At 34.7% G+C, this 72,089-nt stretch overlaps 1 protein-coding gene across 2 annotated transcripts; it reads left to right on the top strand.

Annotated features, from left to right (window-relative positions):
• The first annotated feature begins 22,388 nt into the window (after positions 1 to 22,388).
• On the top strand, positions 22,389 to 41,346 carry LOC128989689 (protein drumstick). Of its 2 annotated transcripts, XM_054411686.1 has the most exons (4): positions 22,389 to 22,491; positions 28,376 to 28,701; positions 32,644 to 32,676; positions 39,675 to 41,346. In XM_054411686.1, the coding sequence occupies exons 2-3, from the start codon at positions 28,487 to 28,489 to the stop codon at positions 32,657 to 32,659; spliced, it is 231 nt and encodes a 76-aa protein (XP_054267661.1). In that variant the 5' UTR covers positions 22,389 to 22,491; positions 28,376 to 28,486; the 3' UTR covers positions 32,660 to 32,676; positions 39,675 to 41,346. The 2 variants fall into 2 exon arrangements, with proteins under 2 accessions (XP_054267661.1, XP_054267660.1); XM_054411685.1 differs by lacking the exon at positions 32,644 to 32,676.
• Positions 41,347 to 72,089: the final 30,743 nt, after the last annotated feature.

Raw genomic sequence — 72,089 nt, forward strand, 5'->3', positions numbered from 1 at the left:
TTCTACTTTTTTAATACTGAAAAACATGTCTGGAATATGGCTCATTTTTTTTTTGCCACTTTGTTAAAGACCCGGCTCTCGGCACGCGAACTCGGGCGCGCTCCCAGCTTATGATGTGCTCCCTTGGACATCCTTAGTGGAAATCCATGAGTTCTGGCTACTTGGAAACCCAAGCCATTTGACATACAATGAATCACCCTTTCTCCTAATTACCTTCTCTACCAAATACATGTCCTTATACTTGGTCTTTAACAACTCCTCTGTATAGAAGCCTCCCCTGATTATATTGCCATTTTCATCTTTCAAGATATAAGTCACAGGCTTTGTATTCTTAACTTCTGCTATTGTAAATAGTTCCCCTGTCCAATTTGGAGTATAACCTTTACTAAAAACATGTTTATACTTGGAAATCCTTACGCTATCGCCTACCTTATATCTTGGCTTTTTAACTTGCTCTACTTTAGAAGTCAACCTCTCATGCACAAATTTACTATTCTTAACATTTACTTGGTTAGGCTTCATTCCTATAGATCTATGTACCTTATTATTATATTTTCGAATTAACTTTGGAAGTAAATCCAACCATTTATAACTCCCCTGAGCACTAAATTCCCTATATAACCAATTCTTTAAAGTTCTCTGAAACCTCTCCACAATTGCAGCCTTAGTTGTAGAAAATGTGTGATAGTGATTAATATTTAATTTTTTCATTAGTTTGCTAAAATATTGATTAAAAAATTCTTTTCCATTGTCAGATTGAATGTTTTTAACCCCCTTTGGTAGAATGGTTTTAATGGCTTCTGTAACCACTAACCCTGTCTTATTCTTTAGTGGAGCAGCATAAGCTTTTTTAGAAAATGTATCTATTAAAGTTAAAATATATTTATTGCCAGAATTTTCTCTAGCATAGTTTTGCATATCAATTAAATCTATTTGTACGGTTTCATTTATACCTAATACTTTGAAAGACCTTCTTATGAAATTCTTTCTTGCAGGTTTATGAAGTTCGTATGCAATTTCATTCATTTTTTATAACATCATCCTTTCCTGTAACTCTAAATACATCACCATTAGCCCCAATCAATAGATTATCTTCCATTCTTTTAAATACATAGTTTTCTGGTATATATGGTCTATTATCTATATACTTAAATCCACTCAAAGATGTGGGGTCAGCAACTAATAAATCAGGATTATATTCCATCAAATTAAACTTTTTTTCTCCATATACAAATTTTGATCCATCGTAATGCATAGATTGTGACATTAGACAAATATCATCCAAATGTTTCCCCTCTGGTAGATTTCTTATGAATTGTTTTTTGGCATCCCAACAATATAGTTTTTTATTATAAGTTATAGTCTGTTCTTTTGTAACACAGTCAGTGTCATCAATGGCAGGTTTAACACGTACTAACCTTTTATTATTAAAATTCCAATAGCCTACTTCCATTTTTGGAACTTGTGAAACATTCACAGCATCTTTACTATCTGTACCTTCCATCAAATTGCTAAGTTTCTGTTTCTTAGCATTCCAAACACCATTCTCTGATTCTAAAAATTCATAATTACTATCGTCTTGTACAAATTTACCATCTTCTTTTCGTATTAAAGTCTGTTGTAAAGTGGGCACATCATTTAAACTTTCACCCTTTTCCACATTAGTAATTTTCCGTTTTTTAGCATTCCAAATACCATTCTCTGATTCTAAAAATTCATAATTATTATTGTCTTGTACAAATTTACCATCTGTTCGTATTAAAGTCTGTTGTAAAGTGGGCACATCATCTAAACTTTCACCCTTTTCCACATTAGTAATTTTCTGTTTTTTAGCATTCCAATTTTTATTCTTAGATTCTAAAAACTCATATTTAGTTTTACCTTGTAAGAAGACATCACCTTTTCTAGTTAATGTCTGTCCTAAAGTTGATACATCATCTACAAACTCCCCATCTTTAACATTACCAATTTTACGGTTTAAACCATTCCAACTATCGTCTTGTAAATTTAAAGTAGGTTCACTACTAGCCCTAGGTTCTGCAGGCTTATTATATGGATTATATAAACGATAAAATTTATCTATAAACATATTTTTATTTAATAAATAATTCCACTTTCTCTCAATTCCTCAATAATGGAATCTATTTCATTATCCACTCCTGAGTTACCGGCTTGGCGACTTAGCCAAAGAAGTCTTAACCTATTTACAAGCTCATTAGGATCATCCCAATAAATATAGTCTATTTTATTACCAGTCACTTGTCTCAAACCTTCACCAACAGATTTAAAAAGAGGTTTAATTATATTAAGATATTTAGTATGTCTATTACTTGAAATTGGTGCACCATCTTTGTAACTCTTTAAATGTCCATTTGTAGCTTCCAAAATTTCTTTATAGTTTTGCAAATCAGCCGGAGTATAATCCTCAGGTTCTTTTAAAGTTAACAATTGCCACAAACCTTTTGTCCCCTTGTAGGTTTTATTTGCAATTGTAACATCATCATTGGCAATGTCAACTTCCTTATTTCCAATAAAAAATTTATTTGCTTCTCGTCTAATACCATATGTAGTGTCTGTCATACTACTTTTACTGAGGTAATTTCCTAAATAGTCTGATGCTAAAAGACCAAAATCTAATTTCTGTGGGGTGGATTGCTGTAATGGTTGTAATCTTGGTATTATTGGTATTCTAGATGGAGTCATTGGGAGAATCTCTATTCGAGGCCTCTCTGTTTTGGCGATTTTTTTTAATTCTTGTAATGGCTCTATTAAAGGTTGGAATGTTTGAAACCTCTCTTCAGCCTCTAGAAACTTGCCACGTTTTAAAGCTCTATATTTCTCTCGTATTTGATTTGCAGAGTCAACCAATTCTTGTTGAATGTTTTTCATCTTTTATTTACATTTTATTTATCTCATTTGACAAAGGATTGTACTCAAACACTTTATCATGTATTATCAAACAATATGCAGATGTATTTGCTGGCACATTTTCTGCAGTTTCAATCTCTAATTTAATATCAACAATTCCTTCCTTTACTGTTTCGTTCTGTCTAGAACAGTCTATTACAATTAGTGGATATTTCTTCATAAACTCAGCCCTACTAATCATAGGATCTGGGATAGTATTATAGTAAGTCTCTCTAAACCTCATAAACATCTCATAAGCTTTAGAGACATCTCCATTTTCAAAGTCGAGATTTAAATCACTATAAGGATAATATTCAGAGTTTAGAAATACTTTGAGATTTTTTAACTTACAGTGATCAAATTCATCAGTTCTTTTTCGTGCACTATTATCCCTAGCTGTTTGGAAACCAAATATAATATACCTAGGCTTCTCCAAACTTGAAGATGTCTTTACTGACCATGTATGTCTTGTAGTATTGGGATATGATGGAAGTTCATGCAACTCTAAGCTTCTAAATGCAATTTGCAAATTTTTATTTTGCAATAACATCTTTTGTAATTGTAACTTCTCCCCATCTGATGGTATTACATGTGGCATCACCCATTGAATTGAGTTAAGTATAATTTTGGGAATTGCATCAGCAGTACCACTGGCTGGAGCACTAGTGGTTGTTAATATACAATTCAAATCATTTTTGGATCTTTTCAACACCAATTCTTGTTTGACATTTACTAATACCTTATTAAAATCCTCAAATACACCCATTAACAGTTCTAATGGCAAACAAGTACTAAACTTGCCACTTTTATGGAACTCTTTTAAATTCGTGTCAGAATCAAATGCCACATTTGACAATTTAGTTGTTTTATTGTAAGAGCTCAATATTTTCATAAGACTAGAAATTCCTGGGTTTCTTACAATGTCTATTTCTTTACCTGCGACTTCATATCTAATTTCATCAAATAAGAATGCAAATGCATTATTTATAAAATGACCTTTATCATGATTTTCAATTTCTCCCTTAATATACAGATAACTCCTACATGGGAGAGTTAGCAAATCTTGATTATTAATACATATTCGAATTTCATCAGAATTATTTATTGCCAAAGTGTTATGGGGAACATAGGAGTGATTTGTAATTTTAACCACACTATCGTCGAATTGGGATTTCCCTGTAACGTCTAGAAAATCTTCCATTTTTATTAATAGAAAATTTTAACTTTAGTCCTATTGATCGTAGGAACCTAGCATTTTGTATACTTATAGATAAATTCTTATAAATTCTCATATCTTTTTTATATGACAAGTAATTGTAGTTTCTTCTCCATTAAAGTCAATTGCCTTGTCATGCTGATCGGCAAATGTAATACTGACAACATCTAAACTTCTCTTATTTACAGGAAAATATATAATATTTCTTGGAACTTCAATAATTTTGTAGCCAGGAGGAGCTTCTGGATAAAAGCTATGTATGGTGTGTGATTTGTTTCCGTTTAAATAGGACCCGTTTGCAATATTACATTTTACTCTAATCACATTTACATTATTAATGTTTATTTTATTTGTAGATTCAAACTGAACACCAGGAGTAGAAACACCTTTAAATCCCAATAAAACAGACCCTAAACATGGTTTTGTAAAATCAAACACGTGGCTAGAAAGTAATGTCGCTTTCATAGTTTTATTATTAGCTGTAAGGAAAAAGTCTGGGATTTGCTTTTGAATTTCCTTTGCAAGCTCAACCACCTCATATGTTCCTTCAGAAATTTCTATTGTAACTGGAGCTTTGTGGTCATAATAGAAAACATCATCACCTTCTTCAATGGTTAATTTGTTGCCTTTAAGTTGATTTAATTTTGGAATAAGCCCTTTGAATAAAAGTTTGACTTTAGTATTAATTAATGCTTCTCCATTCTTATGTATTATAACTTTAAGTTTACCATCTAATAACTGGTTTAAATCATCAACTAAGATCTCTCCCTTTGGTAATGTTTTTTTCTCTACTTTGTAATATGTTAAAGTATTAAGTGGTTTTTTTACATTAAATATAGAATTATAACTTTGAAAATCTACTAATCCAATTACATAATCATCATTTAATTCTATGGGAGGAAAGAACACTGACTTTAGCTCTGGCTCTGTACCCGAAAATGTTATAGTAAATGAATCCATTTTTATAAACAAAAATTTTTTATGAATGATAAACATAAAATTCCACAAATAGAACTATTTAAATCTTGTATTTGATCGGTTGTATAGAATATTTTATGTCCCTCAAAATATTTAATTACTTCTTTTGGAGGTTGGATTCCAAATGGGTCAAAATAAATTACAATATCTTTATTTTTACGATATGCTGTCCAATGTGTGCCAGATGAACTGTCTAAATTAACTATTCCGCACTCTTTTACTTTTGGTGTTAGATTTTTTAGCTCGTTTTTTAGGTACACCCCCCGGAAGTGAGGCACGTCTTTTGCGGCCTCTAACAGCTGGTAGTTGTCCATCTTTTTTATTAAATTTTAATCCCATTCCCATTTTTGCTTTTGCCTTCATCAAATTTGTCACCGCATAAGCTGCAGCTCTTTCAGCAAGATTTGCGTCATTCGCCGTTACTCTAGTCCAAGCTAAGTCTGCTAATCTCATGTCTGCTTTGTTCCGAGCAGCGGTATCGGGATTATTCATGTAGAATATGTCATGCTCTTTACAATAAGAGTCTAACTTATTTTTTGGAGGTACATTTTTGGCTAGATTTTGACGTATATTCGTTCCAGGTCCACAGTACCGATATGATGGTATGTGAAGTGGAAATGAAAGATTATTTATAAGAGTATTCAATAGCCCTCGACCCCTGTAAGGCTTTAAGAATAAACCTTTGCCTTTTTTACATGTTTTCTTATTATTTTTCACCATTTTTATTATATAAAAAATGTCTTTTATTCAACAAAAACATAAATTTAAAATAGTACATACTAAGGAAAATATACCAAAGAAGTTGGGTCTATTTCCTACCAATATTCGATGTGTTATTTGTGGTCCAAGTGGAAGTGGGAAGACGGTTGTAATTTACAATTTAATTGTAAGAAAGGAAGGATTAAAATTTACAAACTTATATTTAATATCTAAATCTTTAGAACAAGAAAAATATAAAAAAATAACTGAAATATTTAGTTTGTGTGACGAAGTGAAATTACACACGTTTACTGACTGTGAAATCACACCAAATGATGTAAAATCACAGTCAGTTGTTGTATTTGATGACATAAATAGTCAAAATATTACACAATTTTTTTCAATGGGTCGACATAAAAATATTAACTGTTTTTACTTGTGTCAATCTTACAGCAAAGTACACAAACATTTACGTGATAATGTAAATTTCCTAATATTATTTAAACAAGATGATTTAAATTTAAAACATGTATATAACAATCATGTTGGTAATGACTTTTCATTTAACCAATTTAGAAATCTCTGCCACCAATGCTGGGATAAAACTAAATATGGCTTTTTTGTAATAGACAAAGAAAGGTCAAAGAATAATGGCAAATATAGATTTATGTTTGATCAATTTTATAGTGACCAAGTGCAAGCGTATTGATGCCATCTTCTAGAATAAACCTCTTGTCATCGTCAAATGATAGTACTTTCTTATTCATAGTTAAGGTTTGAAGATGATGATTTGTAGATTTAATTCTTGTCACATTCTCATAGTAATCTTGTCCAGTGGCAAGACAGTTCAAATAATGTTGATGTCTAAGGAGATGTTTAACTGTAGCACCATCAGCTCCTTTAGCTTTCTTCACCTCTAAAGCTTGTTTGTCTTCTTCATATAACCATTTTAGAGGAATATAAGAATATAACTTTGGTCTTAAACCACAATATTCATACATAATATGACCATCTAATTCGTCTTTAAACTTGCCTGTGACTTTTTTATTTTTATCAGAGTATAAGAAATGGTCTTTACTATATCCAGAGGTATCAAAATAGTGCAAGTCACATTCTATTTCCTTGTAAAAATCCTCTGTAACTATAGAATACATTAAAGAATCTGTATCTGTCATTAGAAATCTTTTATTCTTAAATTTTGACATATAATTATAGTGGAAATCATACATTATTACTTTACTAATATCCAAAATGGTCATTCCCAAATATATAGGTTTATTAAACTTTACAACTAATTTATTTAAATGTATAGCATGTAAATTGTTATCGAACTTTTTGCTACAATCAAACCTTGGATTATTGACATATTTTGTTAATAGTGATTCATCCTTGAGATATATATCACGAAACTTGCGTTGGTTCATAATTGTTCGACCAAAGAGACTATTATTTAACAATTTGTAAAAGTCTTTTTCGAACTCATTTTTAGCACATTTGCGTTTTTCAATATTAAAATTAATATAGGGCGCAAGCCATTTGGACTGTCTAAATTTTAAAATTCTATGGTATTTTGTAGCAACCAAACCCAATTCCTCATATTTTTGTAATGCTTTGTAATGTAAAATATATTTAGTTTTGTCATTTAAATTAGGTATTAATTTGCCACTCATTTTCTCTGGTGCTAATGGGTAGTCATTATGTAAATCATGTAAGCTTTTATCATATTTTAAATCAACTTCTAAAATGTATCCAAACTCATCATTTTGATTGTTTTTGTATATTTTGTAGTCTATCTCATTAGTCCAACGAAATCCATCCACGGGTAGTGTCTCACACATAGCTGTGGAGTATAGCGAGTTACAATCTAAATATATTAAATAGACACTCTCTTGATTGGGGTCATAATGTTCACCCATATATCTATTATTAGCTTTAGCGTAACGTGTGGAAATCATACTGACTCCTCCTCTGATTGCACTTTCTATGAACAAATGCATGTCAATATCTTGAAATAATTGTAATTTTATACCAGTCATTCTAAGACAGGCCTCCCATGTTAGTCCTGGAAGTGAATACATATGTACGGGGTCAAGTTTGTAATCTTTTAAACACAGGTCTCTAAATGTCTCAAACACATCAGCCAGTAGCAATACATCTGTTTTAAGATATAAATCATGATATTCTTGTAAATTGTTTATATTAAAATGGGTCCAGACATTTTTAGCATGTTCATATTCATTGGGAGAGATATGTTCTTTAGTTAAAGTACTGTAAAATGTTTCAATTGGGGGTAGAGACTCTGTAAACTTATCTGGTCCTGTCATATATTCATAGGGAAATACGCCTTTGCGTTGTAGTAGTGGATTGTCTATGAATCTAAATGTATTTAAATTGGAAGCTAATTTGTATAATGGAAGGGATAGAAAGTTGTAGGAATCCAAAAATACTAAATCATCAACAGAGAATGAAATGTACTTTTCCATATCCTTGGCTATGCAATTTAATTTACGATCAAACTTTCCCAAGTGTTGCATTATTAAATGTCCATCATAATTTTTCAAGTTATGGAAGAATACTGGTATTTTCTTTGTTACTTTATAGTTTAAATTACAATCATTGTGGGCAGCTCCACGGTATTGGCCATTTGAATGACAATGTTCCCGTACCCTATCAAAATATAGAGGCTTTTCACAAATATGACAATGTGTTGAGTTTTGGAAAGATACCTCTTGCTCAGGAGTCATTACAAGGGGAATATATATCGCCATTTGACTTTTAATGAAGTCATAAGTCTCAAATAACCTTTCGAAAAACACATCCATAACATTTGCACCACTATATAACTCTTCAGAAATAATCTTAGAATCTCTCACTACAACGAATGCAAATCCCGATGGAATATGTATATTGGAGTTTATAAAGCACTCAAAATCAGCATAAATTACAAATGGGGCTTTAAGTTGATATTTATAATTTTTAAATTGTAATGTATCTTGTTTAGACATTTCCACTCGTTGGGCATCAAAGTTTTTACAATATGTTATATGACGCTCCAATTTATCATTAGTGTAAAAATGTTGTAAACAGAACCTACAAAAATACTTCTTATGGTCATATTTTGTAGACCGTAGCATTAACCTATCAAAATCACGAATTAAACAGTAATGTGATTTACGACCTTGTTGTAATAATAATAGATCTATGTGAGCATTACTATTCAGTTTGGTTCTTCTTAATGGATATATAAATTTTTGGTCTTCAACTCCAAATACATTAACACTTATATTATTTTGTCTTTCAAATTTATCTATATCAGATATTTTAACAGGATACTTTATGTTTGTCATATTTAACTGATTTTCATAGGGTGTATATTTCGATACCCTTTCAGCATGTTCATTGGAGTTCCTTGGATGTAAAGCTGCTAAAATTGACCAAAGGAAGCATTTATTATCAGCATTCTTTATATTTAAAACTGCTTTTGTCAATTTAATACTTTTTGGTGTGGGGATATATGACTTTGGAGTTAGGGGCTTATACTTGTAAACGTGCAACTGCCAATATTTAGTATAGTCATATATCCATCCACTACCTTCGGCTTGGTATTTGTGCATGGAAGTGTCAATCTTTAAAAGAGCATTTTCAATTTGATGCTTTAAATCTCTCTTCTCAATGGTTAGGATAGTAAGGCTTCTAAAATCTGCAATACATTCTTTTTCATGAACTAATTGTCCATTTTGATCCATTGAATATTTTATAAATTTGATTCTCCTTACTAAAGTCCATTTTATTGGCAGAGGACAAGATTGAAGAGTATTTTCAAGGTCAGCTCTAATCGACTCACCAATAAATTTAATCATTGTGTATGGACAATTATTGCAAAAATTTCTATGTCTTCTAAAATGACCAACAACATTTTTCTTACAAAAACTACAACTCTTGTGATTTTGTAATATATGTGATTTTAGAGCCATGTTATTATCACAGATTATATCACAAACTTTGCACAGTTTCACCTTCATTTTATGTATTACCTTGTAGTGGCGAATCAGGTTACTTTTGTTGGAGAGCAACACGGAGCAGTGTTGACATGACGGCTTCATGTTTAGGAATGAGGTCTCGGGCTGATGCCACCTCTATATATAGACTTTTGGAAAATGTCAAAAAATTGTAACCAGATTTTAAGAGATTTCAAAATTTTTTACTAGAAATTAACAAATTTAACAAAATTCAACTAAACATTTCTTCAACAGAAGGTCATCCACCCAAGACTTCATCAAGAGCTGCCACTAGAGACGAGAAGCTTGACCATGAGTCGGGAGCAAGAAGCCTGACCATGGCATGGAGTGCGGCCGCGGTCGGGAGCGCGCCCGAGTTCACGTGCAAACCTCAATCGATTTTGAGAATATACATGTGAATGGATGTGGATTTGAAATGAAATAATATAGATATAGTGTTATACAATGGTATTGAACATTTATATAGGCTTGTATAGGCCAAGAGCTGGATTTTTTAAAAAGTGGCCAAAAAAAAGCTCACCATTTCCAGACGTAATTTTTAGTATTAAAAAGTAGAAAATTTATATAGGGGTGTATAGGTCGAGAGCTGGGTCTTTAAAAAAGTGGGCAAAAAAAGCTCCTGGGGCTTCGGACATTTTTTTCGCCGAAAATTTTAAAAGTTCTGGGCCAAAAAACGCCGAAAGTGAGGTCATATTCTGGTATTATATCTACTCTAAATTTACACTTATGTGGGTCAATAAATAAATAAAATAGCTTTTAAAGCTTGATTTCAAATATATATATAGGGAATAAGTAGGAAATAAGGTTTTACAACTATATAGGGATTTGTGGGCAAAGATCAGGATTTTTGAAATTAGTGGCTAAAAAATGATCCTCAATTTTTCTCGTAGAAAAAGTACAAAAATGCCAACATATAGCCTCTAAAACGTCTCCAGTGCCCCTATAAACGTCTCCATATCCTCTAAAAATTGGCCAAAAAACGCCGAAAGTGAGGTCATATTGCTATATTATATCTACTATGGATTCAACATATTATAAAGTAGATATCTTCTGGAGCTTGGATCGGAAGTAAGGAAACATAGGTTTACACCAAATTAGGTCATTTATTCATTCAAAATTTCTTTAAACAGGACTAAAGAACAATTAGTACGTAGATAAGATGTGTGTGGATTAAAAATTGAATGAAGATATTCAACTATCCTATCAGGTGCACCTTGATTTGTTTTGCCTTATTTTATCTTATTTTACAACTAAATGTCGTATTTCAACTATTAATTATTTGTTAAGCTTTGTTATTCGACATTTTTGAGCATGCTGTCATTTGATAGTAAATTTCAAATTCTTAATGAAACTGTTCTTGACAATCTTTTATAAAATCAGCAATTCTTTCGTAATTTAAATTACAATAAAAATAAAATGACGGATATCTTAAAACTTTGAATTGAACCAAGTTAATTTTGTTCAAAAGTTTGTCTCTTCTACTTACAAATACCCATGCCTACCATGTTTAGTTAAACGGTTAAACATAGTTAGACAAATTCAAAATAAAAAAAATATTTATGTAAAAATAACAAGATGGCGGATATTTGTGAGGGTTAACCCACCTATCCATCCCATGTTAATTTCTTCAACTTAAGTTATATTTTTCTAAGAAAGTATTAGAGTTAGGGATCTAACTTTGATGTTACTGAAAAAGTGTATGTTAATGAGTAATTACAGCTAATAACCCTTTTGAAATAAAATCGAGTGTTTTTTTACAGCTGCTTTTATTAATTTGTTAAATAATATAAGAAGTTTAATAAATACTAGTAAACCCGTGTGGCTCAATGAGCCTATAGTAAGAAACATGACGGCGAGGAAAAGTTTGTGCTTAAATAAGAGTAACTGTAGTAAAACTCTTAGAGTTATTACAAAACTTGTTTAAAATTGATTTTTGATCTATTTAATTGAGTCGTGAAGGTTCTCATACCTTTCTGCTCTCAGTTTGTTTTAACTGATTACTTCTAATGAGTGTCTCAATTCGAGTGAACATGTCTAAAATATGTCACAACTAAGTTTTTCCAGCATGTAGAACTGAAGAAAACTGTTACCTCACTGATAATCTGTGTTAAGTCAATTCAAGTTGGGTCGTTATATTTCTTTGTTTCGAGACATCCCTCTATACTCCGTTCAAACAGCCGTGGCACCTGAGGGATTAGGAGGCCCCAAGGGTTTCTATGGGTTCTCCTAATCCGTCAGGTGCCACGGCTGTTTGAACGGAGTATAAACCAAAAGATTTTCTCCATAGGGGCATCCTGAAAAGTGGTGCGGTATGAAAAATGTAATCTGTACCATTTTTAAGGAATACTACAAACTCTGGATCAAACTCTGGATTACCAACTGGACAGCAATCTGCATTGAATACAAAGTAGCAGCAACACCTTTGGAAGTTGGTCAACTGTAACGTATTTTAATGTGTTGTCTGTCAGTCTGAGTATATGCCCAGCATCAGCACATTCTCAAGTTGTTCAGTAGAGTTTCTCTTAATACCTGTCTCAAAGTTTTGAAAGCTTTAAAATATGGATTTATTTGTCGAAACGGGCTTGATAACTCTTGTATAAGATTTTGATAAAAATCTTCATTTTCTCTTATTGATCATTTTCTCTTATTGATCATTTTCTCTTATTGATAATTTTCTCTTCTATTATTTGCCTCTGCCTCTCCTGAATAAGAGAAAAAAACTTGACCGTAGAGACTGTAATTCCGTTGGCGTTGATTCCAATTCTGTAAATAACGTGACCATTGAATGCAAACATATACAGCCCTTCTCTTGTTTTGGTCTAATATTGCGACTAACACTACTCTTGTCCTGTTAACAATAGTAACATGTTATAGTCAATATCAAAGTTATTATCTACACCAAAGAACCAGTCATAGGTTTGTTCTTCATCTACGATATCAGCTTTGAATCTGAATGTTGTAGCTTTATCTGAAGTGGGCTAGTTGTCTGTAGACTAGATGTCGCTGAGCTATCAATTACTGATGCAATCTCACAACAGGTTTACATTACGTTCAAGACTATCGTACTGCCCCTTGCAAAAAAAAAAACGTATACATAAAACAATAGCTTTTTTATTGTTAGCTTAGTTTTTTTGGAACAATAAGGGAACAACTATACTCCTCCTCTAAACCCCTTTTTCTAGACTAGTAACGTAATATGCTATTAAACATCAGCGTTATAGTAACATAAACTCGTTCTACAAGCTGCAATAACTGCATGAGCAAGTCCTTCTTTACAGCCTCTGGTGGTGTCGACGACTAATGATGTTTCACCGATATGTTCCCAACCAATGTCTCAGTGAACGAATGAACAAATATGTAGCGTGGGTGTGAACGTGTGGGCCGAATATAGAAGTGTCAGGCTATTGTTCATGATAGACATTATGAAATGGTAATCAGTAAAACCGTCCAGTCACAGAGGTCCACTCGCCACTCGCCACTCACCACTCTGGGGCTGACACACAATTAATCTGTACAGACAGACGACATGTCCGCCATCACACGCTACACTGGCTGTCACGTGACACACATAGGCAATGGTGGGAGAAAGAATTAAATATAATGTGCAAACGTAAAAGCATTGACTATTGGATACAGAAGTAAACATCCCATCTATGACCAGTTGTCACAATATTTTTACTAAAAAAGAAACAATGTAGTTTTGTGGTCCAGTCACAGAATGCACTAGTGTCTAAAATTCTATTTTATACCTTATATTTTGTTACTGGCATAGTTGATGGGTCATACCATCTGCTATAGCCCCATAGTAAGTCGTTCCGTCAGTTTGACTTGGTAAAAACGTGTATTAACAGAAATTAGCAATTTAGGTCAGCGCAATCTGTCGATGGATCACATCAACTACAACGAATTTACAGTAATTAAAAACTGGTGACAACTTTAACATGGTGATGGAATGTCTAGTTGTATAGCCGTCAAAGGTTAAAGCAGAGCCATTTTCCGATAGTTAGTAGAATATGCGCAGAAGTTTTGCGTAATATGTGCTAAATCCAGATTATTTATAGATCGCCCTGAAGAAGGATGCTACAACGCATCCGAAACGTCGGCAAAGTTTTCGAAAGTCAACGACGCAACGCAGTTATTTCCCTAAAACAAAGATTCGACATGTGTGTTGTTTCCAGAGACCACATAAATATGCCAGAAGAAAACTTACTACATGTATTTCAAGGGAGTGCTAAAAATAATAGAGTTTAAACAAGTGATATAAGTTATGTATAGCCTATATATAATAACAACTCCTATTGAAATTTGATCGAACCATGCAACTCCAACTATTTTGGGTTGGGATCTATGACGTCGACTTTCATAACTCTTATAAAATCAAATCAGTCAGAAAATTGTTTGATTTAAAAGTGGAATATTGCAATATATCAAATATAATTACCATTTTAAAAGGGTAAAACACAAAAAATGACTCTTTTTGCTATTAAGTTTATATATTTTCAAACTTAGTTCCGACAATTCAAGTTTTCCTACAGTTACCTAACAATGTACATGTTCTCTCACTGATTTGAGAAAGCAAAGTGGCCAATTCGCTCATCAGTGAGACAATGTTAACATTGTCTCACTCTAATTACTTTGTCTCACTCCAGGATTTGCAACGTGAAGGCACGAAATAGTGAGCGCGTAACATGCAGGCAACGTCGTATGCGCGCGAAATACGTTGGCAGCACTGGCTGTAAATCAGCTGGTCAGCTGTTGTACTGTTGTATTTGTCACTTCACATTAAATGTTATATTAAAAGTTCACTTCTGTGTAAAAATAGGTTATGTTTCTTCACCAATTTATTTGTTTTATGGTAACTGTAGGAAAAATATAATGTGCGACTCGAGTACAAAGTGCAATTGCCTCACTCGAGAAACCATTCCTCACTCGCCTACGGCTCGTGAGTAAGTATTTCTCTCGAGAGAGTCAATTGCTCCCTTTGCTCACTAGTTGCACAAATAACTATTCTTTGTGATTGGCTTTACCTTCAGCATTAATTTATTTGTACTGTGGTGGCTGACTGTGAACATCAACCATGGTACTTTTCTCTTGTTCATGTATTTTTATCGAAGGCGTATTTAAAAATTGTATATGATGCTTTTAATTTTAAGATCAGTTTGGTAAAGGGCTATAGTTGAAATATTCTCATGGGATTCTCATGGTTTTAGAAAACATTAACTTTTGCGAGTAATCTTTACAACGGGGAACGATTCAAAGAAAAAACGACTTATTTCACGAGCATTAAGGCTACTCTAGATTGCGCTAGAGTTCATCAGAAAGCGTAGTCTAACTTGACACTAAGAATATATTATAAGTGCTCACTGTACAAGTATTTATTGATCGGCGGAGATTTAATATTCTTAACGATATTCTAAATACAGTGTGTAAACTATGCCATTTTGGCTAGGTGTGAGATATCCACCTCGGGTTTGCATCATTGTGTTTCTTTTGACAAATCCTTCAAAATGATGAGTCACTCAATAGGGGTTGCTATTTGAAAAACATAAGTCACCCCCTTCGCTGTTATGGGGGTTAAAAAATATTTTTTATGTAAAAAATTGCAAAACCTTTGTTAACAGTTGTTGCCACAAACAGAATATTTCTATATATTTCGGTTTTAAATATACACATTTGATTTAATACTTAATTTACACACTGTATAATACCAACGTGGCTTCAGTTTTGTTTGTTTTAGCAAATTTTCCATAGTGAATAAGATATTACCGTAGATCTCATGGTAAAACCTGGACCCAGGACCAATTTCCTTTTCGTTTGATTCTCCAGATGCAGAAAAACTATTCGTTCGAATTTATAATATTTATTCATATATTGTGTTGTTAGCACCATAGCTCGATTAAACATTTTCTGATTACGATGAAATTTGGTACAAACTTTTAAACCTACGTTTATTTTTAGTTTGCACACTAACCTATGGGAACGGGGTTGTATAGGCTAAAAGTTTATTATCAGCTTCAAACATCTTATCACAACGTATACAAATAGTATTGTTTGCTACAACTCTTTGAGTACTTCATAATAACAAATATTTAGCTGTTGAAAAAGTAGACTGTTAAGAGCTATATCGAATTTATAAAATATTTAAATAAGTTCATGTTTGGTAAGTAGGTAGTCTAATAATCATCCGAATTAGGTTTGAAGAGGGGCACTTGTACATTCAACAAAATAATAACTAATAACATAATTTAATAATACAATTTCCAACGAATAAATAATATATTTACAGTTGATTGATGAGCTGTGTATCTTGTAACTCAATACTGTATATCCTTGGTACGTCGTATTTGAAAGTAGGCACAAATAACCCGCTCTATGCACGGGAAATATATTTTTATATAATATTTGGATTGAAAAATTTACAAACTAATTACCACTAAAATACAGAATCGAAATATGTAATGGTTAGGGATAGCTAGAAGTCTAAATGAATATTTAAAACAGTTTTTTTTGCTAAATAATTTGAATTTGCATATACAGCATTTGGTTTTACAATGCTTAAATACAATTGCAATGTTATAAGGAATTTTTTTAATTGTCTGCACAAGCCGGATGGAGCAAAGCGAAATACTCTATATTCAGTAAAATATTGAGTTTTTTAGTATGCATGAAATATCACTAAAAATAGGAAATCCATTTTAAAATCTCAGGTCTTTGGAAATTAAAGCAAGATCTTTATTTACAAATTAGACGAATTTCTCGTATCAAAACAATATTACACAGCAACCGTTTAGATGAAACTGCGCACAATCTGCATGATTTGATTTACAAATATTTTTACACTTAAAATTCATTACAGCTATTTTACTTTTACTCAGGTGCAAGTTGAGCTTAGTTGATAATTAACTTGACCAATCATCGTTTGGGACTCTGCAAAGACTTTATTCCAATTTTCCCCACTGATTGTAAAGCTAACATCATCTGCAAATATACAAAAATAATGACTTTGACCCACTACAAAAAGGGATATTAGTAAGGCATCTAAATAGCATAAAAATAGTGCAGGTCCCAATCAAGACCCTTGTGTCACCGACATTTTCATTATTTACCAACATTATGGTTTACCGACAGACGAACATAAAACATAAAGAAAATACGAACTATCAACATACGTACACGTCCCTTGTAACATGAACAATCTAGTGGTACTATACAGAAACATTTCCCTAACCTAAGTTCAAATTTTCATAGCATATACACTCTAACACAGATTATGGTTGCGCCAAAACGTGTTATAGTACTTTGACAGTTAAAAAAAAAATGAAATGAAATAACATTTATTTCCCAACTGGCATAATACATTTTGTGGTATTTACATAATAATTATACAATCCTTAACGTAAAAAAATATAATAATTACAAAAGTATAATACTGTATAACTAAATGGCACAAAGAGAAAAAATAAACCTTATCAAATTAAAAGGAAAATGTCTACATAGGCAGGGGCCTGTGCGTAGACATGAGTTGCAGGTAAATTGTATAGTGGGAAATGTAATCGAGTGTAATTGTTATAGCACGTCTTGCTGAGTAAAATTTTTATCCTGCTTGCTGGAACTGGACTACGATATTTTCCTTAACTAAAAAGAATCATGATTTCTCTTGATCAGAAATCAATGAGTTCTCATTGCGTATCACAGTTTTTTATTGCTAAAAAAAATAATAGTGCTGCACCCTGTTGGTAAATCTTATAAATTTTTAATGCTTTTGCATATCATAGAACCATCTCTTTTAGTTGACACAGCTGGCAAAATTTGTTAATTCCCTTTAAAAATATGAATACTCATAAAATTAACATGGGGAACTGCAGAGCCACTGGGGCGGAGCCCGAAAGGACTTTTGGGATAGGAATATGCCTATATGTTAATCGGGAATGTGAGCTATCATCATGCCAAATTTCAGCCCAATCCGACCAGTACTTTCCGCGTTTACTTGTCACAAACATACATACATACATACATCCAAATTTTTTCATTTATAATATTAGTAGGATTTAAAATTTCCTATCAAACGACACCAAGTTCAAAAATATTGAATACAAAATAACTTAAATATCACAATTTTGAGTTGTAAAATGAGAGAGAGCTAAGATAGTCATGTTTGCCTCATTTTACGACTCAAACAAATTAAATTGCCACCATTTTGAAATTTTGAATTGGATCAAGGTACAGTAATTTTTTTCTAAGACGGGTCTTTTCTACCAATAACATACATAACACGTTTCATAAAGATCTGTGACGGGTATAACCAATTTTATTGTCTAAATCTCGGGATTAATTTTCATAAGTAAAATACCTAGTAAATGGATTTTACAATTCATATACTAGTGTCGGAACATTGGCATTTAGTAGACAGAATTCTTGATACCCTGAACCTGTAACCTACTTAATCAATCAAACCATTGAACCCGTAGACTCAGCTTTAGTTAGACCGAAAAGAAGACCAGATTGTCTCAGGAGATACTTTGCCTGTCACCTTTATTAATATTCATTTTACAAAAATTAGATTGTCCTGGTTAGCTAACATTTACAAGTCAGTGATTGATTTATATTAATCCTAATAATTTCTTATCATAATTCTTTTAATTGTAATTTTTGTTAAATAACAATAGTTATTATTAAAAATTCATGTTTTGTGATTAGAACTTGTCAACAAGAATTATAATGATTAGAGCGTTGTAAATTAAACTGATTTGCTTACTTATGTGAAAAGAGCATGTATTCATTTTATAATGAATTTTATTTCTAACTAGCTGCTGTACCCGTGCTTCGGGACGGAGAGGACAATAAAGATAAAAATTTATCTGTAGTTTTGCAAAGTGTTTTCTTTTTTTTAAATCTTTAATAGCTTAGGCAGGATCTTCCATCAAAGTTGGGGTTTTCTCCCATAAGATTAACCTGGGGGAATCTAAATATTTAATTGGAGACTTTGCCTCTACTAATTAGAGAGAACGGATGGGCGAAGAAACTTGGTAGATTAAGTTTTGGTAGGAGAGAGCTTGTAAAAACAGAATCGTAAAACAGTGGTTTGACTCCAATTTATTAAATCCGAACCCCAATAAAACTGAATTGCTAAGTTTTTCAGTCCATGGCAACCCACACACAACTATCCTTTTAGACAACGTGGAAAATGAGTCAACAGAAGGCGTCAAGTTCCTGGGTTTAATTAAGACAAACACCTAAGTTTTTATGACCATATCGACAGTGTGTGTACGAGGGTTGGTTCCGGCATCTTTCTTTTAAAACAATTGTCAAATTTTTCTGATCAGAACGTCCTTATGACCGCCTATTATGAGGTCATTTTCCCTCATTTAGTATACGCAGTGCCGGCATGGGGATGTGAGAATGGAAGGACCAGATTTCTATTTCGACTTCAAAAGAGAGCAATTCGAACCATCTTTAAAATCAGCTCACGAACTTCATGCAAAGATTTCTTTCAGTCTTCAAATATTTTAACTTTGCCATGCATATACATCCTTGAAACACTCTCTTCAAGTTCCAGATCATGTCCATATTCTTTGCGAAACAGTCTTAATCTTCAGATACCAAAACATTCAACCACCTTTTTCAAAAAACATCTTTATTATAACGGTATACTGCTTTTCAATGCATTGCCAACACATATAAAAATTGAGTCGAACCCTGTTATTTTTAAAAAATCACTTCGAAAATTACTGGTGACCAAGTGTTACTACCGTGTCCGTGATTTTATTGGTGATGGGTAGTCATGGGGGTACTTTGGTATTATACGGAGGCCACTTATTTTACAGCGCGCTGCGGTGGTTATGTTGTGTTGGGTTATCATAAATATGTTTGTAGGACTTTCCTCGTTTCGTTATGAATCGAACGATACCAGATGAGTCATACTTTCTATTTATGATAACCCAACCTAACATAACCGCCGCAGCGCGCTGTAAAATAAGTGGCCTCCGTATAATACCTAAGTACCGTCATAGGCATATGGTATGCTTGGTTCATGAATTGATTACATGTAAAAATTGTTTATTTTAGTAGTTTTTTTTATAGTTTATAAGACACTGTATTTTTATAATGTACCTATATTGACTTACCCAATGCATTAACGTAAATCTGGCCAAATAAATGACTTATGACTTAAATAAAATATATAAAGTATTTGAGAGATTTGATGGGAACTATTTCCCCCTATATCGAGTAATCTTCAGTGCAGTCTTTGCTCAATAGTAACAACTGATGTTTTCCCTTTGTACTGTATTTTGTAATTTGCTATTATACTGTGGATGGCTTGCTATAAACACAAGTTACTCTACAAGTCTTTTATTTACTACTAGCTGATGTATCCGTGCTTCGCAACGGGAAGATGTACTATATCACCTAATCCAAACACTTGTTAAGTAGTTCGAATTTATAAACGAAAAGCCATTCAATTTATACAAAAAAAATAACCTAAATTGTAGTCCAACTGAAAATATGAAAATATATCAATAACATTATTTTCATAACTTACGGTTATAGAATCTTTTTTCCATAACCAATGACAAAGTTTCAGAATAAATAAACCTACCACATAGTCGTGTAAAATATTGTACTTAACTTGTTTGGATCAGCTGTATGAAGTTGTGAAATAAGCATTTGGCAGTTCTGGTTGTTTACATTGAAATGTCAACGTAAAGGTAAACATTGTGAATTTTCTCATGCTTCCATGGAGACCAATTATTAACAACAGCTGGAGTTTCGTAACAATATTTGTTTCCCATGTTAATCTTATGGAGAAATACGAAACTTGAAAGGGCCCCAGGGCCCAACTCTCTAATTATTTCCCTAAAAAGAAAGTTTCGTGCACAACTTCACGTTACGCTCTTTCCAATGACACCAAAAACATGCCAATTGGCTCAGTAGTTTCGGAGGAGTAATTGTCACAAAAAATCTGCTTGCGATTTAAATAAGTAAATAAATAGATTTACTTTTTCTTTGTAATTTTTTCAACCAACATAGGTACTTGGCAACCTATAGGGCCAATGCTAAAAATTTTGTCGTTCAATTCCACTTTTTACGTAGTTAGATTTTTGTTGGCAGTCTTAACTGCATTAAACACGTTTTAGGATAGACATAAATTATTTACAACATTTGAAGGAAATCATCGAAGCCGTTTGAGATCTTTGTGCAAGCGCAAGTAACCATACGATATTGCATACATACAAGCAAACAATTGAAGATTATAATTTTATGTAATAGGATTGGATGACAGAAATGAGAATTTACACTGTAGAGCACACTATGAGTGGCACATTAAACTGTGACATTTTAAAAATTAAAAAAGCCAGCTATAAAACCAAATGACATTGTACTGAAAGAATCTTAAAATATGATAGTGTCGCACCTCTTAAACATTAAAATTATTAAGCTCATATAAAGCTTAAACCCAAAACTAAAATTGTGGCTTTGATATTTCCTTCATTTAAAAATTATTTATCGTTCAACACCAAAATCGTGAAAATCCGTCAAGTGGTTAGTTCAGAATATTTGGGTAAAAAACCATCTCACGTTTATATAAAAGATAAGTAATGTTAATGTGGTTTGTTTTAATTTTATAGAACAAATAATATATCCTGTCCTAGTTTTAAAATAACATAAATTGCATATTTCAAATTTCCAAATAGATACAAAACAGCAGTGTGTGCTGCCTGTGTCTCAAAACACTGTCAAAATTCGGTTAGAATTTTCTCATTCTCATTTTTGTTTGAAGTATTGCTACTGGGAACAATTATAACTTTTGAGTTAGATAATAGGAGGAACCCTCAAACACATGAGATACTTCTGTTTGTAATCACACAGATTATTCTGCCACTGCCACAATATTCAGCAGAAGTAAAATCGCAAAGCTATTTTTACCCATTTCTACCACGGGGTTGGTTTTTAATGGTCGTAGCAAAGGAACAGCTGATCTTAGTCAATAAGGAAACTTTCTTTATACTTGGGTGAAAATCTACAAAAAAAAACTATCCATTTGAGTCCCCTATATAAATTATTGGTAGCAGGAAATTGTAATAATATCAGCCATAAAAAGCTATTCGTTGAGTACATTACACAAAGAATATCTCCGTAAGATTTTGCAGTTTTAGAAACCTCTTATGTCGCACGACCATCAATGTTTATCTAAATTGCCAGGCCATCAAATCGCCTCTTTGACAAGGGGGTAATAACATACGTTACCAATCAGACCATCACACCTAGAGAGGTTTGTTTTGGAGGAGTACACAAAGAATCTTCGGAAGATTTTGTAATTTTTGAACTCCCTAGTGACCCGTCCATCATCACGAGCCTCTGCTGGTCCCCGGGTGACGATGAAGCCTGTCCAGGGTAGGTTACTGTCCCGGTGGCTGCCCAGCGCCTGGGGGGCCGACACTAGACACGCGTTTTCCGACTTTATGGACCGGTTAGGGAAAGTTATTTTCTATTCTCGGGGGTTTTATTGTGAGGGGCGGGCGACGACGCTGGTTGGTCGGCTCGCGGGGGAGGGGCCTAGCTACTGTTCAATTCCCACGCTAGCAGCGGTGGTGGGGACGGGGCCGTCGGTCCATCTACATCTTCAGAAGCCCTCATCCAGCTCTGACGGAAGCTCTTTTACACCACCCTCAGGTACGCTGCCCTTTCCCTAGCTAGGCTACCACACTGCAACTCTGGTTCCGCACTGTGATTTTCACTTCTTGTCATTTGTTCGAGGAAACTGTTGCCATAGTTCCTAGGTTACAGATGGTTCGGTCTGTTTTGTGTTTTGTTGATTTATTTGGTTACGTCAACGAGTTTTCAGGTAGATAATTACTGTATAATGTGCTAGTTTAGTAAGTTAGTGTATAGGCTATGTGAATATTCTGTTTTAAACAGACTAAAACTAAGTATATGGCTAATAATGCACCTTACTTAAGGAATAAAAGATTTTAATTTTTAAAAGGTAGAAAATTTTATAAATAATCGATAGGGAGCAAGTTTGCTTTTAGGAAATCTTATTTTGAAATGCAAAGAACACTACCTGTACTTAGCAAGGGAACTTACTAAATGCTTTATAGTGTGTGGTAGGCTAGATTATTAATTTTAGTTTTTATTTTGTTATGGTGTTGGATGTATTAGTCCACTATTCATTTATAGTAGTATTATTAGTGCATAGTGCTAGACCTTCGTTTTAAATAAAGAGTACCGTAGGTGTGATATAAACGAATGAATTAATAACACTGAAATAGAGACTACTAACTTAAAAAATGGGGTTTCATTTGCATAATTGACATGTTATTTCATGCCAATCATTGACATTTATATAATAATTACCTCTAAGTAAAATATAAACGATATTTCCTCTATTAAACATTTCTATCATACGAAATTGTAATTGTTTTGTAGAAGAGCTTAATGGTAAAACTCATGTATCAAGTAATACAATTATAACAGAACAACAGCTATTCAATTGGTTTCTAAATTAAATAGAATTATAATAGTCTAGCAAAAAATTAATTTTGTTACTATAAAGTATATGAACTATATCAAATTATAGTCCAACCTACAATTTAGGTTAAATTTCACAACAGGACAATCATCAAGTGTCAACTCTTGACAAAGTTGAGATTAATAAATTACTGAGTACATAACTAAGATCCATTCTTGAAAAACATTAAATGGAGTCTTTATCAAAATTTAAATTTGCCTTTGAAGCTTACCATTTTTGTAGGTACCTTGCGTATCCAGTTATTGATCGAACCAAAGAAACAGTTGTGGCAATTGTTAGAAAGAAATTTACAGATGATATTAACCTAGGCTACACAGTTACAGTTTTATGCATTACATATCGTCCAGAATACTGTACCTGTGCATTGCTTACAATAGATTTATAGTAATGGCTTGAACATAAAAGCATGTCTGACTCAGCGCGCTGCTGACTCCCAGATCTTGCTTCTGACTCAGTCCAGCTGATACAGTCATTGATTGTTTTTGCGATTGCGTGGTACTCATAACTGACTCATTCATGAATAATCAACACTGGTGGAATGAGCTGTGTCTTAAGTTCCGTGGACTGTCTTTGAACACAATATCGGAAATAGGCGACACAACGGTTTCGAGACTTATAGGTGCTAAAGTGTTTAGGGAAGGATCGTTCTCAGAGGGCCGGATCAGGTAGTAACAAAACAAGCTACGGTTTCAGATAAGGGTCTGCTGCAAGAGGGTCAATCAAGTTAGAGTGACAGCCCAAACAGGGGGCCGTGCGCGGGCCTAACCTCAAAACATAAACCTGCCCATTTGCGGCGAACTAACCGCACAGTTTGCAAACTAACGTCAGCATGTTTACAGAGCAAATAGTTCCGTTCGGTGAACGGTGAAGTATCTCTTCAAACATGTCGAAATGAATGGATAGGAACTACGTGAGCGTGCCTAACCTTTAAACTAACATTGTCTTTTTGGATGACGTCTTTGGATTTTGGTTCAAAATTAAGACGGGTTTGTTTGGCCAAGGTTTTAATCGAATTGGTCATGGATTTTCTTGATGACAGGACGTAGGTTATACGTTTCTTCAATATCATAATATTGTTGGGAATTAAACGAATCTTTATTTGAATCTTTTCTGGATTAGCCTACGACAAGAGATCAACATTTAATGTGATAATATGCTGAAAAGGATTATGTTTGTTTTGTTAAATTCAAATAATATTATTGTCAATTGAATCGAGTAAACACCATTGCGAGCATGTTATGCAGTTAAAACAATTCCATTTACACAAATTTGAATACAGCCTACTAGTTTTGTCATTAAGCAATTAATATATTTTTTTTAAAATCTTTATATTTTTTCAGGCCATGTGGCTCTTAGTTGTTTTAAATTCGCGCAAGTATTTACCAACTGACACACAGCTGTTATGATGGTTAACGTTTAATAGACACACAATTTGCGCCGAATTAAGCGTCCCAGACGGACATCACGTAGACATCGTCACGTGTAACGAGAACATCAGCTAGATGTTTGACAATGTATAACGACCAAGCCCAGTTGCCGGTGACCAGCGGAGCGTGAGAGCGCAGTGCCCGGGGCGGCAAATCAACGTTCATTTTTTATTCAAGGGGTTAATCAACGGAAATGCGGTGCTCTGGTTGGCGGAAGTGGAGGGGAGGCGACTGCTACCGTGCCGCTACTGGGTATACGGTAGCCGTCCAATAGCTACTGTGCTGCGCGCCCCGCCCCCTGCTCCCATTGGCTCCTGGGCATCCGCGCTCTTATTACCGGGTACCGAAGGATACATTGCGTGGGACCATCCGTCGACCCTGGCCCGGGCGTGGGATAATCACATCACCGAATCCGGAACGTAAGTTGATGATTCTCGGTAATCAGGACCTGAGTGTGAGCCTCAAGGCGGAATTTGTAAGGTTATAAAATGTGATGCGTCACTCATTGGTGTAGACGAGGTGATATTGCCCTCAGGTTTGGGTGTATCCCAGTGTATAGGGGAATCCACATACTGTAGCTAGAGATCCGTGGGTGAGAATTGTATTTGATCACTTTCACGAGTGTAGGCCTAAATCCGATATTTGAAGATGAGTGTAATTTCTACTAGTAGGTAGCCGTGAGCGAATTCACATATCAGTATTTGCATACTGAAGTTCAGCCTCCGGAGTTTCATCCATTTGTTGGTAGCAGTAATCTTGGGCTGTGTATGCTTACTCGTTGCAGGAATTTTCTGGTGAAGCATAAATCAACTCGTAACTACCATATTGAAATTTGAATCCGTCGGAATATAGCACAATCATATTTTAAACGCTGACTTGTGGCGTTGCACGGGCAAAGAATGGGCGCAGAGTTTGTGATTCGGTCGCAATCACCTATCTCTTTGGTCGGGGTCGGGGCAGCAAACATGACTTATAAAAACCCTGAGTAAATCATATGGGATTTAATTTTAACGCCAGCTTATATTTTAATGGGATACTTGAAATGTAAAAGAAAACTACAAACGTAAAATTTGGCCCTAGTGTCTCAAATAATAAATTTACTGAACACTGTCTTCAAAATCTATAAACATAAAACACTCAATCAGAGAAATAAATTATTACTACAATAGGAAACTGTAACCAAAATTCTTCCTATTCCAAATTTCGTGATTTACTCCCTTCCTGATTCAGAAGAAATAAAAACTCCTTCGATTGCCGAAATTTATCATCGACCGTGTCCTCCCCGGTTAAAAGGGCTATTTAAATTCAAATGGGTTAATTTAAAATTTGATACAATCAGTAATGGATCGGGGACCGGCGGCATCTACAGTTGTCATTGTAAATAAATGATGCCACATATCAGCGCCGGGACTTATGGATTCGGGCCCGGAATGTGTATCGTGCGGCGAGGCGCTGCGGGGGCCCCGGCTGGGCCCGGTGGCTACCGGAGAATAGGGGCCTCGTCTGGGCCTTCGCTACTGGCGATATGCCCTTCGGCGTGCGCTCGTTCCTAATAATTCGAAACAAAAGGTTTTTGTTGAAATTACTCTGAACATAGCTACTTAATATTTTAGACAAACTTTAAATGAATCTCCTGTCTGGGAATGTATAATTTATGAAGTTTAGGTGAGAGAAGCGGTTAAGTTTGGTAAAAGGTGAACATTTAAAAGGATTTGTTTTAATTTTGACATAGGAATAATTTGCAACACAAGACCTCTCAGACATTGCATAAAATAATGCTTTAACCAGTTTCTTATTCTTCGCTGATGTCCGATAGCATTAATATCTTAGTTAAACACTACACTAATTATTGAAGTGTAGGCTCATTGGTTAATATGCACTCTCACTTTGACTAATAATAATAGATTCTGAAGACGTTTCCTGGGTTCTGACTTTAAAATTGTGAATTGTAGTGTATTATTTGTAAGGCTACCCTGGTGATCGTAGAACACATTCTTGGGTTCGTACTGTATTATTAATTCCCATAAAAATATAAAATAAATAATTTTGACCAAAAATATATTTTGATAGGTAAATAAATTCATTATATCTTTTTATTAATTTCCTAACCATTTTCCGAGGATGAAAAACGTTGAATAGTTCGGAAACTCTTAAGTATAATCACACTTACACCTTAAAACCTTTAAAGAAATATAACAATGGATAATTGTACTGTAATGATTGGGGTGGTACCCTTAGCTGGATTCCCAAGTATCTTAGAAAATGTACAAAAGAGATTTGAAAAAAGTTAATAAAGCTATTCAGAGAAAATAATCTCCATCTGTTACATAAATTTTAGCCAACTCTGAATATTTATAGTTATTAAGTAAACAGAGCTAAGAGCTCTAGGTAATGATTCCTTTTCTAATCGGCTCCTTTCAACGGATAATGCTCCATCAGCAGTAAACAGTAGTTTTTATTCAGGCGGCTTCCGCTTGGCAACTTTATTGTAATGAAGCTGTCCCCTGTTAGTTATTTAGGCAAGATGGGACAATCCTATTCCCTTTATTGGGGTTTGTCACGCTATTTGATGTTTTAGAATTAATATAATATTTCAATTTCCTTCATTATGCTGGAGTCTGGAGTAGAAACTGAGATCGGGTTGGAAATAACCGCCACAGAAATGTATTTAATTCCTGGGCTAAACCAGGCGAGTGTACCACACCAGTGTACATTAATTCTATAAACTAAAACTATTACGCATTTTAAATTTAATTTGCCACGTCGATACCTTTCATCAACCTTCTTTTTCAAAGGAAATCAATCTTTCCCCGTACCCTCGTTATTTCCTTACTGTCATTATGATCCATAGAAGTTGAAGTATGTATGTCAGTGCAGGTTGTATGTATCTCAGCCTGGATTCATTCAACATTTCTTGAAACATCGTTTGCCAACATTTTATACAACTCTCTTAAAAAACGTTATTGTACATCTTATTTCAAGTTTCCATCAATCCCCAAACTTTCTCGCAAAAGAAGGATGATATATTTTTATCTCATGCTGCGGGGCGAATAAACTAGGGGTTTCTCAAATAAACCTTGCAATATTTTCTCATACAAACTGAGTATTCTCATTATTGACGTATCCCCACAACCAAGGCTAATTTGCTACATTTGCAACGAGAATTTCGTGATCTAGATCTAGACAATGCCGCATTCAGAAAGAGTTTATTTGTTTTTGGGGTATTTTTTTGTTTAAATTTTCATCGACTGTCTCTTAACAAATAACTGATCCTGCTTCAATATTTTCCAATAGTACAAGTAAGTGATTTTGGCACGACTCTAAATCCTAGAACTAACTTATACTAAAATGTTATTGCACCAGATTCAATTAAGTGTTCCAATCAGCTCTGCACTTAGTGATTCGCGTAGCTCATCCTAACTTAACTCAACATTCTCATTTCAGATACCCAAAGAGCCTTGGATCTTTGAATTGACAAGACAAGAGAGTTTGCTGCGTCAGATATATGCAGTGCAAGACTCATACCATACTCCTAATTCCTATCTCCAATAGCTTCTCGCACTCCTAGCTATCCACTAATTTCGAACTTTCATTCCAGATCATTTGACTATTCCTGTGACCTTGGCAGTATGATAGCAACCTCTCGGCGAATCTAGAACGTTGTTCGTCTCCCAGTGTTCTCCCGGCAGCAGAGTGAAGACCCCTCACCATGTTCGCGATCATGCAAGTGGAGAGTGACGATAGGAGGGAGTTTCGCCGCAAGATGAGAACCAAGTGCGAGTTCGTCTGCAAGTATTGCCAGCGCCGCTTCACCAAGCCCTACAACCTGATGATCCACGAGCGCAGTCACAAAGATGACGTCACATTCACGTGTGAGGTCTGCGGCAAGACGTTCAAGAGACAAGACAACCTGAAACAACACAGGTACTGTTGTAACAGTAATCCCATTGCCATTGTGTTAATGTTCTTGCTATTATATAAGGTGCTGATAAACGTTATAGCGTTGTCTTTCATATACACCAGTAGTCATCTCATGTACATATAGACCTGCTGAAGCCAATTTGTAACTAAAAAGAATAACATAGTTAACGAGGCTCTAAAACTATATTTACTCCTTTAGGGGCTTATTGTGATCGTTTCTGTAACACAAAAGATGCTATAATTTACAATAAGGTTTCTTTTCAGTTTGCCTTGATAAAAAAAATCACGTATTGTCACACTCGGTCAGTGGTTCAGTTTAACTTTAAAGAAAAATGGACGAAAGAAAAAGATGGAAAGAAGATGGAAGAAAAATGAACTTTTTTTTAAAGTTCATTCATATTTAAAGAAAAATGGCTACAAATTTAACATGGGAATGAAGGGTCAAGTTCTATTTACAGTTTTAAAATTGGACAGTGCAATTGTTTGGTTAAATACAATAGATCTTTAAATCAAACGAGATGAAATAATAGGACTTTAAGATTACCTAATATTGATTTTTCGAGTACTATGTTCAAGTAAATTCAGTCAAAATATTTTACAATTGGAGATATTGGTTATTATGTTGTGGATCAAAAAGGCATAAATTTATTTGGATAATTTGCTGTAAAATTAATAGCATTCAATATCAATAGTAAAAGTGTTCACCATAAAACGTTGCGGAACCACAGGTGTAGCTAAGTTTTTGAAGACCCCTTTTATTTAGGCAAGTGGTGTGGATACATTGTTTTAGTATGAACCAATTTCTGAAATATAAATCCTATAAATATTTTAAATCAAGGCAATCGCAATGCCTCGATAGATATAAAAGTCTACTCCTTAAAGCACTTTGAAATATTTACGAATGACCACCAAATTGTCAAGGCTCCCGGATAATAGAAAACAGTCGTGTATTTCAAGAACACTAATCTCACAATTTATTACCGCCACACCCACCATAAACAGTCTAGATCATTTGCCACAAACTGCGCTCTAAATTTGTCTCGCACTTTTGAAAAAGGACAACCTTAAGCGTCGGCGCAACATTGTCAAAGCGGCGAAATTGCGCATAAAACATGCATAAGCGCTTGTCGAGTTCGGAGAAGTGTTTAACGCCTTACACTTTGTCATCGACTGCTTAGAGGAGAAATATCGGAATTTGAGTGGCGTGACAGTGCTAGTGTCACCCTGGCAGTAAAACCGCTCAACGTCACACAAGAGTGACGCAACATCGGTCACGTGACTGGTCGGTTCACACGCTCATCCGATGAAATTGAAAAGTGATTTAGATATACGGCACTTTTCTGTTATACCATACCGACCACACCTCAGGTTAGGTTAGGATAGTGATTTTAGTTGACAACATAACCTAACCTTGTGAGACAGTTGAGGTGTCTCACAATCCACACAATAAAGTACTATTTTTGAGTATGAGAAGGAGTGTCCGATGTTTCGGATGCGTCATAGTAATCCATCAAAGGCAACCTGCCCTACTGTTAACTTTAACTGTCGTCATCTGCCGAAGACCAAGATTTTATCGGATTTTATAAGGTTTTGTGTAGCTGTTTAGTTTTTCATTGCAGGTTATTTAGGTACTTAAATGGATTGAAGTTTTTTTTACTACAAATGCTAAATTTTGTTTATGACCAAATTCTATGAAGCTGCCTATATTATTTTTTAAGTTGACGGGTTTTTTCGAATTTTCCTTATAGGAATTACTATTACAGTAGGTGGCACGGCAAGTTCTAGCCCCGGGACCGATATACTTTTTCATTTTGATGTCCCTAGAAGTACATATTTAATACAGTGTACCGTATGTGCCCAAGATCACGATAACTCGGGTGATTTTGTTTCAATTTTGATGGAACTTGGCTTTGGAGGTGTAGAACGGAAACTTGGATGAGTTTTTTTGTATTTATCCGTAAAACATGGTAATACTCAATTTTCAATCCAACCATCGTAAAGAGTTTAAGACACAAATCATTTTGTACATCGAAGCGTTGTTGTAAAGTTAAAGGTTATGGAGAAAATTCCTAAAACAACTAACTATAAATTAAACAGTCCTGTATTAGTCATATGGAAAAAAACTGTTGTTTGCTTGTTTATGCATAACTGTTGACCAAATTTAACAAATTTAATTATTTTGCCCTATAGGCTTACTATTAACAGTTGGTCAAAAACAATTTTCACCTTCCCCATAGCTGCACACCTACTCGTTAAATCTTATGTTATTTGCATATGGAATAAATATGAGTTTTTATGGAAATAATTTAGTAAAACCCTAATCAGACGAAATGAAATTAATTTAGTCTGTAGGTTTGCTGCGGTGGGTTATTTGTTATTTTATTGGTTCATGCATTTAATTTGCTATCCTACCTGATGTTTGACATATTTTTAAATAAAGCAAGTACGGTATTCTAATATTTTGTAATCTTGTACAGTGTGATGTTTATATAATCTGATTTGATTAGCCAAACGTATCGTCCGATACTATTAAAAAACCGTTATTAAAATATTCTCATATTATTTTACATATCATTATAATTGCAGATTAGGCTTGTATTAACGCCAGTATTTCTAATCCAAATGTGTTGCCATTAGTTCATCTACATTTCATCGTAAAACACGAGCAAATTTATGAGTTAGAATTTCGACGTTTTAAAATCTAATACATTTACTTCATATTCTTTTTTGATGTGATACCTTATTGAAATTGTAAACTAATATACATATAGATAGAGGCATTGGAACAAACCGTAAGTTTTTGAACATGTAAATATTTTATACTAATACTGCTTAACTATAAAACTCTGCTACTCTTACTGTACAAAATCTTTTACTAATTTTAAACTATACCTTAAGGGTTCTTTTGGGTCTAAAACTCTCACCTTAACCAATCATTCACTATAATGTTGATTTAGCTAAATATTGAATATAGTACGACCAGACATACCACTAAAAAATACCTAACAATGATACGTGTAACAAGGTTTTATATAATTTGTTATAATATATTGTCTGATACGATGCAATTTATTTGCATCAAATTAAAAGCAATATTTAAATTTAGTGGGGATACAAATTACTAATAATTACTCAAACTTTTATAATTATTTTATACATTTTATAAACGTTTATAATTCAGTTTCCTAGCTTCAGAATGTGTTACACAAACCCCCTAACTTAATCGCTGATCATGAGGCATTTTACATATCGTCCTGACTATCAGTTCAACTGCATTTATTCAGTTACAAGGCTATATTCCCATTCATTACACATTCATCATTCACTCATCTGTGTCTTAAAATACGCAAATCTAGTTGTATTTGACAATATTAAAAAGCAGACACCTTTGTTGCTGCAATATTTGCATAAAGAAACGCAAGAGTCCTAACTAGTATTTCACGATTTATTATTGTGGTTTTAGGAGCAATGTTAAACTCTAGCTGCAACACTGTAGCTGCACTAGGAAGTCGTAGTTGTAGATTAACTTTACTTATTTCTGTTAGTGATTAATTACCATTCAAAATGTTGGATAGTGGAAAATGCGTTCTCATTAAACAATATGCCCTAACATGGCCAACATAGAACTTCATCGATGAAGTATTTCTGTGTGTGGTAGCAAGGATTCAAAACTATTAAGGGTTGAAACAGTTATACATTTACTATAAGAAAACATACAGCTGAAAGTGGTATGTTTACATCTTTATGCATCGTTAATAGTTTATACTAATTATTTGAATTATTTAAATTCCTATAAGATTAGTTGTAATAGCTACATTGTGGTTACAGCTCTAGTGATATACTCCTCTTGCTGTACAAAGTCTTTTACTAATTCCACTATGGTAACGGAGGCTTGCCTTTGACCGTAACTCAATGTTATAGTGATCTGGTTCTCCTCTGTTATAGATGTGGGTGGCGGTGAACCTCGGCGGCCTAACTGTAAGCCGATAATCATTCTTATTGCATGATGCTTACTTATTTTAATGCATGCGTTTACTATGTTCCACGTTCATCTTTTAGCTCTTCAACTCAGCAGAAGTGAAATGGCAACGATGATGATGACATACAGCTGATTTATGCATGAATGACAACGTCTACCAGCAGGAATACACTTGTAAATGGCAACAATGCTGGTAGAAACAGCTGAATTGTGCGTAAAAAAAAACAATTAATGAACGGTGATTCTCATGTTTTACTTCTCTATTTACAATGAATGAACTTGATAACAACTGTCCTGATAAAAACAGCTAATTTGTGCAAACTTGTGCAATCATTTAATCAACTTAAGTTACTATCCAAAATTTTGGATACAAAAACAGACATATCATCTACAAAATAAGGCTATAAACCAGCTGTATCAAAACGTCCACTGAATTGATTTCATAGAACATAGTTGAATATAGCTGAAAAACATACCAAAAAATTGTGCAACATCTAAATTCTTAGGCCTATTCTTTTCTATATTTTTCCGTGATATTATATATTCCGTTATATTACATAATATATGATGTAGTTTACATTTTTTAATGATTTCACTTTTAGTTTGCCTTGTCAAAACGTATTCGTGCCTTTGTAAAAAATAATCCTATCAGACAGTTTATAGCATTATTAATTAAGAATTCAACAATGGTGTTTTGAACAGATATAGAAACCGGAACTATTTGAGAACTGGAGGTGAACTCAAATTTCAAAATGGACAAACCAATCTAAAATATGAACGTGGGACATAGAATAATCTAGACCTATCTCTAATCTAAAATAAGATTTTACTAACATTCAGCCGAGGAGTCAAAAACACAAATCTTAACGATTGGTGTCACATTCTGGTGAGTTTATAAAAACATTGTCAAGTAAATAAAATAATTAGAGTGCAACTTAAGTTGAAAACAAATATATAGATTTGATCTGCAATTATTTATGTCCTGACTAAAGTGTACACTAAATATTTCTGTTTATAACATTGGCTTGTTACTTTAAGCTAGACATACTTGCATTTAGTTAATATTTGTACATACTTTAGTATTTGAATTAGTAGTAATATATATTAATACAAATTCATGTAGAAGCCGAGTGGCTATAGTGCTCACCTTCAAATATGAAGGTCGCTGGTTCGATTCCAAATGAGATCGTTACCAGACCCAGATATCATGTATTTGTCATTGGGCAATCAATGAGTTATTTTCATAACAACCAACAGGTCGACGTTACAAGATAGTTACAAGATCAGGTTTTGGTCCGTCCTCCCACAAAAACGTCAATTGATGCTATTGTTGTAGATAAACACAATAAAAAGTTGATATTGCTGGGAAATGTGTAAGAACTGTTTAATATAACCTGAATGTAAATTATTCAAACTACTGTAAGATGCGGCAGACGCCAATTTACGAGGAATATATGTTAAATATAATACACCTTTATTAAGTTTAAGAGGGAAGTAGAAACTCGATTTATTCTATTTGTGATATAAATATAATAAAGAATTTAGAATTCTAGTGTAAAAAAAAAACATATCAGTTCCCATAAACTGTTGATCAAAATGTAAGCTACTACGATACGATTGAGCAAACCTCTAATTAAATCCTATATTTTAATACGAGCTGTCTGTCTGTATGTCTGTTCGTCTGTAATATATATCTCGAAATCAAACGGAAGGATTTTATAAATGGTTTTTGATAAAGGATTTTGACTAAATTTTGGAATCAGGAACTTATAGCCATAAAAACGTGATTGATGATAGCTACTACTTCGGGGAAATTAATCTCGCTATACAACTCATTAAAAAATTAACATTGGCCTTATTGGTTGCCAAGTAACTATGTTGACACAAAATAACAAGGAAAAAGTAAACAAAAGACTTGTAACATGTGTTTATAAAATGGCATCCACAGTATACTAGCAAATTACAACATACAGTACAAAGGGAAAAACATCAGTTGTAACTATTGAGTAAAGATTATACGGTAGATTACTCGATATAGGGGAAAACAAATCCGATCAAATACTGATGATGTTACTTAGCCCTCTCCCACCAAAGCCTAATCCTCGAAGTACTGAGGCAGTTTATTGTTAGTAAACGTTGGTTTAGAAGTGAAATAAGTATCTAAAAATATTGTATTTATTTTGTTCAAATTATAGTTTAAACAATTATTTATAATAAGCTGTTTTATATTCACCAACTGTCAAAAAGACGTTTTTACAAAGATAGGCTATAAAACGACTTAATATTTCTTCAGCGAATCAGGTCATCCAACATAAGAGAGTATTTTAGAGAGTATGTTCATACTGAAGTTTTACTTTTACTTAAAGAAAGATTCAAGAAATAAATCACACTCCTTACATAAGTTTTTGTTATAAATAAGTATGATCATAATTGTTTATCCTACTTTTTTATTGCATACTTTTCCAGAGTGGTTATTATTTCAGGGTTCTAATGTCTATGGTTTGTAATTCAAATATTTTTTCATAAATTATAAAATGTGTCTGTTTATTATATTGTTTTAACAATTAAACCTAATTAACCACAGCCGAGCAAGGCTTGGCCCCCCGGTACTTAAATATAATTTAATAAACAATAGTTTACTTAGGCCTATTAATATACAGTACTTGACTAATCATTTTTTGCATGAATAATTTGATATAAAACATGAAATTCCTATGAAATGTTTTTAATAGTAATACTTTTTACCTAGAAATAAAGGACAAAGAGATCTGCATACAAAATGATTGCTTGTAGCAAAATGTGTAAGAAATCTGTTCTAGAAAGTATTGATTATAATAAATAACAATAGTACTTTTCCATATTCAGTTAAGTTGGCACAAACAAAATGCTATTGTTTTGATATTTAAAAAAAGTGTATAAATATACATAATGCTTGTAATATCGCGCATTAAAATTAATTATTAAGAATTTTACTAAAGTCAATAATTTGTGTACTACGATTGACTTTAAGCCTAATATTCAAAGTTAAATATTACTTACAAAGTAACCTTAAAAATAGAAGTCACAGATATGAAACTGTTAATCACATAAATAGTAATATGCAAAAAAACCTTAATTTCGCGTAGAAAATGAAAACTAATTATGGGTTTGCTAAATTCCCTACATGTACTTGATTCTAGTATTACATATTTATTTATCTCATAGTAAATTATTTTGCCCCGCGTTTTTTACTAACCTTTACATTCATTAATTACATCCATCGATCTTGATATAATTCAAATCATGAAGTTATTTAATTAACATAGTCAATTTTTCCAATAAAACCGGCTAAAGTTATTAACTTTTTTAAGTATTTAAATTTGAAAATGAAAATTTTAATTAGTTTTTCAAGACACAAGATATATATAATTTTTTATATATAATTTATATATAATTTTTTATATATAGAAATCCAAATAGCAAATACAAATTAATTTCATAAATTTATTGCGTTTGATTTAATATCTTGGGAGCGTCATCTATGACTTGAATAAAATAGCGATACATTTGAACGTAACAGCTCTAGCGTTTGGGATATAGTCTGTAATGTGAAGTGAAATTTCAATTAATTGTTGTACGGTAGAAAAATAACTTAAATTGAAATAAGCTTCTTTAATAACCTTAGCAACGACTAAAAAAATATATTTTTTGAAAACAATAAAAGTGTTAAAACTATGAAGCTACTTTAACAAGTGGTTGCCTGTCATGTTTATATGATCAAACTGCAAATGATTTCCAATACTAAAGTAAGTAGAATAGTGTGATAACCCAGTACTGGCATTACAGCTGGTTCATTAATTCATTTTTGTATTTTAAAATGCTTCTCCTAATTATTTGTATTGATTACAGTTAATATTTCAACTAGATAAACATTAAAATCATCTAAGGTTTAGCGCAAATCCAAATTTTGTAAGTGTTTATTTTCTTATCAGATTTAGGATGATTATTTCATTCTAATGTTTTATTTTTATGGTAATATTTTTTTCAAATATCATTCTACAAAGCACTTAAAGGTTGTTGTTTTTTTCTTATAAGAATCAGGATGGTTATTGTGATCTAATATTTTATTTATGGGGGTATTTTTATCAAGTAACATCCTACATATACGTACTAATCGTATACGCTGTATACAATTAGTAATGTTGTACTAATTGTATACGGTATAATTCTACATATAAGTACATAACATTCTAACTGCTACGTACTATGCAACTGCAAGTACGTTGCAGTTAGACCCAAACCTGAACGTCCAGAGTGAAAGCTCATTTTATACTACAAATTGTTCAATGTTCAGTACGGTCTGCATAATGTGTTGGTAAAACGTAAAACAATAATTTTGACATCTGTAGTGTTATAAATGGGCACATTCAACGCTTGAAATAGTTATTTGTGTAACTAGTGGTGAAAGTGGCACTTTGCTGTACACGAGAGCAATGTTTACTCGCCTGCGGCTCGTGCCTTTTTCACTCGTGTTACACATTATATTTTTCCTACAGTCACTATAAAGCATATAAATAATTAGTCTTTCAAACACTATACAACACGTTTTCAGGTTCAGCTGACAACACAAATGGTGCCCTAGAGAAAGTAGTACCCGCGGTCCGTATCACTCCGCTATTTTTCCTCGGCAAGAAATGTGCTCCGCGTTTTGAGAATATAGTTCCGTATGTTTTTGTAATTTGAAGTGGTTTCCGCGCCTAAAAAAATGCTTTAAAGGTATTTTCTTGTTTATTAAAATTGTAGGAATGTTTTAAAAACGTTTAAAAGAAAAGTCCAGAAAGTTCAGAAATACCGAAACTATAAACACGAAGTGGTTATAATAGTCAATCAGCTGCTCATAGTATTATTATCTTTAAGTGTTGCCAACCTATTTCCAAGCGTACACGGATTACACTACGTGTATAATAGAACCACGCTGTTTTGTGTTGTTTCGTTGGAATCCTGATGTGCAGCAAAGTATAAACCGTACGACAAAGTATAAACCGTACGGAAAAGTATAAACCGTACGGAAAAGTATAAACCGTACGGAAAAGTATAAATATGCAGCAATTAGCAGCTTTCTGTACTATAAACAGTACAAGGAAGCCAACTTTGTCGGGTGACTGTAGGAAAATATAATTTGACTTAATTACTATGGAAACTATGTTTTTTTGTACTGTGTTTGTGTTTTGTTAGGCTGCATTGTGACTTTAGTGTCCTTTGAATGTTAGTGGAATGCCCTTGAAGGAACGACAACCACGCCGGACCTCACTCCTTTCTCGATTGGCACTACTTTAAAAAAGAAGTTTCCACAGGCCCACACTGTTAAATCTTGTTCTAAAGAGTATATTAAGGATCAATTGACCCCCACACTATCACATCATGCAATCAAGCTCAATCAGACGTTGCAGATCTTGCAATAAACTGCCAACGGAAAGGAAAAATGAGGAAATAGTTATTTGTGCAACTAGTGAGAAAAGTGAGCAATTGACTCACTCGAGAGAAATCCTTACTCATGAGCCGTAGGCGAGTGAGGAATGGCTTCTCGAGTGAGGCAATTGTACTTTGAACTCGAGTTGCACATTATACTTTTCCTACAGTTACCATAAAACAAATAAATTTGTGAAGAAACATAACCTATTTTTACACAGAAATGACCTTTTAATATAACATTTAATGTGAAGTTACAAATACAACAGTACAACAGCTGACCAGCCGATTTACAGCCAGTGCTGCCAACGCATTTCGCGCGCATACGACGTTGCCTGCATGTTACGCGCTCACTATTTCGTGCCTTCACGTTGCAAATCTGGAGTGAGACAAAGTAATTAGAGTGAGACAATGTTAATATTGTCTCACTGATGAGCGAATTGGCCACTTTGCTTTCTCAAATCAGTGATAGAACATGTACATTGTTAGGTAACTGTAGGAAAATAAATTTGTGGATTGATTTACTTTACTGGACTAAAAATGGTTCTTCTATGGGATAGGTTCATACAACTATAGCAACTTGTGCTAAGAACGTATAGACTTGTAAAAGCTATGTGTCGAACTATTCAATCAAATCTGTTAGAAATATAGAATAAAAATGGCGTTTTTTACTATTAAAAAACAAGATACTAATTTCAAAAATCATACAAGAAACTAACATTGAATAAAACCCAAATATTCCAATGGTACACTATTGGAATATGGTCGTCCGACACAGTGTTCGGATGGCCGATATCGTAGGGTGGGTGAGAGGCCTGAGTCCCATCCACGACGTCTACATGTAGGCTGGTAGATGAAAGTGGAGGTATAAAGTCGTGACTGAAAGTGAGAGAAGATGACATTTTTATCTAGGAAAAATACACAGTTTAGACATTTGGAAGATTCTTTTTACCAACAAGAGTTGTGATTATTGAAAAGGGGTGAGTTTTACGTTCCTTCAAGGACGTATTACTAATATTCACAGGTCATTAAAATCACAATTCTTAAATTGATTTCATAGTTTAAGTCATATATTTCAAAGCATAAAAAAATTGAAAAAAATTCTGCTTTTCATCTATTATAACCAGGTGCTCTCTGATTATAACTTTGTCCGTTCACTAAAGCAATATTATGACGTTATCAATCTGTTTGAAATTTATCTGGACTTATTTTTTCAAAGAATGTGTTTTTCAAAATAATTTTGGAATTTTTCGTGAAGACTAAAAAGTACAATTTTTTCAATTCAACCCCCTCGTCACCACTCTAACGAACCCGACGCACAAAACTTTGTAACCTTGCACGACACAATACTAGAACTACATTGAACAGTTTGGAGTCGGAAGTTAGCTTTCACTTTCGATCTTGAGGTTAGGCTGTTTTTTATCAATTGCGTCGTACTATATGCATTTCATATATCTCAACTAATCACAAAATTCAATCCCGTGCTACGACCTTTCACGTGTAATCAAGTTTCTAAACAATAAATATTAAATATCCTTCGTATTTCCAGGACGAGCCATAGTCCTCCCTACGGCATCCGCTACTGAGTCCTCGGACTGCGCCAGCACTTGATTTCGCCGAATGGCCACGTCAGCACAGTGCTTCAGATACAGTACCAGTGCTAAACCACAGACCTAGTGCTGATTTTGAGTGCCATTTCTCCCACAGTGACTGACTAACAAAGTGTATCACTTGACACCTCGCAACCGATGCTGACTCCAAGGACTATCAGCGCTTCAGCAGTGAATCAACAGCTGACCCCCTCGACGTTCCTGCCCGACTTTCCTTTTTGTAACTTATTTTGTTAGTTTTAACGATGTATGATAGTTTGTTTCGTGTAAATAGTGTACGGTGGTCGATCATTGTGCATTCAGAGATATACGAGTTATAATTTTGAGAAAAAATATGGTTTAAAATGGTTTGAAAATTAATAACTTTGGTAGGTATAAATTCGTTAAAAAGTATTTTTGTAAACTATTCACTAAATGATAATTTATCTAGCAATTTTGAGACAGAAGTAAACTCTGATGTACAACATTGAATCGGCCACTGATATTTAAACAAACTACGAATAGTGTTAACCTTCGTGCAATGAATGTCGATTATTTATTTCTGTAATGAACGAGAATAACGCCTCGAGCATCACAAACTTCTACTCTTTTTGTAATCTTTTGTGGTTTACTAAATCATAAAGGTCTAAAATACTATGCATTACTGAGATGTTGGAAAACTATTTTGTATAACCTTTGAGACTTAAACACGTAAATGCATTAGATCTTTTTACAACTTTTATCGATGTGTAGATACTTTAAATAGACACATACTATGAAAAATACTTATGTACAACAATTTAATCCAGTTTTTAACGTATTTCTTTAATAAAACACAATACTTAGAGATTTTTTGAAAATATTTCTAAAAACAGAGTAGAAGTGCGATAGGTCGGTAGTTTGCCAGCCTCGTTGTGATGCCGAGGTGTGTGTTCCGTAGGGTTCGTCCCAGCGGCATACTGCGGCTTTGTACATTGTATATAAACACTCTGTTACCACTTACCTTCGACTTGTCTTCCTTTCCTGTAGTTATACAACTTAGAATACACTCATTTGCATTCTGTAGATCCAGCCTAGTCACAGAGTAAACTTTTACATGACCTTACTGACATACAATACTCCTGTGGTTAGCTTTTAAAGTGACTCTGTTTTACTTCAAGCGTTTAACCATAATTCAAAGTACATAGTTATGGATGGATATAAAAAATAATTCGTGGAAATTAAATTGTTGAAAATTTCACCTCTAAAGTTATATTTTACACGATATTGCTTTTAGAGATGATTTCATTTTAAATACCAGTTATAGTTTCGAGCTTTTGACGACACTTAATCTACTTTGTGGACGGACTGGATGAAACAGAATGTACTTACTTACACATTTAATCATTATTATAAGTACATATTCATTAAACCAGACAAACAGTGCCATTTGTGATTTCTTTACAAGAATGATGCTTTCTTTGCAGATTTTAAAGGCTTCATCATCGACTTCTGCAAATTTTGCAGACCATTTTGCCATAGCAGTTTTACTGAAAATCTATGTTTGCCTAAGTCACTGCATTGTTTGTTAGACCAAATTGTTTTTGTTCATTTTGTACATAAAAGAGTTTATTAAACGAGCTTAAAATCTAATCTTGTGTTTTTATATCCTTATTTTTATATATCTTGTCAAATGATGGTTATTTGGTAAGTTTGAATCTCACTTTTCCTGCTTGTATCATCTACATTTTGGCTGGATAATTGATGATTATTATGTGATTATTTTAAGAAATAAACTGCTAGATCATGTGGACTATTTTTAAGTACAAGTACGTCGTTTCAATTGTATGAGTAGCGGATTTATTGATGCCAAAACTTAATCACACATATAAAGATAATTTATCAAACCTTTACTTCGTGATTTGAAGAAAGCCGTTAAGAAAAAATTATACACGTTTCTATAACAAGAAGATAGTAGAGAAATGGAGTTATTTTGTCAAAGAAAACGCAATTGCACATTAATTATCACATTAATTAAAAGATTGATGAGTTGATTACATGAATTTGTTACACAAATTTCGAGCCTTTTCCTAATTAGTGAAATCCATAATGTACTTGATTTTTATTTATTTCCATTTATACATCATAATGTTTTAAAAAATATTTAAAAAATGCTATTTACGCTACAAACGTGATAAACAATCGGATTTTATAGAAGTCGGTATTGTTAATTGCAAAACCCCATAAAGGTTATTTAAGTAACGTATTTAACTGATAAGTGTTTTAGTTTTGGTAGTGTGTCAAGACGGGTTGTTGATTTTTTTAAATTTTATTTTAAACATAGTCTTTAGTGTGTTGAGTTCGTTTAAAACGTCCTCAAAACTTGAATGATCATGGTAGATTAAAAATCTCATTATCACGTTACTGTACAGAGTTAACTTATTTTTATTTGGTGTATTCTGATTTTTTTATCTGATTGTGCAAACGAACGCTAACAGAATTACAGGAAATAAAATACACATCAATTTTTTTTGTTGATGCTAGAGAATGTATGCATTAAGATAGCAACATACTGAATAAGCATGTATGTTGCACGGGCAGAACAGTAGTAATAAACATTGGATAGTCAATGGTATTATACATTCAATTGTCTTTTTATCATGCGACAGAACGCATATAGACAGGGGCCATCTTAAAGATGGCTTATTAGCTTAGAAAGTAAGGCTACAATACAAATACAGTATGAAATTTAGTACACAAATCCTTTACATTCCTTAACATTCTAAGTTTGATACAAAATGTAAACATTTAAGATTTTTGAAGAATAGGTATTAAACTTTTATTTAATCGTTGATGTACAAACGCATTGAATGGATTGTTAGAGCTTGAGTGTATAACATAGACATCAGAAGTTTCGATGGGTGTGTTACATTCATGGTAAGTTACAATAGCCTGATTTCACTTACCATAAGCTACTTCATAGGCTTTTTAGTTCATAAGTATCTCTAGACTATGGAAAGTAATATATCTGAAAAAAATCAAAAGTTTGAATGTAAAATCCTTCTGTAAGTCTCATAACTTAACAGCCCCTACAACAGAGTAAGTATTCTGAACTATCAATTAAGTCTAGTGTACTACAGTTCTCCAAAAGATTTTGTTTAAATTTCAGTCCAATTCTTTAAGCAAAGGATTTTTATAGCTCTTACCGCTTCATCGATTCCACCAACTTGTGCCATTGAATAATAGAATGAAATATTGGTATTCGGTTGTTGATATTATGTTAAAATAATAGGCCTATAGATAGCTTTTTACTGATCGTATTTTATTAAGGCAACGGCCTCGTCTACATAAAGAAGTAGGGATATTTCTAAAACAAAAACCCCACTGTGATGGATTACTCAATAGATAATATTGTTCTCAGCCATATACCTTTATTTTATTTGATTTGATTTATGCTTCCAACGGTACACACCAGTTTACAAAAAAGTTTTAGAGAAAAAAGAAAATACAACAATTGACAATTTAAGTTTAAAACACAATAATAACAATATATAAAGCAAAACATCTCATAAATACATAAGTAATATCAATAAGATCTGAAAGAGCTATTATATATATATAACAAGTTATAATGATCTGAATAAATAAATATCAACAACAATAACAAACAATAAGTAACAACAACAATACATGGCTCTAACGACCTTCAAAGTATTACAAAACATCAAGAGGGACAAAGAGAATTTTTTGGAACTACTATACTACTACAGATATAGCTGGTTGAAGGAGCTTCTAACTGTCATCAGAGAGTCGGAGAAGTCGACAGAAGCTGCAGTCTCTCCACTAAACCGCAAAAGTCTAGTCAAGCCGCTGTTGTAGGCATAATATGCAATCCTCCTACCGAAGACAGCCCTGGATCTGGCACCTCTGGGGATGTGGAAGTCGATCATGCTCAGGAGTTCAGAGCAGTCCAACATGCCGTTGACTAGCTTGTGAAGAAATAGCAGGTCAAGCATTTGTCTTCTGGTGCTGAGAGATGGAACATTAAAGTTGGTTTCCAGTTCCATGATGGGTGCAGAACGATAATCACAACCAATTCGAGTCCCCAACAACCTGATAAAACACTCTTTGACATGAGTTATACAGATGTTCATTTTAAACCTAAGTGAAAATCACTAATACGTTTTTATACTAGAGCCCGTAATGGCCTTCTTCACAACGTACGACGAAGCGTCGTTGTAGCTTGTAGTAAACGTTGACCTCGAGTTTTGACCCCAATGCGCGAAATATGCTTCTTCATCTAATATATTTTTTACATAATCCCCCCCCCGAAATATGCTAATTTACATAATATAGCAACACAGAAAACCATCACCATGATGCCATGAACTTAGCTGTGACAGATTGTGATAGTTTGACGCTTTAATACCTCCAGTGAAAGAAGTCCTGGATTAATGCTTCTTTTTCCATTCCATCCCAATTTTGTTCAATTCTAATCAATGTAGTTTAAAAATCCAATCCTGCTTCTCACACACAAAAATTACACTATTAAAAAATTAGGTATAACTGATGTGTGTGGATTTAACAAGTACCGGTAACTTAAATGGACGACTGTAATCAAGCAGCACAAATGCATGCAATGATTTATCAGACGTTCTCAGTTTGTACGCGCAGAAAAAAAATCGCTTATACGAGGGCATCAAGTTAGAGCAGTCTTCGAACCACAAAAGTTCAGCACGTGATGCTATCAAAATCAACCACTTTGTTTCATTTTCTAATGCCTTTAGGACCTTCAATGACATAATGCATTTCTGAAGTCAAACACACGACCCATCACATAGTTTCCTCCCCACCGCCTGAATGAAGGGGGCCGTGAGCCGGATAATGTTATTCTAGGTATTAAGTCTAATAATTCAGTCTGAATTGTGAGACGGAGGAGTGAATGGAGTGAAAGATTTCGCCGGTCGTGTGGTAGTTAATATTCATGCGGGAGACAATGGGGCCCAGGAAGTGGGAGGAGAGGGGGCGGCCCCGGTGACCTGTGCGACAAATTGTGGTCTGGAGATGTGGGAGGCAGTGGAACCTCGGCCACGGCCCACGCCACCAGTGAATCGCTAACTTTAATTAACCTATTGATCGAGAAAGCCACGTCTTCCGAGACCAACTGCCTTGGAGATTGATAGTGTTTGATACTTTGTAGTGTTTCGGTTCCCAAATATTCAAGATCCCCTTCAGCATTTGAATGCGAGAGCAGGCCAACTGACTTGGACGTCGGTGGCGCTTGATCATTTGAGGTGTTTAAATTTGAAATTCGTTCAAGACCTTATTTTAAGTTCCTGAACGCGAGTGGTTTGGCACAAGACAGATTTAGTTGTCAATTACCAGTGGTCAATTATTATTGTAGGCCACTATCAAATTCCCTCTATAAACAGATCAAGTTTTGCCTTCTTGAACCTAATGGAAGAGATTTTGCTTCATCATAGGGTGTATCTGAAATGCATGTAAATATTTCAAACTGTCTATGCTCTTGCCAAATTGCACCTGAGAGTACCATATAACTTAAATGCCAACTATAGCTTAAGTTGCTCCTCCAATTGATACAGGGTGGCGCAGATGGATTGGGTGGTTTTAAAATACTTGTCAAACTGTCAATTTTAAAGGTATTGGATTGAAATAAAGTGCAAATCGTGTAGTTACAATGGAAGTTTATTGACAAAAAATTTGTTAAGTTAGTTTTTAAAAATTACATCCATCAAATGCCTTTCTTCTCGAGCGACGCATTCTTGGAGTCGGTCCTTGAGGTTCCGCATTGCTCGCTCAAGCACATCACCATGAATTGATGTGATTTCGTTGTGAATTGCAGCCTTCAACTCCTGAATGGTCCGGGGTTTGTTCATGTAGACCCTTGCTTCAGGAGTTGAAGACTGCAATTCACAACGAAATCACATCAATTCCTGGTATTGTGCTTGAGCGGTCAATGCGGAACCTCAAGGACCGACTCCAAGAATGCGTCGCTCGAGAAGAAAGGCATTTGATGGATGTAATTTTTAAAAACTAACTTAACAAATTTTTTGTCAATAAACTTCCATTGTAACTACACGTTTTTCACTTTATTTCAATCCAATACCTTTGAAATTGACAGTTTGACAAGTATTTTAAAACCACCCGATCCATCTGCGCCACCCTGTACAAGGCACATTCTAAAATAAAGCTGAAGAACAGTATGAATAATACTAATAAGAGTATCAGGATTTCAAATTCTGGATGATATTGTAAGATTATTGTTGACCTAGATGCTTCGCTCTAGTATATTATTGATTCTTTATCTCCCATTCAAATTTTCCAAGGACTTAAAGACGGCATTTAAACCCTCGGGCATTGTATCTGATCTAGAACGCTTTGTGATTCTTTGTGAAGCTATCATGGGAGACGAGTCCACTGAGGATGCCTTGAGGCACCAAGGTATCTTCTCCAGAGCATTTATCCTTTTCTGACCTAGGTCACTGTAGCCCTTTCACCAATCCTACTGGAACTAATAGAACCGTTAGTAATGGTATTCTATTTCAAGAAATAATTGGTACCTGCACAACACTTTCCAGGCCTTGTTGATTTTGATAGTTTTTGCATGTGTGATAGCCAGCCCACTGCATACGTGCTTCACCAACCCTTATCTTCTTCGCCTTTTCTCCATTATACCACAAATCATCTCTTGCAGAAAATCTTCTTTAAATTATGACCCTGACTTCTTCAACCCACGCACCCGAACAGGACTGTTTACTTCTGGAGGGTGCCTAGCCTAGTATGGAGCAGGTACCGTTCAAGACACCAGATAAGCGGCCTGTTGTGTAGGTAATACATACCCCATGGCACACGAGAACATCCTGTAACATAATATAACATGTCCACTATACCACACTCTTTTAAAATTTCATTATAAAAACTCAATGATCTCCCCTGCCTCTAAAACGTCAAAAATTGAATCGGTAAAGCCCTAGTTAAAACCGACCGCTTAACTCAAAATAGCAGTTACAATCATGGTCTATTTAGTTACATTGATTAAGAGTTGTTATCGCCGGTAGTTAAAGTTACTTATTTGCCAACACATAAGTTAATAGGCTGAAAAGGATGAGTGGTTATTGCACTCAATGCGCAATCTACAGACCATCAGATTGAGCCAAGGTCAAAATCTGACAAATAATTTCGATGTTTTGTTTCTGTATCCAACTTCTTTTGTTAATTGGGCTGTTATTAATGGCCCTTACAATGAATCGTCTTTTTTTGTCAGTAACAAAGCTGCACAAAGTATCTTACTCATCTTAATCTCATAATTCATTCTATTTAGGCTTGCCTGCGTCTTGCCTGCGTTTACATGCCAGACAAGGCATTTCAATTACACAACTATATAGGGATACTATTGATTTTCGTTTCTTGCTTATTTAAGGGCGTCATACACTCAATGTTAGTGAGGAGAAGGTTATCTGATTCTTTTTAGTGCCAAATATGTATCCCCTAAACACCGATGAAATTTTGGTGATGAGAAATAGTAAAATATATTTGAAAAACCCTACAGAATTTACCTGCAGTCAAATACGTAATAGGGGCTCTTACCTTGGGGTTTTCTTTTAATCTGCCTCGGAGGACCACTGATCTGCAACCGTCGCAGCGGCACATCCGGCGCTGAGGCTCTAATTTAATGCTCGTCACAAGGGTCGCAAATTGCCGGTTTACCGGATTGGAACTGTCTGCGGTTTGCCACTTGTTCGAGGAACAATCGTCGGCATCCGGTGCACATATTGGTTATTAATATGATGACAACGGGGGGTCACCGGTCCCCGGATGTCGCTTCATCAGCGCTTCTATTAGTATAATGAAAAAGCGCACCACAAGTGGGGTTGTCTTGTGTAGGGGGCGTGCTATACCACGATTAATCTAGCTTAGATTGCCAGGTAGGTGTTATTGGAAATCAAAATTATCTCCTAAACATGTATTGTGTGAAGTTTGAGAAAATCTGCAAAGAAAATCATTACCCCCTTCTATTTTTACTGCAAGCCATCACTAGAAAAAAACGTTCAGCCATTGATGGCCGTAAACCAAAGTGTCGCGATCACTCCACGGTGGAACAAAGGCAACGACTGCGAATTTAAAATTGTTTACGCATGAGTGTGGCACAAAAACTGTAGTGGAGGCAGAACAATGGAGCGAATGTCAAAGGTGAAAACGCCAATTATCAAGAGACTCGTCTTCATCATGTTTACGACCCCGGCAAAAACCGACTCCAGGGACGAACTGCGCACGCGCACTAACATACGCGCAATGGCGAGCACGCGCGGTGACACAATACCGTGGACAATGTGTGGAACAATACCGATATGGTGCGTTATCTTGGTATAAATGTGATGAAGACTGGGGGGAGATTTGGATTTTGTATTCTCCTGTGAAGGAAATAGATAATATTGACATTTTGACAAAGACTTGTATGAATGAGCAGCGGAGTGATGGTAACACTGTTATAATTTTTGTCTTTTCTATCGCGAGAAAGGTTTTTTTCAATAGTTCAAAGTGAACTATGCTGACTTTAACTATTTATAAATTTACATCCTGGCTCTTTAGCCAGACGTTAAATCAGTGTCAAGCTTACTTTATTCTGTAATTGCCTAAAATCAAGGTCAGACAGAAAGGCTAACAAGTCCGGATCTTCTTATATGAGCAATGTTTGCTGGTATGTATGTTTGCACTAAGATCTCGTAAACGGATTCGTAGATTATCTTGTTGAAAATAATATATTTTTGGCCTAAAAACGTGTTCACTGCAGTTAAAACTGCCCAATAAAAATCAAATTACGGAAAAAATTATATTGAAAGTAAAAAAATAACATTGGGCCTACTTATGGGTTGCCAAGTAATTATGTTGGTTGAACAACATAACAAGAAAAAAAGTTAACAAAAACTGGCTTAACTGGCTCACAGATATTGTTATGTGCCTAATGTATGTCGTCAAACCCTTAAATAATTAACAGGTACATCGTAAACGTATTCGATAACGCAATTCCGAATGATTTTCATGAGTGTTTTTATGACATACCTTCAGATGGTGCACATCGAAAGCCTACAATTTATTTTGCGATGAACTTAAATTATGCCTGAGTAGAGTAGAGCCTGACAGCTCAAATCGAGAAACTAATGAATATTTCCTAGTCATACAATATGTGTGTAGCCAATAACGCTGGAATTTTAGACAAACCTTCTAAGAGCCTTTGATTCTATATAAACATCTAGTACCGAGGCACCCTGCCATGGCTTGGTATGTTTATTTTGAATTGTAAAAACAATATAAAGAAAGCTCACGTTTTTAAAACTACTGTAATTTTGGCTTTTATTATTTAAGTGGAATTTGAATGAATACAACTGTCCAGATTATATAAACTATAAAAAAGAGTGAATAAAAATTGTAAAATCTACCCATAAATAAGAGTAAAACATTGAGTTGACGCACGGACGTCGCAAGTAGGGTTGTAACAACTGGTTTTTTTTAAGCAGCTAATGGTATTTGTGTATTTACGAAAGCTTGGCTACTGGACTTTTGGTTATACACTCCGCTTTAAATGTACATATATAGATTTGCAATTCATTTTGTTTTAGTTTTAAATTCTGTATGTTTTATTTTCAATATTATTAAATTTAGGTTCATAAATTTTGATTTAAATCAATAAAGTGCGAATTAATAAACTGATGTCACCTGACTGCCATGTTATCTTATGGGACGTATGACACTAAACAACCCTACTTGCGACGTTGCCAATTCTACCAGACCACGACCTGGAGCACAGAAAACATACATGTTTTCTGTGCTGGAGCGAGTAGTATGTTTTCTGTGCCTGGAGTTAAAGAATTGCACTGGCGTGGTAGACGCCAGTACACTCAAACGGCAACTCAACACTGACTTGTTCTATATTCCCTATATCGAGTAATCTTCAGTGTAATATTTGCTTAATATTAGTTACAACTAACTAATGCTTATCACATTGTATTGTACTTTATAATTTGTAAGTATACTGTGGATGGCTTGTTATAAACACATGATACAAATCTTTTGTTGACTCTTTTCTTGTTATTTTGTTCAACTGATTTGTGTAACAAAATACGAATTTTCCTGAGATAGTGGCTGTCGTCAATCATGTTTTTAAGGCCACAAGTCCCTAATTCCAAAATGTAGAAGTCCTTCCTCTGGATTTTAAGAGATATATTACAGACATACAGTCAAACATACTTGGCTCGTATTATAGGATTGTATTATCAAAGTGACAGAGTCAAATTTGTGACCTTTTACCAATAAAAATATAGGGCTCATCAAGATGAAGCTTAGAGTGTGTGGATTTGTTGAAAAGAATTGGTATGAAAAAACTCTCTAAGGGCTCTATCCCACAGGCCGATTTCCAAAGGGGTGTCTAAAATGTTAAGAGCTGTTTCTAATATGAATAACATATTGTGTAACTGTTACATGAAGCAGATCTAAAGAACAGTATTATTCTCTTCCGCGTACTATTCCCTTTGCGAAGCACGAGTTTAGCAGGTCGTACTATCATAATTCGATAAAACCTTATCCAACTGGACTTTGGACTCTAATCTTCTTTCTTTAGCAAATAATTATCTTACAGGTAACTCCTGTTTATGCTTATGTCAGATTTATGTTCACGGTTAACATAGTAGGTAACATTTTAGTGATGTATAGGGAACATTTAGCGGTCAAAAAATAGCCAAGAGCCACTGTATTTAACTAATTCTATCTTGCTCTCCCGGAATCACTCGACTTCCAAGCTGAACCTTACATCGCGCACCTCTATGCTAGTGGTGTTGGATGTCAGGGTGTCACACGGCGCATTAGAGTCATTGACCTACAGTTCAGTTACCTTAGACAAAAGATCTGTTGTACTTCCTAGAGCCGCCGTGGGAAGAGAAATTCACCACAACCGTTTTAATAACCGTGAACTACCGGGTCGGGCCGGAACCGGAACTGACAATAGACGCTGTCAAAACTTAGGGAAATGTTTGGGTTCACAATACATGAAAAGAGTTCGAAGACCAGAGTGTTTGTTTGTAAGATTATGCGTGAAGCAATTATTCAGGAAGGGTGGTAAGTCAAAGTAAGGAAGAATGAGTAGGAAGAAGAGAAACTTTACTCTTATTTCAAAATATATTCATCCGAATTTTTTTTAGTGTAGCTGTAAGGTATCGTTTATAAAGAAGAAAAAACAAATCACTAATGGCTGTGGATTTTTGACATTATGAATTAGGAAATGTGATACATTAAATTCCCCGTACCAATGCTTCAATGCCAAAACGATATCAAACATAAAGTGCTCCCTCATTAGTGCAGAGCTATTCCTTGAACATATTTAGTTTTTCCCTCATCAATATAACTTTCCTTACTTTCCTACAGACAAAGCTGTTATAGACAAAGGTTCTAACTAAATAGAAAACTAAATCCTTTCATACGTCCTGTTGAATGTTTCTTCCTTGGGTCTTTGGAACTTTAAAATCTCTTGAACTTTGACGGACGAAGGACTAATGATCATGCATTAGGCCTATGTATGTAATTTGTCTCCTAAGTACAGAGAAAATTGCTTATTCCCTATATGGGAAATTCTCTAAAAGGCGCACGATCAATTTATTAATTGTTTTCTCCTAGCGAATCCATTCCTGGTGTGGTTTGAAGATATATCGGGAACGTGGTGCTGAAAGGAAGAGTACAGAAAAGGCGTCCAAGAGCCACTACTATGGATCTGGCAGTTAAATAGATTTGAGGTGAGCCGCTTCAAGAGTGTCGTCAATGGGATTACAGAATGACAATGATAATCGCAGTCTATTGAGTTTTTTGTAAACTTTGCATCCATTCTAAAAGCCAGGATACAATGTTCTGACTATTTTCTCTAACGCATTATGGTGGGTTATATTGAATTTGTCTTATAGCTATCTTTCTGTATCCTAATAAATTACAACTTTTAATTACATGTAATTTTTGCAAAATAGGCCAATCCTTTTGCATGGGCCATACCCGACCACCTAGGTCAGGACACCTAGATCCCTGGCAGTATCAACTTATGATAAAGCCCTATAAAATATAATCAGACCAAACTAATACTCTAGCCTCTATAAATACCTCCAACAAGGCCTGCAATAAATAGCAAGTGTGAGAGATCATTCAGCATTCACCGGTTGTCGCGTCGTGAAGGATGGCTCGCCAAATCAAGAGGCGGTAAAGTCGCGAGTGGTTTACGACGTAGGCTTGTCTTGTCGTCGACAGTCCCGGCCTGGGTGGCCCAGCGCCGCCGGACGCCTTTATTGCCTTACTGACCCAAAAACGGCGATAGGCAAATAAGCGAACCGTGTACCTCCCACGCGCCGGTAATGTGTTAATTTCTCAACAAGCGCTTCTTCTTTATAGACTACCAGCTCCATTGAGAAGGGGGTTTACTGGATAGCACCCATTGACGACGCCGGAGGAATGCTGTTGTCGTAAAAGCCTGGAACGACAGTGTGACGTCAGTTTTACCGCACGCGCGTCCGCCACCTGGCCACCAAAAACTGCTGTGGACATTCCAACGACGAATTAGTTTTAGTGCTTTTAGGAATGATGTCTTCCTCGCCAACGGAGTTAATGTCTTAATTGCTCAAAAGGGTTTCAGAGGGTACTTTTTGAGTATATTTTTCTTTCTTTTACATTACTGTAATCTCAAATAAGATTGTTAATGGAAAGAGATTTCCGCAAATGTGTTGCTGGAGAAGTAACTGTGAATTTTCACGAAAACTTTCAGGCAACCCTAAAGAAATTTGTAAACGTTGCTTCTCATCAACAGAACATAGCCAATAGCAAGGTAAACACTGCATAGAGTTCTAGAGGTGAGAGATCTGGGTAGTATGTCTATAAAACAGGAACAACAGATCTTGTAAGGATACATGTTTTATATCCTCCTACGAACTGAAACTATCGGAACTCTTCCTGAGGTGCGTTCACTAAGGTGGGTGGTGGCATTCCTATGGGGTTGCAGGTGTGATCGGGACAAATGAGTTGATTCGCAGGTCGACCACAGGGGGCTCGACGGGGGGTGGTGTGGGGGGCACGTGGGAGCCTCTTTGTTCATACACAAGCTTCATTCACGGGCTGCATTAATATTAGCCTAGTCCGAGCTAATGACAGCCAGGTGACCCGAGGGCAATCATCGTCTCTACAGCTCGACACCTCAACATGTCACCGTCGCCGGGTGAGATGAGCACGTGTCTGACAAAACACCACCGTTGACAGACAGACAACTCCAGCAAGTAAACAGTCCAACAAACCTCTTGAACAAATCACCAAAGCACAATCTCAGACAGATTGACTTCCATTAAAGGGGTCAGGAGAGGCATTTTTGCTACATGAAATCAAGGTTATAGTCTGACAATATGGGGGCGCTCAAAGGGACGGTTGAAAAGAACTGGAGGACCTACTTGGCCATACGAGCATACGATGATACTATATATAAAGCACTAGGAAACTAGGATGATTAAAGACGCAGATACCATTTTGTAATTACGCTTATTGCGGTAGTAAGCTATTTTCAAGTGAAACATCCGATCAAACTTCTTATTCCGCAATAACGTAATCACTAATCAGTAAGAATGTCAACAATATATGTGATATAATATGTATAACATATATTGTTGACATTCTTACTGACATTAAAACCATTTCATTCCCAGTGAGTACATTTGGAAAAATGATTTTTATTACAGTTTATAAAGCCAGTTGTTTCCCAATGATTCCATCTGTACTCATGTTTGGGTAGGTAAACTTATATTCTTGAAGTTGGCAGCACTGGAATAACTGTTTCCCTGGTTGCAAAGTTGTTACTGTATTTTGAAAGGCAGACCCCAGCACATGATTTTGGCTGCAACCGCATATTCCATCTTTTTGGGAATTTATTGTGTTAAGATATGAACTCATATAGTATGGAAAATAATATTGTTTCAGGCGAATATTTCAAAACATAACCTCTCTATGATCGAAATAAATCAGGAGCTCATATGGAATCATTGTATGATTGAAGCAGAATTTTCATTGGTTTGAACTATCACAAAGTATTTAAATTTCATTAAAATAAATACAAAATATAAATTCTGCTTATTTATTTGTGTGTAAATATATTCTCAAAGAAATACACATAAAAATTAATTTATTTGGAAATTTATTCTATTATTTATGGTTTCATTGTATTATTTTGGCTTGGTATTATTTTTTTATTGTGTTTATTTTAAATGTAAGAAATTTGTGAACATTTAATTTACTATTATGTAATATTCATTTTGTATATATTGATATTTTATTACGTTTATTGTAAATATAAACAATTTTTAGTATCTTATCAGTACGGTTGTTTCAGTGTTCCTCCATGTTGTAGATTCCCAATGACTCCATGTGGAATCATGATTCTAACTAAAAAAAAATTGGCCCAAACTTGATGTATTTTGCATATTTACAATGTAGGCCTAAATAAACAGAAACCCCACAGAACAAAAATTAATAGCTATTAAAAGGGTTTTAAACAACATATGTGTTACAATATATATCACATATATTGTGGACATTCTTACTGATTAGTGATAACGTGATTGCCGAACTACATTTGCGTAGTGTCCAATAGCTGTTAGATGCAAAGCCAAACAAATATTTTGTCACTTTTATTTTAAATAGAGTCATAGATGTTTCCTAAGAAAAGCCTAAATAATCTAAGGTGGTCAATATGTGGCCCTAAAGGTATTTATTTACCTACCCACACTATGATCTTCCGGAAAATTCGTTCCGGAAAGATACGGCCCCAGATAAGACCATACCCTTAGACACTACCATAAAAAAGTGCAATTGGAAAAAAATAAGTTAGTAGAAATTTCATCCCTAAACCCCAAATAAATCAATCGAAATTACAAAGTCCATGACCATCGCACGACAGTTTACCAGACCATGATGACCAGTGACCAGTGACCAGTGACCAGTGACGGGCGAGATGTCCGAAGACTGCCATTAGGTCAACGCTGCTCGACGGCGTGTAATCGCCGTGGGACGAGGACAGCTGGTTTGGAAGCCTGCTCGCTGTTTGTTGTGATATTATCTGAATAAACAGGTCGATCGATAAGCCATAATCAGATTATAGCTGTCAATAATTGCACGGGGTCCCACGGTTGACGCTAAGCTGAGAGGAAGGAATCTGGACCTGTCCGTCGGACGACCGCCCGTACAGAGGTCCCACGCCCCCGCAGTAACTGTGCGGTATGGGTAAACACGTTTGTATCAGTTTTCACTGAAATTTACATAAACGTATTAATGCATATTAAGTCGGTGTCGATTAATTCCAAAATTTGTTGTGTCTAGCGTTTTGTCGTGTACATTTTATCGTGTGAAAGGATGTATTAATGGATATCCGTGAACGGTTGGACTATCCAGCTTACTTCCGAGGGAATTTGACGCTGAGTGGTCCAGTTGATGAATTACTATTGTGTTTTGTTTGAGAATCACATACTAAATAGACTATATTTGATTGAAAATTGTGTAAATGCCTACTTATGGTAATCCTATAAATTGCATTATACTAGTTCGACGCAACTCTGGTGCCATCCTCAGACTGTACTGCATGATTATATTTGTCTACTACTGTAGAAGTCTTCTACCATTCCACTGACTACCGTTGCTACAACCTAGGGACGGGAGAGGAGAGGACGATGGCCTGCTAGACTGATCCTACAAGATATAGCAAACGACAGGAAACATTGAAAAATTTGCCAACGTTGTAAGAAGAGAGTATCAATGTGGTTTTACGGGAAAAATCAATTAAAAATTAATGGTTGAAATCTAACAGAGTAGAAACCCCCGGTATGCGTTTTATCATAGATAAAAGGAGTAGACGCTAATTTGTCTACTCCTTTTATCTATGGTTTTATTCAAAACCACTAGGAGCACACATACGAAATATAAGATTTTAATAGCTCAGTTTCAATTGTACTTTATATGAGAGGAAATTAGGCTAAATAAATATTGTACTGTACGTCAATTATAAGTGTCGACCTTAGTGACGAATCGTCAACGAAGCATTCGTAAAAAATATTTAATCTGTTCAAAACTATTGTATAACATCGATTATTAAAATTTTATTTTATCTTTTAATTGATGTCAACTAATTATGATAGCATGAGTGTGAATGAATGTAGGGTAGGGAGGGGGGGTGCTGTACATCAAAACAATATTTATTCACTCTAGAGGCGTTTAACTATGACTTGTAACTTTGACTATAAACCATAGATAAAATATGTTGTGTAGTCGGTGCCTATAACTTATAATTGTTTTATTGTATGTCTATAAGTGAACTAAACATGTATTCATCAAGTAAACTAGTCTCAATCAAAACTGCCTGTTAATTATTATATTGCGCAGCGTAACATTTAAGTCTTCTACGTTTCACTTTCTAATAGCCAAGGATTTTACACGACACGAGGTGAGGGGGGTCATGTATGATTCAAGAAACCAGAGTACTGTACAAGGAACCAACATTCGTCAAAAGTTATAAAGTTTAGTCCCTCCTAAAAACCAAAACCAGAATAAGTAAAAACTAAATTGAAATTTAAAAAAATCATAAAGATAGAAATGAAAGTGCATATCAAACATAAATAAAAATGGAAAGACATTTTCTTTATTCTTACATAGGCTACTTAATACTGGAGTTAGTACTTTATAATTTTAAGTCCTAAAATTACTGTATTGATTGTTGAAAAACAGTTTTGCACACAACAAATTTTAAGAAAATACAAACTTAGTGCACCTCAACAAGTCAATAAAACAAATCACTTGACATTTCCCTTATGTGCCGCATTATTTTGTTCTACAGTTTACTAGGTACTTCAATAAATAAGCAGGATTTCAACATGTAATATAGCTAAAATACAATATAACAAGGAATGCATGTGTAAACAAGGAAACCATCAAACAAATCTTTGCATCTCATTTAAGAAAACGAAGTGGACCAAAAGCATGGACAAAAGGATATCCAAAACCACTTTATGTTTGTACTGAATTGCAACAGCGTGGATTTCTGGTTATATTAATTGTTTTCAAAGTATTAGGGTAGAAACAAAACGTATCACAAAAAGGAAAGGTGGCAAACAACAGCAAGTACTGTAGTTCTTACTTTGAGTTCTCATTCGTTGCTAGATCTCGTCTGATGAATTGCGTCTTAATTACCAATACTATAGTATACAATATACAGTATGTATAAATAAATATACCCACAACTGGACCCATAAAACGTTGGCATGGGCACATTTTTCCTGATTAGGGTATCTCATCTTCTAGTTCTCTTAGCGAGAGTACATAGTCCTTTTAAGCAGCAAATCCTCAGAGTGTCCATAAAGACCGATCTAATCAACATCATGTTGAAAATCACCTTATATCCATACCAATTTTCCCCAGCAAGAATTGCACGACCTTGTATCAATGTTTCCAAGGAAATTAGAACTAAAAGGTCTTGCACAAAAGATCAAGACAGGGGTAAAATAAACCACAAAAACTATATCCATTTCACTTCGTGTTTATACTAACTAGCGGCGTGAATTTCAGGTCCTACAAGTTATTGTATCAATAAGCCAGCATAACGCCAACACGGTGATGCGGGCTAAGCATCCAGCTTGTCAGCGGCCGGCTAAGTCTGAGAGGCTGCTGGATCATACAAGATCTCGTTAATAAGCGACAGACAGCTGATTATGCAATTCATGATTAGTTTAATGAACGTGAAAGTGATACGAGTGAAGGTCGGCGGGCGGACCGGCTTTGAGCTGATCTCCTCTCTGGCAATATGGATTTGTCTTGCTAGGCTAAACAAGGCAAGTAGCTTTAGGCCTTCTCATCCACTAGCTAAAGCCTTAGAAGCAGAGGACATCGGTTACAAGATCGAAGATCATGTAGATTCTACTAAGATTGTATTGAACTAAATTTATGTTTAAGATTCTTCCGATTAGCTTTGGGTATTCAAGTCATCCACAGCTAGATAACAGGGTAAATCGGTTGAAAAAGATCAGACATAGTTTCGTTTAGTGGTTGCAGATTTGATTACACTAAACCAACTTATAAGATTCTTCAGCGCATATGACTAGGTAAAGTTGTGGTAGAAGGGAAATCGGTCGGATCGGGCTTGTTGGTACTTCCTCAAGATTTCATAATACTACATTCAGTTTTTAAGATTCTTCTGGTTGACTAGTTTTGTGCCTTTAACTCATCTAGACAATGGTCTACCCGATGGCCTGAAGGTTGTTGCATCTAGCAAAACATTTAAAGAAAAACTTAAATAAAAAAAAATAATTATTGTCCAAGTGTGTACCGGCCAAATAGTAGAATAAGTTACTGTATCTATAATTATAGTATGGTAACGAAAGTTGTTCTGAAAAGCTGCTGTACCAGAGAAACGCTTAGTAAAGACATTTTTATTTATTTATCAACAACTAGTTAACAGTGAAAATCGGTGGAAAAAGATCAAAGATGGTTTCATTTCTTTATTGAAGATTTTATGGCACTTAGATACACCTTTATGGTTTCTTGGGGCAGGTTACTTAAGGTTTTCAACTCAACGTTACGACGAGGTTAAGGCCTTAGGAACAGAGAACCCGTCCAATAACAAAGAATGTTGTTGTGATTCACAGACGAATACTATTCTGAAAGTGAGAGTCTTGAGGACTAGATTGGCCACTCAAATCCCTGACGGAATTTTTAAGAAATATCGTGATTATCTCGTGTGGGATTGTCTGTTCAGTGTTATTTTTTAGCAATTTCTTGGAGTATCTGTCTCTTTTAATTTCGTGAGATTACAGGATCTGATCTTCTTAAGAACTAAAAATTTGAATGTACAATCCAACTACCTAAGATTTTTTTTGTACCCACGCGTTGTCTCCCAAGCTGTACCCAAGGCTCGACCAAATGTCAAATTCTTGGTCGGGAATGCAGACGCAGACGGTCGCAGTTTCCCAGCCAGGGTTGGCGACGATGACGGTCCTACGTAACACTAGACTATCTCTGATCGGACGCTTGATGTATTAACTAATAGCGACAAGGGCGGTTGTAGGTCTTAATTTGGATCCGGGGAGTGAGGCGCTTATCTGATACGGCTCGAGTTACCGCAGTATCGCGGTGATGAAAACGTCTTCGGGTGGGGTGAGCTCCTCTCGCTCCGCCCCTCAGACGACACCGACACTGCATTCTGAATGAAATTGAGACCTCTCGAAGCTCAGATAAACAATCGAGAGCTCTTCGAGGCAGTTCCACATGGGAGTTCCGACTCACCGGAATCCCAAGTGTCGGATTTCAAGTTTTATTGCTAACAGTGTTTCAGGTCCGCTCTTTAATCAATGGTCGTCTCCAGTGTCTTTTGTGTTTTCTTGCTTTCCAATCTGATTTACAATAGGTTTAATACAATAATCATTTGACTATCAGTGATACACACCTGATGTACCTGCACGAGAAAGACAACAATTTTAAAGGCTCACTCATAAAATGAATTTTTTTATGTTGTTTGAGCTTCAATGTTGTTTCGATGTTTCTGATACAAATCACCATTACATGGTAGGTTTATTGAATACCAAGAGGTAATAGAGGAGATGTTTCAACAACCCACTAAATAAGCATTTCATATCGCATCAAACATCTTAATTAAGTAGTTGAGGTCTTTCGGGAAGTTGCTGGTTGACGGATTGAGTTACAGGAGAACTTGGGTCGAGAGTAGAGTTAGAGGAAGCTAAAGGATGTTTGGGTGAGCTACTAGATCTTATGGTTGTAGTAAAAATGAGTTGATTGGCAGAAGATGCAGTTTGGCTAGGCAGGATGTTGTTTGGTAACGAGTTAAAATCAGGTGTTGTTGAATTTCTGACGTCACGGGGTGACTATTATAGGCGATTAAAAGGAGGGACAGAAGGTGTGGCGTGACTGAACGATTATATTTTTATGATGTTATTGGAACACAGTTTTGGGGGATTTTTTTTATATTTGTTTACTTTACAATCTGTTCTATTATATATTGAACAATAGGTAAATGCTATGTAATACAACAAATTGACTTTGGAACATTAAAAATAACTGTTAAGTACTCTCAACAACAAATTTTTCAATAAAAACACTTTACAAAAGTCTGAAGGACAGGTCCAGAATTGATGGCCTCTTAAGTTTGTAAATTGTATCCATGTTGTTTAATAAGTTAAGAGCTAAATGATTTTGATGAGATTCCAATTTCGTAATATATCGTTCACTTATGGTCATGATTCCGTCCTTAACTGTAGGCATCTTAAGGTCTTGATGTAGTGTTCTATTGCTGACATACCATGGTGCATTTGTTATCTTCCTCAGCATTGTCGATTGGTATCTTTGGAGAATTTCTATATTAGAAGTACTCGCCGAGCCCCATAGTTGCACTCCATATGTCCAGATTGGTTTCAATATAGTTTTATATAGCAATAATTTATTTTCTAGACTAAGTTTTGATTTTCTTCCGATGAGCCAATTTAACTGATTAGATTTTAAATTTAAATTTAGTTGTTGCCGTTTTCTCCAAATGTGTGTTATCCAAGTTAACTTCCTATCTAAATGGATACCTAAGTATTTAACCTCAATTACTTCGGGAAGTTGGGTGTTGTTTATTGTGACAGGAGGACAAGAATTTTGATTTAGATTAAAAGAAATGTGGACAGATTTAGTTTCATTAATTTTGAACCTCCATGTCTTAAACCAATCAGTTATTATGAGTTTTGGGGGATGAAGGAGCTTTGGGATTGATTAGCAGTTTTTAGAAGGTTCGAATCTGGACCCAGTTGCCCCTAACCATTGGAATTTAAATAAACAAATCCTGTCTAACGACAGCTGATCTTAGTGAGTAGCAATGCTTCACAAATCAGCTCACGCAATTCTACGCTCATCCTCCACTCATATTTAAAAATACGCACCTAGGTAGCGTCCCCATCTTAATTGATTGTGATAAGTTGTCTCAGTTATTCAGTAAGACAACTTGAGTTGCAGGAGATACTGTATGGCTAAGCTGTTTAAAACTGCTGTGTGTTGACTAGTTGAGTGGCCAGCGGAATTGTTTGACTGCATTCCTGAAGATACAGAGTAACTAGCCGAGTGTGATGAGGTCGCGGGTGACGCGGGGACAATGGCGGAGAGTTGTGAGTCCAGTTGTGCGGTCTTGCTCGTGTTTGGCGGTCAGTATTTGAGTTATAAATCAAGGAGTGACACGAGTGACTGGCCGCCGCGCCGACATTGCGTCGCCGACGGACGTTGGATGACGGCCAACACGGAGCGCGTCACTGACCCGACATATGGTGGTCTGGCAATTAAATATATTGCGGCTGATCCGCAACGAAACATTTCAATCATCAGGAAACGTATGTAACCCTTGGGATCTAACCCAATAAGAACTACGATTTACGGGAGGTTTCATTGGGATACATTGCTGCTGAAAAAGGGGTTGGTCTTGAACAAGTTATGGTAGTCTTTGTAGAGGGCGACTTTCTATATAGCTGAAAAGATTATTTTGAGAGTGTAGGATGTACTGCAGGCTGTAAGGCTGCATAAGATGATTTTTTAGGGTTTGAAGAATGCTCTTTGCATCTGAAGAAGTTAGTTAATTGATTAAGAATATCAAGTTTTAAGCTGTGCCAGAGCTTTTTGTGTAGTCAGAATCAGAAGACCGATTCAGGGTAAAGTGAGAAGAGAAGAGTGTTCTTCGTCAAACAAGTTTCTTGTGGACTTGTATGTTAACTTTTAAAATTAGTCAGGTCGTGACTGATTCATACGCAAACTGTAGATATTTAAACTACCTACTAAAGCAATTTAAAAATACTACCCTTATTTAACATGTTATTATTATGTAACGTTGTATGATAAGATCAGTGAATAACAAAATAACAAAATTGAACTGATGATAAACATGTTTTTGTGATGAATAAGTAAGGAAAGCCTTATAAAAAACATTTTAATGAATTCAAATCTTCTCTAGCTCTGCTTTTTAAGCTATCTTTTTACTTGGAATCAGAATTTTTAAACATAGATCATTTGTTTTTTATTCTAATATTTCATATGTAATGAAGCATAACAAAATACACATTTTTTGAAGATTTTTAACATTCACCTATGCCACATTTCGGGACCTTCTTTTAAGCAAGTAAAATGAATAGGTAACACATCAAAATAATGTCTATAAATGAAAGAGTTTTGTTAATAATACTAATTTTACAATCTAATATTAATACTTTAACGAATATGACAATATCTATGAAAGCATAGAATAAAACCAGTACAACGTATTACGGTACGAATGCTGTATCCTTTATCAAAGCAACTTCATTTGAATGCTATCATTAATGTTTTTTAAAATATATTAAGAATTAATGTTAATAAGGCGAGTGCCTTAAAAACTTCTACGAGAGTCGTTAACACTATTTACGGGAATTGCGTACACTACTTTACCTACGACGGTGTTTTAATTACTAAAAATCACTACAGTACTCATAACTTCTAAGAGAGGTTATGTTTTTGTTTATAACCTTTAATTGCCACTGACAGTGATGCAACGAAACATTGTATTAAATACTAATTGCACCAATCAACAATTAAATTGGCCTGAACAGCTGATTAGTTGAATTTCGAATCATTACAATTTTGCTTCTCCTCTCTCAATCCTTGAACCTCATTGGTCCGTTACCCGTGTTGTTATGAGTAAAACTATGCTGTTATGAAAGTAAACAATGCTGTTATGAAATACTTTTCAATTCTAAGAACTGTACTGAAACGGCTACTTTAAAAAACGGTCGTAGGTAAAAATATTTATTAGTTACTAACCAGATTTGGTTATAGGCCTAAGAGTAGGCTAATCTCATTCCAAATATAATGTTTTACCAATATCCTTAGTTTCAGAAAATCTTCGCCACTTAAACACCAATCATATTCAATAACAAGAGATCTTGCTACAAATTTGCATTAGCTTCAAAACTACAATGCAGTAATTGGATGAGCGATTATGGTGAGCAGAAAACAGCCCATTGTTGTCTAAACTCCCAAGCGTAAAAAATAAAGAGGGACAAGTCAATATTTCACAATGGGCGCAAACAAATTCTGGATGCATGTGGGAGTACGAATTTGCAATCTTGTTAAAATAACGCGGCTCCGCCTTTAAACCGGGGAATAAATCATATAATTGAAGGCCGGGGGACGTGGGAACGGAGTTGACTACGGAGAGGTAAATACTGCTGGAATAGTTCACTCAAAACTTGAATATGACTACTTCGTACATTCTTACACAAGGATTTGTACTTAATAGATCAGTAGACTGACTGAAACCTACAACGAGAAATTATGCTGTTTTGGTTATGTATTACAATACCTTAGAAATTGACATTATTTTAAATGGACCCTTGCATATTACCCCAATTTACAGACTCATTGACTGGATTGATTACCGCGGAAATAAATAAATAATTTAATATGACTAACTCATCAGACTCAATTAATCCTGCCGTGTCTACAGTGGAAGTGAGTGTACTTCTAGGCTGGTACATTCAAAACCAGTTCAACTGACAGCTCATCAATAGAAAGTCTGCAACTGACGATGATAGCAGTATGAACAAGTTTACAAAACCCAAAATCACCACAGAACATAAAAAACATACACATAGACTAGTTCATTCAAATTTTACTGTTTAAAAATTAACTGTAATTGCGCTGAATTGCACTAAATATTAAACTTCAAGGTATTATTAGGAGTTATCAAATGAATGCTACAAACACGGTAAATATAATCCATAAGTAGTTCACTCAAACCACTCAAGATGGCTACTTCATCCATAGACTGGCTCCATCATATTTTGACTACAGTATAAGTAAATGTACTGCTAGGCTACATAATTCAGCTAAACTAAACTTAAATCAATGACCGCTTAGAAGTACCTCTAATTTTCACACATCAGAATCAATTTGAAATAACACTAAGTTCAATTAAGGGTGTAGTAAATTAATTACGTTAGATAAAACTTACGTCATCATTCTGTCGATATCTGGTAGAGGGTGTTATCGTAGAAATTATTCAGGACGCAATTAATGTTATTAACATGATTAGACGTTAACGTTTTTTCATAAATTTCTGGTGACAGTAGTTCTAACCCATCACTATATATCACGGTAGGTAAAACGGGTATTTTCTTTTTACGGACTACCTCTACCTCCTCACTTCACTTCAGATTCGACATGGAATGTTAGTGGGTTCAATTTATAGCTCCAACAGGAGATCAAAATTTATACATTGAAACAAAGATTGTCTTCTCAAAATAAGAGACACATTATTTAAATACACTTTTATAGATAGATAGATGAGTAGATGGATTACATCTTAGATTAGGCATCGCCATTAGAACTGTGCCTTTAGCTGGAAGACGATCTGTAAAGGAATTCAGGAAGTCTTAATCTGATTCAAGTTTGTTTATTTATTTATTTACGGCAAAATCACCATTTGTACAATCAATTACATGCATAACAAAGTAAGTTACTGAACGTTTGTTTGGATATTTCTGGTAACAGTAGTATGGACTTCCTTTAGTGCCTTTTTAAAATAAGTTTCACTTTGTGCCTCTCTGATTACATTATTAGGTTTATCAGTTAGTATGAACAAGAAAATAATGAGGATAAGTGGTGGTTATCAATAACATAAAATATTCCAAGCGTCTTAACACCAGTCAGGTGACGGGGGACCGAGCGGCTCGCCGGAGTGTAAATCACCAATGGTGAAGGATTGGAGAAAGCTTCGTCTACAGATGTTGTTGCCTAACACAGGAGGCTGGGCGGTACAGACATTTGATCTCGAGGACATTTCGTCATAAACCATGCAACACATGGGTATTCGATACAGCAGATATCTTAGCACATTTGAAAATATAAATGATAATACCGGGGGACCGAGCCATGCCTTGGTATAGTTTGTTTCGATTGTAAAAACAATATAAAGGAAAATGAAGTTTTATTTACAACTAATTTTGACATTTATTATTTAAGTTTGAGTAGAATTTCAATTTATTATGATGGGAATTTAAACCTGGCAATCCAACAAATTAATTTAATTTAATCGTACACATTTCTTATGTTGTAAATAAATAAAATAAATGTTAAAATAGATAAAACTAGCATTTTTTGTTTCAGTACCTATTGTAGGAATCAATATACAATCACAACAGTAGCATTAATACAGCGTATTTAAGGGGTTTGATTTATTTCTTGGTACCTTTCTTTAATTAAAAGTAAAACTTCAGCATGAGCATATTCTCTAAAATACTCTCGTATGATGGATTAGCTGAAGACAGATAAGTCAGATTCAAGCGTATATTGTTTACTATAAAGATTATTGTAATGCAATTAACTTTAATACTATATCAACTGAATACAGCTTCTTTTCAAATTAAGTAAACTGTAAAAAAGAGTTCATAAAAATAGTAAAATCTACCCTCAAATAAGAGTAAAACACTGAAACGTCACCAACACCCTACCCTCTCTATGTTTCCTTATATCGAGTAATCTTCCTCGTTCATTGCTCAATAGTTATAACTGATGTTTATCCCTCTATACTGTTATTTTGTAATTTGCTTATTTACTGAGGATGGCTTGTTATAAACACATGCTACAAGTATATTGTTTACTTTTTTCTTGTTATTTTGTACAACCAACATAGTTACTTGGCAACCTATAAGGCAAATGTTTTTTTTATTTTTTATTTTCAAATGAGTTTTTGAAGTGAAGTAAAATTGTTCTTAGGTAGTGGCTATCATCATAAGTTTTTAGGACTATAAGTCCCAAACTACAAAATTTAGACAAAATCCTGCCGCTGAATTTAAGACCGTAGACAAACAGACAGACAGACAATCAGCCAAACAGATAAACAAACATAGCTCGTATTAGAGTATAGGATAGGATAGGATTTGTGGATATTTAGTGAAAGATACTTTTTGGAGGGGCAAAGTTTGTTTGTTTTTTTCAACACTTTTAACATTTATTACTTTATTTTGTAAGGGAACGCTTCTGTCTTGTGGCTATCTAAATTCGAACTTATGTTGGATAGAACCATTAATTCGCCCAACACTTCTGGGTCCAGAATATATATCTTTAACAATCTTCAGATTTACGTCATACTCGGCTACACACACAATTAACGGGTATTTTGATTTAACTATTTTGGTTCCTACTTTTCAATAGTTTTTACTACCTTAGCATATTTTTGTTAAATGGATGTAGTTCAATACTTGAAAGTCCAACGAAAAACGGCACTTTTGAATTAATTACACGGACGAACGACATTATTATTAGTTGAGTGGTAAAATTATGTGAAAGGAAAACAAGGGTCATAGTTTTTAGCGATACTATCACAACAATCCACATTAACATTGCACAGCCTTTCTTTAGTTATTCAACTCAGAATGAATCAAAAACAATTTCCCTTCCTTAATGTTAACTTCGAGCAAATTTCTAGTTTAAACTTCACTAACTCCTTTTCCAACTGTTTGGTAACAGAAGAATTTAAGTAGTTACCGGTTGCACATGGCGGCATCTTTCAGCGTGCGAACCACATTGAAGTTGGAGTTGTTGGGCAAAATATTTGTGTCGATAAATCGGCTACGAGAGGCCGCATATATCGGCATTAGTCGGTTGATATATGGCGGATTGGCATGGCAGCCGCAATGGACCATTTACCTTAATTTATCGGTATAAATCCAGAGAGTGTAAATAGAGTGAAATATGAACCCTTAGTAGCGTGCCAGACTTGCGTGTTGGGTGATTTGGCTGTTCTGCGATCTGTGGTGGTTATAGGAACGTATATTGTATCAGGGGCGAGCAAAATAACGCAGATAAACAACTATTTAATTTATATTTATTAAGAACAGTAAACTTGTAAAATCATCTGTATGTGGAGTTATCTTAATACAAGAGAGTCGTTCTGCCTGAGAGCCTTTAGCAGGATTATATAATTATTTATTAATACATTAACAATTATCAGTATAATCATCCTGAGTCATACTTTCGACCTGAAGATCCTTTTACTTGAACAGTATTATATTAATTTTATGTTAAACAATTACAAACAACTAGGTGATACCCGTAGAATTCGACGGTTACTCTTTTGGTTTTACGTAATTTATTTATTTTACATTCGATGAAAGGTCGCAAGTTTATAATAGCCTATACTTGCATATGATTGTTTTGATATTTTGTTAAAATTAAAACAGCTGATTACTTTGGGGATTAAGTTTTAGTAGAAGAGAGCCAAGTTAAATAATTAGTATTTATCGGAACTATTTTCACCTACATTGAGTAATCTTCAGTGTAATCTTTGCTCAATAGTATCAACCTGATGTTTTTCCTTTGTACTATATTTCGTAAGTTGCTAGTATACTGTGGATGGCTTGTTATAAACACATTTAAAAATCTTTTGTTTATTTTTTCTTGTTATGTTGTTCAACCAACATGGTTAACCCATAAGTAGACCAATGCTAAAAATTTTTACTTTCAAAAACATTTTTTTCCAAAATTTCGATTTTTATTGGGCAGTTTTAACCAAATTTTACAACATTTGAAGGAAATCGTCGAAGCCGTTTTGTACAAGCAAACATTGCTCATTTTAGAGTATAGGATAGGTTAGGATATTTGTTTATTTACATTCTTCCAATAGCTTCATAAGCTTAACAAACAAACTTTACAGGCCAGTGGGGCTTAGCCCTAAGGTCAAATTGAAAACAGAATATCCAAGAATATCAAACACACAAACATCCCTTCGAAAACCACTTTTAGGGTCCAGGGAGGCCCACAACTGACATTTCCATCCAAAACTTGAACTCAAAACCCTAACGAAAATGATATTTTTTAAATGTTACTAAGAATAGGAGAAAAAATTCAAAATTTCTTTATAATAGTAATTGAAAGCAAAAGTAAAGTTAAGGTTTAAATGAAATTGTTGAATATGAGGATACTTTCGAAAATTTCATAATATATACGTAAGTATAAATATCCAAAAGCCTACCCCCCCCCCCCTTGGAAATATAAATCCACATATTAATCACAAACAGGTTTTCTGAACATTTCCATCAATTCAAATGCACACACATTCAATTTAAGACACTAAACCAAGGAACACTTGAAAATGTTAAATACAAAATAAACAAATAAAACAACTATCCTGTAAGTAAACAAGGTGCTGTAAAAACTCGTCGGGCAGCGATAAAGGTGGCCATAAAACCTACATGAATTCACACCTAATCCGATGAAGTGGCGATTCACATTACGGTAGACACCCGTGGAGTGGAGGCTTTATAGGCGGACTGTGACAGAACACGAGGCAGATATCTGTTTGTAAAGAAACAACTCCAATCAACACATTTATTTCCAATATAACCCTGGACACATTATTTAGCACTCAAATTATTGGACAGAAACATGATTAAATAAAACACTTTAAATACCTGACAACACCTGTCATGAATTCGTCGGTAAATATCGGATTTACAAACGCTTATTTTCAACGCTAGAGACATTTTGTAACGTTTTTTTAGCGAATTTCCCATATAGGGAATAAGCTATTACCGTAGGTCTCATGGTAAGACCTGGACCCGGGACCGATTTAGTTTTTCGTTTTGAGGTCCCCAGAGGCTAAAAACACCATCCGTTCAAATTCATATATATATATATATATATTTATATATGTGTCCGTTAGCGCGATAACTCGAGCAAAAATGATCCGATTTTGATGAAATTTGGTATAAACGTGTAAACCTACATTTATTCGAACGAGTTCGCGAACCAGCATGATCGGACTATGGGAACAGGGGTTTTTGGGGGGTTTTATGGGGTAAAAATGGGTTTTTCTAATTTTTCACCCTGATAACATAAAATTTTGCAATTTCTTTGTAAACCATTTTGTAGAGCTCAAAAAAACAAAATAATTTAGTATATTGAAGCATTGTTGCATGCCTAACGGTTACGGAAAAATCGCAAAATAATGTAAATTTGAAATTACCATGTTATTCTTATGGAGAATAAATACAGTGTTGTAGCTTGCTTGTGTATGGACATATATTAATGAAATTTCGAAATTTTGTTTTCATACTGAGCTATTAATATTTCAATAAAACCCCCCTATTTTCTTCTCTGTAGCAGCAAACCTAAGTACTCATTAATATTAATGATGTTTAAATAGGAAATAAATCTGACAATTTTAAGGGAACAATTTAGTGGAATTCCAGCTGTGTATATGGAAATTCGCTTAGTCTGCAGGTTTGCTGCGGCGGGGGTATTTTACTATCTTGCGGGTAAAGAAAAGTTTTAAAAGTAAAGCAAGCTCATTAATTGCATATTTACCCAATCGTTCAATAAAAAACGTTGCATACTTTTCTATAATGGATTATATGTTTTATTATTTACCTATATGTTTTGTCAGTGCCGGATATATTTTTGAAAGATACAAAAAATGGAAAAGTTACATAGATTCTAATGGTTGTATTTAATTTTTAGGTAAGTCTTGGATTCTCAGAATCTGCATTAATCTGCCATCATTAAAATCATAGTAGGTAATTTATATTATCATGTACAATAGCGGCTGCTAATATAATACCCCCGCCGCAGCAAACCTGCAGACTTAGCGAATTTCCATTTGCCTGATTGGATTTAAACTAAAATGTCTCCTTAAAAATATCACATTTATTCCCTATTTAAACAGAATTAGTTTAATGAGTACTTAGGTTTGCTGCAACAGGGAGGGTAAAAGTTTTTTTATATAAAATGTTAAAAGGTGCTGTGGTAAAGAAATTAATGTATTTTCCAAATTTGATCAAAATATGTTCATAAACAAGCAAACTACAACAGTTGACTTATTCTCCATAAGAATAACATGGGAATTAAATTACAATTTTTTTGAATTTTCTCCGTAACAATTAGGCGCATAATAATGCTTCAATATACTAAATTATTTGTTTTTTAAGCTCTACAAAATGGTTTGAAAAGAAATTGTAAAATTTTGTGTTTTTAGGGTCAAAAATGGGAAAAACCTATTTTTACCCCATAAAACCCCCCATAAACCCCCGTTCCCATAGTCCGATCATGCTGGTTCGCGAACTCATTCAACTTACCATGAGACCTACGGTAATAGCTACTTCCCTATAGGGAAATTCGCTAATACGAGATAAAAAGAAATTAAAACAAATGTGTATACCACAAATAATATACTATACTGACTGGCCAATACACGGTAAATTTAAAAAGCAATTTTAGATAATTAAACAATGGTCTGTGGATGCGTAAAGTTTAATATAGCAATGATATGTTCGAGTTTAAAATGTATTTTAACTAATTAATTTTAAATTAATTTAAATTTTAAATTTTATAAAGTTTTGTATACAGTATATCCTTTGTAAAAAATTTTAATATAATTTCCGGTTTTCTCTACAGTTTGTGTTCTTTATTCGCTTTGAATATACTGTAGATTATATGACAAACCAATTCGTCAGAACCATTTTGTCTTAAAGCACGTAACTGTTTTTATAATCGCAATTCTATCAGCAGAGAAAAAAATACCTTTCACAAGCTTTGTTGCCGATAGATAATAAACATTTTTGTAATCTTTTTATTCCCTACATATTTTATAGTAATAATTCAGGGTTGGGGCCTTTCGTCGTATTTGCCGTTGAAAAACACATTCATTAATAAAACGTGTAAATCCAGTTCAGTGTAAAACAGTTGTTCTATGTGTTTCAAAAACGTATTACAATAGAAACAAATACAACCTAGTCTTCCCAGCTCTATATCCTAAATACTAATTTTTCATGCGAAATATTTATAGCCATGTGTAGGCCTACATAAAGAAGTAAACAACTTGATACATCAATTTAACACATTCTACGAGCCCGACCTCGCTGTAGTTGGTATCACTGGGTTGGAAAACACCTCAAGTTTTCCCCACACAGTTGACTGTTGTTCCAATGCCAATAGTGTGGTAAAATTGTTATTTATTGATTTGGTAACAAATTGTTGATACTCTTACAAAAAGTCTTCTTGTGTGCTGAAGTTTTAAAGAACTAGATCTGCTACCGCTGTTTAACGTCGTTTTTGGACGCATTATGATAGAGATCCTTCAAATAGGAAGTCAACCTACGACTGGCCTCAGAAGTTCCAGGCCACAGGTTACTTAGAAAAAGGAAAGAACTCCGGGAGACCAACAACGTCTGACGATCCGTGCAAAGGTTGTAAACACGCTGAGGATATCAACGCGGAGGGTGGGTATGGAGGTTAAAATTCTGGAGCTTCGTCTTTAACGAGGGTAAGCTTTGTTTGTGGGGTTATGTCAAAGACAGAGTTGTTGTACCTCCTTTGCCGTTGAATCTCTTGGAGTTCAGGCATCATATTACTGCTGCATTAATGTGATACGAGTGCTCATGATGAGTACTATGAGTTTGTTGATTGCACTCTTCAAACCATTTGGTAAGAATTTGATTTTAGAATAGATGTCTGCAAAGCAGGCCCTGGTTCACATACTGAACACTTGTAAGTATAGGAAAAAACGTAAGGACTTTATCTTTCTAATTGTGAAAGTTGCTATTTATAAGTCAGTAAAACTTCGCAGTAATTTTTAAACAGAGTTGTTTACTTCTTTTGTGTACAACCGGTATTTTTAACATCAATGTAAATACAGGGTGGGGCAGGGAAATATCCCTATTTTTAAGATTGCACTGTGAGTAGTGGGGGTGGGCTGGAGTAATGGGGTTAGGCTCAAATGATTGTTGCTTTGGGATTTTTAAGAATGTCACTTTCAGTAGTAGACATGGCTTGTTAGAGTGAGCAATGTGCTTTTACACTCGAGATGTATTTTTTTTAATCAGTCTATTGTTGCTGTGCAGCTAGCATGCACTGTGAACTGCTGTGAACTTATTATCGGATGGCCTGCCACAAAGTTGTTACATTTTAGTGTGTGTGAAGGACTTCCGTGTATGTGGAGGTGTATTGCGAAGAATATTTGGAGCTCAAAGAACCGTCCGAGCTCCTGAAAACATTGACCTTGTCAGAAGATCGATTTTGCAGTTTCCTCAACGTTCTGCTCGTAAGCATGCTTCAGCGCTGGCGTTTTCTAATCGTACTGTGCCTCGTATGAGGACCTACACCTCCACAAGATGGCAGCTGCTCATGAACTCACGCAACGAGACTGGCAACAACGAATGCAGGCATGTGAAATCTTAATTGTGGGACTGCCTCATGCTGCTTGGGTTTTGTTTAGTGACGAGGCACACTTCCATTATCTGGAGCGGTAAATAAGCAGAATGTGC

The sequence above is a fragment of the Macrosteles quadrilineatus genome, unplaced genomic scaffold (genome assembly GCF_028750875.1).
Source record: "Macrosteles quadrilineatus isolate MER2022 unplaced genomic scaffold, UCM_ALF_1.0 Scaffold_3__2_contigs__length_128488019, whole genome shotgun sequence".
Lineage (NCBI taxonomy): Eukaryota > Metazoa > Arthropoda > Insecta > Hemiptera > Cicadellidae > Macrosteles > Macrosteles quadrilineatus.

Coding starts and splice junctions, on each gene's coding strand:
- LOC128989689 (XM_054411685.1), top strand. CDS start 28,487: ATGTTCGCGATCATGCAAGTGGAGAGTGACGATAGGAGGGAGTTTCGC. Junction 28,702..39,674: donor GACAACCTGAAACAACACAG/GTACTGTTGTAA, acceptor TCGTATTTCCAG/GACGAGCCATAGTCCTCCCT.